This window comes from Adiantum capillus-veneris, chromosome 6, assembly GCF_014529385.1.
Source record: "Adiantum capillus-veneris isolate H3 chromosome 6, ASM1452938v2, whole genome shotgun sequence".
NCBI lineage: Eukaryota > Viridiplantae > Streptophyta > Polypodiopsida > Polypodiales > Pteridaceae > Adiantum > Adiantum capillus-veneris.
Window position 1 is genome coordinate 10916293 of NC_140936.1, and position 72089 is coordinate 10988381.

At 41.6% G+C, this 72089-nt stretch overlaps 1 protein-coding gene and 1 pseudogene across 4 annotated transcripts; both read right to left on the reverse strand.

Moving 5' to 3' along the window:
* Window positions 1–5616: 5616 nt before the first annotated feature.
* On the reverse strand, window positions 5617–50062 carry LOC147455144 (uncharacterized; annotated as a pseudogene).
* A 7154-nt stretch (window positions 50063–57216) lies between these two features.
* Window positions 57217–68061, reverse strand: LOC147455145 (S-adenosyl-L-methionine-dependent methyltransferases superfamily protein). Of its 4 annotated transcripts, none has more exons than XM_086513983.1 (7): window positions 67777–68061; window positions 60040–60140; window positions 59834–59942; window positions 58530–58648; window positions 58317–58436; window positions 58062–58202; window positions 57217–57866 (listed from the first exon to the last, which is right to left on the reverse strand). In XM_086513983.1, exons 1-7 carry the CDS (start codon window positions 67904–67906, stop codon window positions 57801–57803), a joined length of 786 nt encoding a protein of 261 aa, XP_086370109.1. In that variant the 5' UTR covers window positions 67907–68061; the 3' UTR covers window positions 57217–57800. The 4 variants fall into 4 exon arrangements, with proteins under 4 accessions (XP_086370109.1, XP_086370107.1, XP_086370110.1 ...); XM_086513981.1 differs by having other exon boundaries at window positions 57217–57846; window positions 67777–68060; XM_086513984.1 differs by having other exon boundaries at window positions 57217–57851; window positions 67777–68060.
* Window positions 68062–72089: the final 4028 nt, after the last annotated feature.

Consider the following 72089-nt stretch of genomic DNA (forward strand, 5'->3'; position numbering starts at 1 on the left):
TTAGCCCTATTCTTTCTTGAAAGTGACTCTTGTAACAGCAATGTGCATAATGCATCAAAATTGACAGTTTGAGGGTTGCCTTGGGCCATAAGTCTGTTACCATATACATGTGGTAGTGATGTGTGTGAACACACTAGGACCACCGGGGCATTTTTTCCCTCTTTAGGAGGTTTTCCCCGCCGAGCATTGTATATACGCCCATCACTCTAGGGCTATCTATCTTTCCATTGCACACTAAGTAACACTCTCTCTATTGTGTGCCTTGAGCTTCCTTCGTCTTCTCCAAGCTGTGTGCGTTTCTCTGCAACCCTAATTCCAACAATTGGTATTAGAGCAGGTGCCGTCCTCCCGGGCCTAGTCGCGTCAGCAGCTCCAGCACACACCTGCTCATTTTTTCCAATTTTTGTGAGCTTTGGCGAGCGTACACAGGTCAACAAAATTTTTGGGAGAACTCGAAGAGCTTAGTTTGCTCAGATTTTTGATTCGGGCTCATTTCGGCCTCCGATTCCATTACATGCAGTACTGCACAGGCTATTTTGTCATTTTGTGCAGAATTTTTGTCACTGCTGTTTTTTTCATAACAGGTGCCTTACAATCTTCTACGGTTTGTGCTTTGTAGCACGTGTTGTTCCCACTTCATTTCTCCTCTTTTCAGGCAGTTTTCACATCAGGTGCAACATTTACCATGGCTGACAACAGCACAGATGTGTTCAAGATGTTTGCTGCTGAGAACAGATCAATTACCCTATGTGGGCTTACATGATGCAACATGTTCTTGTGTCAAAGGGCGTCTGGAATATTGTGCAGGGCATTGATGTATGTCCTGGTTCTAAGGATGTGGGTGGCGATGTTGAGGATGTTGCAGGTCTTGCTGTAAGAATTGCCGCAATTAGAGTTGTTTTGCCTACGACAGAACAATCTTGTTGGGATGCAAAGGATGCGCAGGCTCATGCATTGATTGCGTTGTTTGTGAAGTGCACCATTGTTCCTCACATTCATTCAACAAAATGTACAAAACATGCTTGGGATATTTTGGCTGGTCTTTATGCAAGTCGCAATGAGGCTAAAATTGCTTTGCTACGTAAAGAGCTAGAGTCGAAGATTATGCATGAGGAAAATGATATGGACACTTTTCTTGCTGGTGTCAAGGATATCAATGAGCAACTTATTTCTGCAGGTGAAGTCATTTCAGACAGTTCACTTGTGCAGACTGCTCTTGATGCCTTACCAGATTCTTACCAGACTTTTGCTAATACTTGGAGACTTATGACCCAAGGAAATCCTGAAGTTGTCAAGTTTGATGCATTATGCACATTGCTGTTGCAAGAGTCACTTTCCAAAAAAAACAGGACTAGACAGCGTGCAATTGAAAAGGCTTTTATTGCTTCTCAAAGAAAGGGTGGTAATAGCAATGCAGCCACTTCTTATGGTTCTGCTGCAAGTGGCAAAACTTCTGTTCCCAATGCTTTTGCTGGCAGCATTTCGTCTGGCAATTCTGGTGATAAGGGCAAAAAGAAGATGCGTTTCCAATATTGTGAAGCTAATGATCACTTGATCAAGCAGTGTCCTAAGTTGAAGGCCAAAGAGGCTAAGAAGAAAGAGGGTGGTTCCACTGTAAATGCTGGTTCCACTACAAATGCAGCCATTGTTGAGTCTTCTGTGAAAGGAGACTGTGATGTTGATGTTGATGCAGAATGGGCTTTTAGTGTAGAGTGCACTTACAATCCTGCTGTCCATGATGCATGCTTGTCAGTTGCTGTAGATTCACATGTGTGGTATTTCGACAGTGGTGCCACAAAGCACATTACCTCAGATCATGAATTGTTCACCTCTCCTTGAGTTTGTCCCTCATGGGAATTCAATCATTTGTGCCAACAATGCCTCTTATCCGGTTCAGGGAGTTGGAAAGATTGTGCTTACTGCTGCAAATGGCAGTTCTTTCACACTTGTTGATGCACTTTATGTACCTGGGTCAAGAAGAATCTTTTGTATGTATCTGCACTTGCTAGACTTGGACTTGCAGTCAAATTTGTGGATGATAGATGTAAAGTTCATGATCTCAGTTTTGGTGATGAAATTGTTGCATCTGGCCTTTTGTGCCGTGGGCTGTATAAGCTCATTTTGTATGAGAAGTGTGGACAAGATTTTGCAAATGCAGTTGCAGATTCAAGGGCTGTTTCAGATGCAAAACTGTGGCATGCACGTTGTGGACATTTAAATTTTACCAGTTTGCTGCGTTTGCAGAAATCTGATATGGTTTCTTCTTTGCCGCCTCTTGAAGCACCTGTCAAACATGTTTGTGAAGGTTGTATTTTGGGTAAAATGCAGCGTTCTAAGTTTTCAAAGGATGGTTCAGTTAGGGCCACACGCAGGTTGCAGCTTGTGCATAGTGATGTTTGTGGGCCCATGCAAACTCCGTCCTTGGGCAATTACCTGTACTTCGTGACTTCCATTGATGATTACTCTAGGCATGCATGGGTAGTTCCGCTTAAAGCAAAGTCCGAAGTTTTTATGTGCTTCAAACAATTTCTGGCTATTGCTGAAAATGTCTCGAAATGTACTATAGGCACCCTCCGTTCTGATCGAGGGGGGGAGTAAATGTCTCATGAATTTAATGCATTTCTGGCTAGTCGTGGGATAAAAAACCAATGTACAGTGCCTTATACGCCTTTGCAAAATGGTGTAGCTGAGAGGAAAAATAGGTCACTTATGGAAATGGCATGTTGTATGGTCAAGAGTCGAGCTTTGCCACATTCGTTTTGGCTCAAGGCTGTCATGTGTGCCACTTATGTACTCAACAGGTGTCCCACAAAAGCGTTGTAGTCTATGACTCCATATGAAGCATGGCATGATAGAATGCCATCTATTGAGCACATCTGTGTTTTTCGCTGTTTGGCTTATGGTTTAGTGCCACAAGTGCAGCACAGAAAATTGCATGATAAGGCTGTCAAATGTATTTTTGTTGGTTATAGTGTTGGAAGCAAAGGTTACAGGTTGTATCATCCACAAACAAAGCGTATTTTGGTTTCACGTGATGTAATGTTTGTGGAAGATTCTGTTCAACCCTTGTTGTCATGTATTAGAGACAATAATGTAACCTCACAGGACATTTATGACACTTTGTTGCCTCTTTTCAGTGGTAGAAGTTCGAATGTAAATTCCAATGAGGCAAATGTATAGCCTATTGGGGTTTTCGAAAATGTTATAGATCAGCCTATTTACTGATGCACATGTACATGATGTACTTGATGAGGAAAGGGCTGAAAATGAGCAGGCTAGAGGTATGCCAAAATGGCTGGTGCACACTTTGCGTGACAGTAAATTGGATGCACCTTTGTCTAGTCGTACTCGTTCAGGCAATCGCCATGCATCTTATGCATCAAATTGTTATGCATTGGCTATGTCTAGCTTATATGATGTTGAGGAACCTCTGTCTTTTGATGAAGCACATAATTCAAAAAATTGGATGGCTGCCATGCAATTAGAATATGATGCACTTATAAAAAGTGACACATGGACTTTATGTGATTTGCATCCTGGAAAAAAGTCCATTGGTACGAAGTGGGTTTACAAGTTGAAATGCAAGCCGGATGGTGAGATCGATCACCATAAGGCTCGACTTGTTGCAAAGGGTTATGCACGACAAAAAGGCATAGATTATGAAGAGACTTTTGCTCCCACTTGTCGTATGACTACTGTGTATTTTCTATGTGCATTGGCAGCTCATTTTGGTTGGGATGTACATCAATCAGACATTGTTACTGCTTTCTTGAATGGTGACATATTTGAGGAACTTTATGTAACGCAGCCTCGTGGTTTTGTCAAGAAAGGACAAGAGGACAAAGTGTGCAAATGTAACAAGGCTTTCTATGGATTGAAGCAATCTCCTTGTGCTTGGTATGAGAAAGATGACACTCATCTGGTCAAACAAGGCTTTCATAACAGCCCAGCAGAAAACACATTGTATGTAAAGCGTGAGGGTGATGTACTTCTCATTGTGGTTCTTTATGTAGATGATTTGCTGATCACTGGACCAAATGAGAGACATATTGTTGAATATAAGGTTGATTTAAATGCTACTTTCAAGATGAAAGATTTGGGGTTGTTGCATCATTACTTGGGCATACAGTTTAAGCAATGTGATGGGGTATTGCCTTGTGTCAGAAAAGTTACATAGAGACATTGCTATGTAAGTTTGGACTTGAGGATTGCAAACTTGTTTCCATGAAACCTGTTTCCACTCCCATGGAAACAGGTTTGAAATTGAGTCTACATGATGCTGGTGATCCAACAAATGTCACTCTTTACCAAACTGTTGTTGGATGCCTCATTTATGTATGCAACACGAGGCCAGATATTCAGTTTGCAGTCTCACAGGTCAGCAAATTTATGCATAGCCTAGGGTCTAAGCATTGGCAGGATATCAGGAGGATTTTTTGCTACCTTAGTGGCACTTTACATCTTGGCTTGTTTTATTCCCAAGGGGGGATCATTGTCGGCAGAGTTACGTGCTTTTTCGAACTCACATTAGGCTGGTTGTTTTGACACACGAGTGTCCACAAGTGGTTTTTGTTTCATGCTTGGCAGTTCATGTATATCATGGTTGAGCAAGAAGCAACCTACTGTGGCCACTTTGAGTTGTGAGGCTGAGTACAGGGCAGTCTTCACAGCTACGATTGAGTGTGTATGCCTCATAAGCCTTATGGCTGATTTGGGTGTTGGACAGGACACTGCCAACACTATCTACAGTGACAGTTAGAGCGCATTGGTAGTTGCGAGAAACCCATTTTTTCATGCTCGCACAAAGCACATTGAGGTGCCTTACCACTATGTCAAGGAGAGGCTTTAAGCAGGAGAGATCATCTTGGGTTATGTGCCAACACAGGACAACCTTGCAGATCTTTTCACAAAGGCATTGTCTCATGAGAAACTTGAAGCTTTCCGCAAAGCTTTGGGCTTACTTCCCTTTGTGGACTGATCATGTCCTCAACCTTAACTCATGTGCCAGCTCTCGTTCACCGCATCACTCTAGGGTCAATTTGTTACCATATACATGTGGTAGTGATGTGTGTGAACACACTAGGACCGCCGGGGCATTTTTTTCCCTCTTTAGGAGGTTTTTCCCCCCGAGCATTGTATATACGCCCATCACTCTAGGGCTATCTATCTTTCATTTCACACTAAGTAACACTCTCTCTACTGTGTGCCTTGAGCTTCCTTCATCTTCTCCAAGCTGTGTGAGTTTCTCTACAACCCTAATTTCAACAAAGTCTCCAAGTACTAGAAAATGTTTAGTAAGAATCTGGCAATGCATCAAGAATAGTCCACACAAGTGAGCTATAAGAAATAACTTTGCCTGCAAAAATAAGTTTCTCATTAATATCCTTGATACCAGCAAGGAAAATGTCCATGTCATCTTCCTCATGCATAATCTTCAACTCCATCTTTACACAACAATGCAATTTTAGCCTCATTGCAACTTGCATAAAGACCATCCAGAATATGCGACACATGTTTTGCTGATTTAGTTGAGCAAATCCGAGGGGTAATAGTGCTCTTCACAGATATTGCAATCAATGCATGAGCCTGTGCATCTCTAACATCCCAAGGAGACTGCTAAGTCGTAGGCAAAACAACTCTAGCAGCAACAGACCTTCCACCAGAACTTGCAACATCCTCAACAGAGCCTGTATCCATAGAAGGCGAACGTACATCAATCCCCTGTACAACATCCCGAACGCCCTTTGACACAAGAACATGTGTCATCATGTAAACGCACATCGGGTAGTTATCCCCATCCAATTTATCATCAGCAGCAAATATCTCGAAACATCTGTGTTGTAGTCAGCCATGGTGAGTGATTGCACCTAATGTGAAAATGGCCCGAAAAGAGGAAAAATGAAGTAGGACCAACAAGTGCTATATAGCACAACCCAAAAATGAATGTAAGGGACTTGTTTTGCAAAAAATTGCACTAACAAAAATTTTGCACGAAAGGACAAAATTGCATGCACATTATTGCCTGTAGTGGAAACGGAGGCCAAAATGAGCCCAAAACAAATTTTTGAGCAGATTCAACTCAACAAGCTTGCCCGAAGTATTTGTCAACCTATTGATGCTCACCAAAGATCACCCAAATTAGAGTAATGAGTAGGTAGGTGTTGGTGACTGTTGGACGGATACGCCGCGACGGACGTCAGCACAACGAGAACTCACCTAACATATAATGTCAGCTAAGGACGAAGCTCGACCCACAGGCGCGTGGAAGCAAGCATAAGGTGTCAACCGACACTCGACCGACTCCTAACTAATTCCTACAAAGGTCTCTACCAATTGTCTAAGTCACAGCCTTCAAGATTGCATAAGAGGAAACTTTCTACAACGCTTTCTAGAGCCGAACACCCATCAAACAATTTCGAAACACCATAGAACTTGAAGGAAACCGTACTAACACCAATAGGTCGCTCTCCCTAAGGTTTATGAACCAAAACCCCAATCCAAAACACCCGGTGCAAAATCACGTAGGATGTCTGGCCGAAATCTGCAGGTCTCCGTTTTCGAAATCTAAAGTGCCTAATGTGTAACTCTACTCAATGTGAATGCGTGGATATGCTGCAATGCAAAATCAGACAACCTATGCTTACCCAAACACGAGATGAAGCTCGAAAATCGGACCGTACGCGTGCAATGTAGGTATCGGCGCGTAGCTCTCGTCGTGGGCAACACGCTGCACTTCTCCGCACTCGATTCCAACCATCAGTGCACACGTAGTGTCAAGATGAAACTCACACTCTCTCTCGTACATAGTACGCTCACTCACAGACTTCAAAACTTGTTTTTTTAAAATGACAAAAAGGTTTTTCATTAAGGTCAAAAAGTGGTATATATACCTTACAATTCTCAAACCCTAAAGTTCCAAAATCAACCAACTACTCAATTTAACTATCAAAACTGGGATACAATCTGGAAACTTCTCTAAGTCCCAATATTTACAAGGTGAAAAATCAGGTTTTCCTCAATGAATGAATAATTACAAAAATAATAATCTTCCGAGTAGTTAGTTGCCGTGGGGTGTGTCCAGCTTCTAACGCTCCCCCCCTCCTTGCTCATGTCGTCCTCGACATGGCCGCTGATCGTTGCTTCATCGTATGGTCTCGCGCATCTTGATTAGTGATTCGTATCTTGCATGCAGGTTCATCATTGTTGGGCCAAAAATATCTGTGTTTATTGTGAAGAAGCCTGTGTAGAACGCTTCTTCAAAGGCCTGGAGGTGATAGGATGGTAGAAACATTATCCTCTGATACATTGCATGTATCACCTCCTTGGAAGGCTGACCAGACAGATCATAAGCGCATCTGTAAGTATCTTGGAAGAAAAAGATATTGTCTGTCACCTGGCCTGGCTTGAAAGTCTCAAATACTGCTAAGAGGGTTTTGCAGATTTTCTTCATCATGATGCATGTAAGGTCAGGTGAGCCAGTGAACAATTTGATGGCGCCCGTTAGGGTTTTCACCATGTATTGGACACTTATTCTCTCACCTGCCTTCAAACCCGACAACTTAGGGTAATTCAGCCAAGTGGGTTGGCTCCTTTGCAAGATCTGCTGCGCTTTCCACGTCCTGATCCTTGGTAGAGGACAAAAGCTGAGGTTGTCTCTGATATTTTTCGGTGCCTCTACCAAGTGGAATAGGTATTGTGGGTACTTTGTGAGCCAGGCCTTCCTCCATTTTGACTGAGAATCAACAATTAGCTTGACCCCTTCTGGTTGTGAGGTATCTGGTACGGTCGGCTCTTCTCTTATCCGCTTGTTGATGGTGGCTGCTTCATATTTCAGCAATGGATATGGGAGAGAGGGTTGAAGCCATTCGCGCCTGAGGTTGCTGGTGTCGATCTTCTGAATGGTCATAGACTTGAAAACCCTATGCTCCCATTCCAGGGCTTCCTTTGATGTCTCTCTGATCTCCACCTGTATTGCTTTACGCAACTTTTCTTCCTCTTCCTGTGTTAGGTCCTGTGGCTCTTGAGAGGATCCTTCTAGGATTTCCTCTTGCATAGGCATGTCCATCGGATCTGCCACATTCTCTAAATCGATGCCCTCATTGGCTGCTGGCCCTGTGCCCTCTTGCTCTCCTGCTTGCTGTCCTTTCAATTCCTCTATCTGCCGTAGGAGTTTTTGTTTTTTTGTTTCTGCTTCTTTGCCCATATTCACGAGGAGGTCATTTAATTCGGCGTTTATTCTCTCCGCCTCCTCGAGCTTTCTTTTCATACTTTCTACTTCCTCTTGCAGGGCTTTTTGGCCTTCTTCCATTCTTGTTAGCATGACGATAGACCCCTCTGCCATCATCAATCTCTGCTTTTTCTCTAGAGTCAGCTCCTTCTGAAGTTCTTGCATGTGTTCTTCATAGAGTTGACTCTTCGTAGTGATGTGAGTCAAGCTAGTAGCTCTGACTCTGGCAGGTGATGCTCGCATCCTCTGGATGGTCTGATCTTTCAGTGGCCCGGAGAGCTACCATCTCGCTTTCCGAAGCCATGTACTGGGCTCTCAACCCGATTAGCTTCGTCATCACCACATCCTAGTCATTGGAGGGTGGGTGCAGATCCACTATATCTGTGGCAATTTCTTTTAATTCCACTAGCCTGAGGCCTTGCATTTGTTCTTTAGGCCCTGTGCTCGCCAAGTCGAATGCGAATGTAGTGGCTTCTTCCTTCGTGTATCCTGCAGCTAGCAGGTCGTAAAATGTGTGATAAGAATCATCTGACTCTTGTTGCTCACTTCGAGGCTTAGCCTCTTCTTTTGGCTCCGGCTCCTGGCTCTGCTCTTGCTTGGCCTCTTTCCGTTCTTCTGGCTTGTCTTCAACCTCTTTCTCTTCTAGGAGGTGGTGAGGGCGGTGGGCTGGGTTTAGGGCTGGCCGGTAGAGATGTAGGCTTGCCCTTTAAATCTCTGTTTGCTTTAGTTTTTCTTTCTCTCTCTTGGCTCTCTTGCTCATGTAGCAGTTTCTGCCGTATTTGCTCCACTTCTTCCTCTGTGAAAGGGACATGCGGTATATTCTCTGATGCGGCATCAAGAATCTCAAAATTCTTGATATAATCCTCGAATCTGTCCCTTTGCACTCTTCGGGATGATCCCGACATTGACTCTAGAGATGGCTTCCAGAGTTCACTCAGATCACCTTTAAGGGCTCTCTCTGCTCTGAAGCTCTCCATTAGCCTCTCTAATCTTGCCGCTTTTTGTGACCTTGTTTCTTTTGCAGGCACTTGGGCAAATTCCTTCTTTGCTTTCTTTTGCTCTGGCTGCTCCTCTTGAACAGGCTCTAGCCGTCTTTTCAGTCTTGTAGCCACCCTTGGTGCTGTTTGTGGCTCATCCTCTTTGTCTTCTTTTAGCCTCAGCCAGTCATTCTGGGACGGGGGGTCATGCCATCTTCCTTTTACGTGCAATGCCCCATAAATCACCTTTGTGATTAGTTCTCTTGGCACAATATATGTTGGCTTCTTGTTACCCATCTTTACTAGGTTGTCATGTATATACGCTGCATAATTGATTATCTTTGGGGTGCCTTTCGTCATTGCCCAAGTGAATGTCGTGGCAATTGCACCTGGCGGCATTCTATACTTCTGTGGCGTCTTCGTACACATGTGGAAGTATTGGTTGTACAACTGGCTCATGATTGCCACTCTTGGGTTGGCAATATCTTCAAAGGTGTAGTTTGCTTTCTTCTCATTGTACACCTTAACCCCATCCCTCCTTTTTGGTACACTATCCCCCTTGTTGGAGAGGTCTAGTGCATCTGCTACAACTTGCTCAGTGATGATTATTTCCGTTTCTGGCCTGCCTTGTAGATCTATTACTTTGGCCACTCCATCTTCTTTGATGGTTGTCACAAACTCCCAGACTCTCTTTATGTCCACCCCTGCCGGTATTGCTTCAAAGTAGTTGTGGAGATCAATCTTCTCCAAGTACCCGGCCATCTTGCTTCTTACGAACTCATTGAGTTCTCGTGGCAGCATTGGTAGCTCGATCACATTGCCTTCAGTGTCTTTGAACACTCCTTGGTAGATCTTTAGGTCGTTGGACTCTAACAGATCTTCTTGGATCCATGTGCTGGTGGGCTTTAGTGTTCCTTCTGGTATGACGAAGGGCTCCACTTCTTCTAGGTAGTCCTTGATGGTCATTCTTTTCTTCTTTGCCGGTGACTTCGCGGCTGCCATAGATCCTGTTGCACTCAGTAGTCCGAAGTTATCGTTTTTTCCATATTAGCTGAAAAACTGAGTTTTAACTTTCCAAATGACTTGAAAATTGAAAATAAAGCTTAAAACGAACTTGCGAAGCTGTGCATGTGCTCATAGTGCAAATTTGGCCAAAATTTTCCATTTAGACATCCTACGCGTAGGATATCTTTTTCATCAGAATTGGTTCATACTTGGCATGCTGGTAGTGCATGGCTCATGGAACATGGCTACATGTCTAGATTTGGATTTGAGTATCAGAAAGTGGATTTTTGGGCTGATTCAGGCTTCAGGTCACAAATTGGATAGAAAGTCCATCATAGATAGCAATTGAGGTCCAAATGGGTTGAAAATTGGTATATGGGCTCATTGCACCATGGTCTTGGCTGCCATGATGTCAGTCTTTGAATAGAAGGCCTAAATTATGTTGGAGACATCCTACGCGTAGGATGTCTATTTCATCAAAATGACATGAAATTTGTTATGTGGGTAGTTCTTGGCCTATGGAACATGGCTATACTCTTGGATTTGGATTTGGACAAGGATTGTTGCTTGTTTTTCGGCTCCAAAAGTGTATCTTGAAGGTGTTGGGGGTCAAAAATGATGAGAATGGCTTCAAAATTGATATATGAGCTCCTGATGATGAGGTGATTGGAATCTGGAATGAACAAACATCCTCTGTAGGCCAAAAAAGTCAAATAGACATCCTACGCGTAGGATGTCCACTTCACCAATTTTTGCTTCTGACCACACAGATTGGTTGTTGATGTGTTGTGCAAGTTTCATGTGATTTGGATAAGATTTGTTAGGTCTATGGTCCATTATTGCCTCTATGCCCTAACTTTGCGTTTTTTCATGCATATGAGGTCAATTTTGGTCCAAAGGTGATGAGACTTGGGTGGATAGCATGTGAAGGTCATTCAAAAAATTTGTATCATGAAAAATGTTGGAGTCTGTGCCCATAAATGCCCTTGAGACATCCTACACGTACAATGTCTTCTGATGATTTTTTCATGGATTGTGCTCCTAGTGCCTGCCCTTGGTCCCCCTGAGTCCCTTTTAAGCCTAATTTCAACAAAAAAGTCAAATGGATAGAGAATAACTCCCTGTGTGGACTTCAGAGCCTCCGAGCCGTCTTCTGACTTTTGGAGTGCTTTTTGGCGATGAAATTTCTTGATGTTGGTCTCCATAGCTTCTTGATCCCCTGGGGATCCTTGCCGTATGGTTTTTGTCGACTTTGGCTTCACCAGAGCTTCATTTGGCAATTTGTCGCTCTTAGAAGCACCCGGCTGGCGTTTACATACCTTCGATGATTTGTGGTGGTCTACCACCATAGGACTTGGTTGTTGATGGTTTAGGAAAGCCGCTCGTGAAGTTTGGTGGCAAACGGGCTTGCGGTTTGGCTGCAAGAGCAATTTGACGCTTTGTGTGTCTGATGCCGTTTCTCAAGTTTAATGCCGCCTCGGATCACTTTTTGGTCATGCGGGTCACATAGACTTGTCGAGCATGTCGAGATGCTCCTCCCCATGAATTTTGGTAGCATTTGGTTGCCGTTTCGCCGATTTCCCATTTGGTGGCCTCTTGCGGGTTTCTAGGAATTAGGGTTTTTCCCGATGGTTTTCTACTTCCTTTGGTCGTCCAGGACTGGTCTCCTAGGCTAGGGTAAGCTGCCGATGAAGTCTTGTTGCTTTTGGGTTAGCCATTAGGTCGTCGTCTCTACTTGTAGGTCTCTACCGCCCGCTTTGTGTGTGACCCCTACGCTAGTTTTCGCGACAAAACGACAAACATGCGCGAAAAGCTCAAAATGGTGAGCCTACCTCTGATGTCTGGAGCTCGTCGGGTAGTAGTGCGCGTCGTAGAAGCTGCTGGAAGGTCCGTCCGCTCTAGGTGGCAGAAGCTCTCTTCACAAAGTCAATAGTGAGAATGAGCTAAAAATGAGGTGAAAATTTCTTATAATAGAGGTCCCCGAACCACTTTTCATGAAATTTGACATGTGCTCCTATCTTCTTGCGAGATGCGGTTTAGGCTCAAAAATTTCTTGATTTGGACTCCATTTGCTCTGTTTACCAGAAATTTGGCATTTTGGTCAAAACATGGCCAAAACACGCTTTCTGCTCCAATCTCATAATTGCACCCCCACTGTACCATAGGTTGTCCTATAGTCACTGATCATCCCCATATTTTTTGTTTTTCCTTACGACCGTTTTTCACCTTCTTTTTGTATTTTTGAAGTTTTTCTGCCAAAAATTAGCAAAATTAAAAGGAAAATAGCAAATCAAACCCGAAAAATTCCCAAAAATCATAATAAATCACAATCATCACCGCAAAACATTATATACACTCACATGCCGGAAAATATTTTGCCCGAAAAATTATTTCTACTTATATACACACATCTAGGGGCTTGAATATTGGCTCGTTTAGCCCGAAAAATTACATGCTATATAAGGGCATAATACACACATCTAGGGGCTTGATTTGGCGTTTAGCCCCGTATACCTATAGATACATGCTATATAAGGGCATATGTACTTGGGTTACTCCAGAAAATTTCGCAATCAAACAACAATCCTTAAAATAGTAAAAAATCATGCCCTTTTTTGCTCTTTCTGCTATTGGTTCCGCATTTGAGAATGCCTCCCCCCCTCCTAGCCGGAGTCCTCCCGGACGACAAGGTATCGCCTTGGAGTATGTGCCGTGCATAGGTTGAAAAAGTTGTGCTAATGCTTGGCCGATTAATGTGGCCCTATTTTATGCATACTCGGTCAATGCATGGAAAAATTAATGATGTGCAAGAGAAGGGAATAAACAAATTATTGGCATTCGCCGTCGAGGTTTCCTGTTTTCTTTGCAAGTAACAGCTGTAACTCTACTGCTCTCTGTTTAATTGTCTTTTTTGCAAAAGGCAATTGCTTTGCCGACACTGTTGATAGAGCCGTAGCTGTTTCTATGGAGAGGATTGGCTTGGCCGGAATGGCCGTGGACGATATTTCCTTTGCTTTCCATTGATAGCTTGTTTTTGTAGATGTTTTGGTACTTCCTTTGTTTCCACTGGTTTGTTGCTGATTGGCATCCACATAAGTCGGTTGTCCTTTTTCAAATGCAGTTGTCTGCCTTCCGTTGTTGCTTGTACTGAAGGGAGTTCCTTTTGCTTTTGTTTTGGTATCCAAATGCGAGTGACATTTGGGTTATGGCTAAGCATTTTCTTTGGGATCCATATCTGTTTTATGCTCTTGGTTTTTGGTTGAACTATCTGCCTCGTTGGAATTCTTTTGTTGCGTTGTTGTTTGTCTGCCATGTCATTTGTATCCTTCCGCATCCATACTTGCTTCGGTTGTTTTGGTAACCTAGACTTTTGCATTGCGGCCGGTGACTTCGTATGTCTGTAATTAGCATGGTTGGCCTTTACCTGATTGTTGGTCTCGGGTATCATGTTGTTCTTTGGTGGCATTTTTGCTTTTGGCTCTTTTTCCAGTGATTGCATGGCTTGCAACTGATTATTCCGATATTGCTGAGTAAAGGCTTTCACATGTTGTTCATGTCCATGTTGAATTTTGACTGCATTTGCATTCCAATCTACTGTACATTGTACTCTTTTTGCCAAGGTTGTCCCAACATCATTGGGTGTTGTGTGCTTTCATCCTCCACCACATAGAATTTGTGTGGGTAAATATATTGGTGAATTTGTACATGCAATATAGTCCATCCTAATGTTTTCAACGGGTGTGATGTACTACTTTCCAGCACTTGAGGAGTAGGATGAAGTTGACTTGTGGATTAGCTGTTGGTATAATCCGTAAGAGATCAAATTTGCTTGAGCTCCAGAATCAAGCAATGCCATCGATTCAACTTGATTGCTGCCCACCTTGACTGCAATTATTGGCTCCACTGTGTCTTCATCCAACTTCGTTAGTCGAATGGCATTGATTCGCAATGGTGCTCCACTTTGTTGTTGTTGTCGGAGAAGTCTTCTTTTGCCTCTGCTTGAGCTTCCTCTCGTACTCGTTGTTTTTTCTTCATTCGTTGTTTTCCTTGATGAATTTGTTAGAGCATCTCCTATGTGAGTGGTAGATGATATTTCTTCAATCGACATCCACTAATCCAGTTCGGCATTTCTTCACCTGCTAATGTAGCAAGCTTGACAGCTCCACTTTGTGATAGATCACTAATCACAAATGGTCCCATCCCTCGCTTTTTAAGTTTCTTGGCATGTTGCTTCAAAGTATGAACAAGTACATAATCACCTGTTTTGAACTCTTTAGTGCGCACATGTTTGTCAAAAAACTCTTTTTGTCTTCTCTTTTTAGCATAGATTGAAGCTACAGCTCTCAAGCGAAGTTCATCTAGCTTTTCAAGATCATCAATTCTTGAAGAGAGCTCATGTCCTGTCCATTCTAAGCGTTTTGCTACTTGTAGAGTTGGAATTAAAAACTCTATGGGTAGTATAGCATTTAGACCAAACACCATGTTGTACGGTGTTGTTCCTATCAATGTTTTGTAAGCTACCCTGTATGCCCATAGTGTTGAGTGTAGCTGCTGATCCCAATCTGTTCTTGATTCTGACACTATTTTAGTTAGAACCGTGCATAATGTTTTATTTGTGGCCTCAGCTTGTCCATTTGCCTATGGATGGTATGGAGCAGATTTCTTATGTATGACCATGAATTCCTCTAGCAGATATTCAATGACTTCATTAAGAAAATGTGTTCCACGATCACTGACAATTTCTATTGGCAACCCGTATCATACAAAAACATTCTCATACAAAAATTGTGCAGTGGTGCGTGCATCTGCTTTTTGCGTTGCCTTGGCTTCGACCCATTTTGTGAGATAGTCCGTAGCCACAATGATATATTGGGTATGGGTGCGATATGCAGAGGATGAGATAGGTCCCACAAAATCAATGCCCCATTTTGCAAATGCTCTTGCTCCTATCATTGGCCGTAGTGGCATCTCATCTCTTTTTATTGGCACCTTGGTGCGCTGACATGCGTCACAACACTTTAGAAACTCTTCAGCATCTATGTGCAATGTAGGCCACCATATACCTGCGGTTAAGACAATTTTTTCCGTCTTATCGCCTGAAAAATGGCCTCCACTTATTCCGCTATGTGCATGTTCTAGAATCAGGAGGTATTTGCTTTCACTTGCACAGATTCTAAGTTAATTGTCCTTTCCTCGCTTATAGAGTTGGTTCCCAATTAACTGAAAGTCATGAGCTTCCAGCTCTATAGCTTTTTTCCGTGCTCTTGTGATGTTCTCAGGAAACGTCCTGGGGGTTAAGAAATCAATGATATATTGACTCCATGTAAGTGCAATGTTTACCTGAAACAATGTCGCGTGATCCACTGGTCGTTTGGCACTACATATAGTACAATTGGTAACATAAGAATGTGAGTCCGCATACATAGTTGGCCAATAAACCCCTAACTGTTTTAGTCTCTGGTGTGTTTTCACTGTTGAAGAATAAATGCACAATCATGAACATATACTTCTTCAAGGTAGCACTCGAAATCTTTCGGATTTATACATAATCGTAGGATTTGGTCCGATCCTAGATGATACAGCCGTCCTGCTATCAGCTGGAAGTTTTTTGTTTGTTGAATTGTTTGTTGTTTGGATCTGTATTTCGTATTATCAAACCCACTTCCAAAGGAAAGAATGCTAACAATTTCCTGAGACCATTTGGGTACCATTTCAATATTGAAAAGATAAGCATCTTGTATGTCATCATCGACTCCTTCAGGGGCTTCCACGTTGTGTATCCTTGAAAGATGATCCGCTCGTAGATGGGTTTTACCCTTTTTGACCACCACTATGAAGTCAAACTCTAGCAATATAATAAACCAGCGTACAATTCTCCCTGTATTGCATGGTTTATTTACCAGATACAAAAGAGCTTGATGATCTGTGAAGAACACAAATTTGTTTGCGAGTAAATAATGCCGAAATTTCTTTACAACATAAATCATTCCTAACCCTTCCCGCTCGGTGGTTGTGTAGTTGTTTTCCGCACTGTTTAGCTGTCGGCTCGCATAACAAACTGGAAAATCCATTGTTCCGTCTCCAGGTTGAGCCAGAATACTTTCAATGGCATATGCAGAAGCATCAATGTTAACATGGAATATCTTTTCCCAATCTGGTGCCTTCAGTACATGTGCTGATATAAAGTTTTCCTTCAGCTTTTGGAATGAAGTTTTCACACTCCTTGGTCCAATCGAAATTGACTAGCAAACGATACAGAGGTTGTGCGATAACTGCATACATGTATATGAATCTTCGATAATATCTGTAGTGTCGCATGAAGGATTGCACTTGTTTCGCATTAGTAGGCCTCGGCAGGTCTACAATGACTTTGACTTTGTCTAGGTCAGTTGTTATGCCATTTCTTGAGACAATGTGTCCTAAGATGCGACCTTGCTTAACCATGAATACACACTTTTCCGGGTTAAGACAGATTCGATATGTCCTGCATTTTTCAAAGACCTTTTTCAAATGGTCGATATGTTCCTCTCGTAGAAGAGAGTGTAAACACAGATCATCCATGTAAATTTCTAAGACTATTCTTAGGTATTCCTTGAATGCGTGCGTCATTAACCTTTGGAAGGTAGCTGGGGCATTAGTTAAGCCAAAAGGCATAACTCGATACGCATAAATCCCCCACTCTGTGGAAAATGCCGTCTTGTGTTGATCCTCCCTTGCTATTGCCAGTTGGTTGTATCCTGAAAACCCATCCAGAAAGGAATAAGCCCGTTTCCCGGCCACCCGCTCAAGTACATGTTCTGTGATTGGCAAGGGATAATTATCCCTTATGGTGGCCGCATTTACCTTTTTGAGGTTTACACACACTCGTAGTTTTCCATTCTTTTTGGGAACTACCACAATGGGTGACACCCAATCTGTATGTTCCATTTCATAGATAAATTCAGCTTCCATCAGTTTATCAATCTCTTCTTTGATTCGTTTAGCAAATGTGTCATTATATGTATAAGGACGTTGTTTGCTAGGTTTTGCATATGATTTCAAAGGAATTTCATATAATCGATGGATCAACTCCCTTGAGGTCTTTATAGGACCATGCAAACACATCTTTATATTTCTTGAGAAGTTGTGTTAGCCGTTCTTCTTCTTCAGGCTCTAAATCATTTGCTATATAGACCGGCTGATGCTTTTCACCTGGTTCTGCAAGGTCTATCCTTTTTGCATTTTCTGGCCCATTGTAAGATTCTTGATTGGTTCTTTCCCTGAGTGGTGGTGTCATGATGATTTTTCTATCCTGGATGGTAAATTTCTGATAGTGTGATGGTACATTCATGTTTCCTTTTTCTGACTCCCCTTTACCATCACTATCTTCTTCAGTAGTCCATATCTCTCGTAAAGACCGTTTCAGTTCTTGGTATATTTGTTTACGCTCCAGTTTAGTCCACTCTTGGTCTTTTGTTATTTCTTTTTTTGATTTTTGAGAATTTTGTGATTTTGTTTTTGTTTTAGCTTTTCGTTCCTGTTTTATTTTCTCTCGCGTTCTTTCCCTTCGATCTTTTGAGAATCTTCCTGATATGTGATCTTTTACACAATCCTCTGCTTTTACAAGCATTAAATAGTGAGTTTTACCTTTTATCCCGGGGATCTGGTTCTCTCTCTTTTTGTTTCCTGCTCGTTTCCTCCTATAGCGTTCCTGGCGTCTAGGGTGTTGATTAGCAAAATCTTAAAACTTGATACTCTCGGTTTCCCTTCCACGCTCACTCGAGGTGTCTGAACACTCATTATCTGCGTCATCATTTACTTCCAGATGTTCAGAGGAGTTATAAAACTCTTCTTGTTCTAGTGATTCTATTGTCTCATCTTCTTCTGGTATAATGCTTACCATGTAATAGGGTAGCACATCATAGCCATCCTTATCGCAAAATTTTGTTGTTGGACTATCTGTAATGGTACAGACATCCAATGTTGCTAGTATGTGTTCCCATTCTAGAGGTTCCAAGGCATCTTCAGGGAAAGGTTCCGGAATATACTCCTTGTCTTCTATCGCTCTTTCTAAGACACATTCCTCTCTTCTTAAGCTTCCACAATGTGAAGCTCCACACATCCATAGCTCCTTTTGTTGCCCTAACCTTGCTGGGAGTACTGATCCTGCTACTGTAGCTGAATCAAACTCTTCCATAGGTGTTTGGTTCATGTTTTTGTAACTATGGTCTTTCAGGTGTATTTTAGTTGTTGTCACACCATGTCTGAGGTATATGTGGTCGTAACCCCAATCTTGGACCATCTTCAATTGTCGCATGAATAGTTTTCCCAAGATGATCTCATAATTGTTCTTTTTGTCGAAATCGACTATTGCAAATGTATGCTCATACTCGATTCCGCATGAAGTGACAATCACTTTTTTTCCATGAACTCATCTGGCAATTGCAATTTCATTCTGGTAGCTCTGAAAGTTGGTTTTCTCCATTTTTTCCAGATTTCCTTAGTGGCGATAGCAACTCCCGCTCCACTATCAAGAATAGCTTTGGAAACTACTCCTTGGAATTCTACTGGTAGTGTGGTGTTTCCATCTTCTCCCTCGCAATACTCTCAAACCTTGTTTAATGGTACTGGCCTAGTGTTTAATTGAGGCCTCTCCAACTCTCTGATCCCTTCTTGTAGCCTCAAGGTGGGATCTTTCACTCCAAATTTTTCTAGGAATTTACCTATTGTGGTCCACATGTTTGGCCGTAACCTTAGGAGTTCTGCTAATGTGATGGTGCATGCCACCGGAGTGGAAAACAACTCAATCAATCCTTGTGAATCCATCACTTTGTTAGAAGAAAGTCTTTGAGATGGGATTGCTCTCACTTCCGACTTGGCTTCATATTATCCTAGGTAAGAGGGTAAAGTTCTCAGCGAGTCTGGTTGGTTGTGCCTCGAACAAATTGATCCTTGGTCTCCCCCTTGTGAATGTATCTCAAAGTTCATTTGCGACCTTGCCTCAAATTCTTCAATAGGAGGTAAGGTTACATTCTCTTCTTTTCTCGTGCTATTCATGTGGTTACTCATCCTATTAGCCTCGTTGGCCTCACGGATTTGCTTCCACAGATCGTCTAGACCGTTATAGTCCTTACCCATTTCTGTCAATATTTTAGGCTGGAACGTGTCACTTGCCTCATCTGTTGTATTTGGCACAGTGATAGGCTCTCCTCTGGACTCATAGGCATTAGTGAGTCTTTCCTTTGTTTCTACTTGTTCCTCTAAAGTTGGTTGGATAGGGGTTGGAGCCGGTGCCTCATGCCAATTTGCAGGTTTACCCAGCGGGTCTTCCATCAATGATTGAGCTATTTCAATCATCCTTTTACACATTTCCAACCTTTGTTTTTCTATTTCCGCATATGGATAAGTCATCCACCTTTGGTCCTGGGTTTGGTTCTTTTTAAGTGTAGCTTCATAAGCCTTTAGAAGCGCATCCAACTGCTCATTTACCTTGTCAGCTAGTAGAGATCCTCCCGATCCTGCACTTTTGGGCTCCACGATTTCCTTGGGTGCTATGGTTGCCGTGGTGTGTGAGCTTAAGCTAGCTAGATCCTCTAACCGCTCTAATCTATCCTTTGTATGTTTCAACTCCTCGGATAGAGCTGTTTGCTCTCGTTCCTTCCTGGCTTTCATACGCGCCTTTCTAGCTTTCTAAGTGCTTCTCTGATCTTTCATTTCTGAACTTTGGGCATCGGTTTTTGGCTCTTCAATTATGGGTTGGCTCATCATTCTTTGAGCTTGGGCTCGTGTTACTGCCTGAATAGGTATGATTGTTTCATTTTTTGACCTTCCACTGGAAGGTACTGTTTCTAGCATGTTCAAGGTGGTTTTTGCTCCTTTGCTCGGGTTTTTAGGGTAATCGAAAATCAAATGAGTAACTCCACACTCAGTGCAATATGCGTTGACTCTAATGATTTTATCATGAGGACAGTCTCTCAGCCAATGGTCTCCACCACACTTGTAGCAGGGTCCCTTGGGTTGTTGAGGTGCTCCTTGAGCTCCCCTTTGTTGGTATGTATGTCTCTGTCCGCCCATGCCTCCGTTGGCTATGAACAACAATGTTCGTTCATCTAAGCTATATCTTCCTTCTCCTGCTACCTGTGCAGCTGTTGGTGGTCCTGTACTTCCTATCATGCTCCATGGTTCTGGTGTCGAGGGTTCTTCCGGTGGATAATAGACAGGGTTTGCCGCATATCCATTGGGATCTTCATAATATGCATGCATAGGCACCAAAGCCTTATCCTCTGATTCGGTCACGGTTGGTGTGTATCTTATACCGACTGGTCGTAATCCTGGTAGGGGTGGTTGTTGCCCCAACACTAGTTGTGGTCTTTCTACACCTACAGGTCCTGGTAGGTTGCCTGCTTGATATCTAGGCATCGGTGGAGCTTGAGGAGACGCTACCGAAGCTTGGGGAGCGTAAGGTCTCTCTCTCACATATCCCTTGTTATAAGAACATTCCTCGGTTCCATGGTTTGTCCATTTTTGTTCAATAGCACACCACTTGGGCTGTTTAGCCTGGGGTTTGGCATACAAGTTAATCTTTTTTAGCATTTCATCTACAAGCTGCTCTTGGTTTACAGCTACTTCTCCTTTCGGTGCTGTCTTAGAAGACTTGCTTCCACTTTGTTGTGAAGACGAATCGTCATCAAGGTCCTTGAACTCCCCCTCTTTGTAGACCGCACAATTGTCCACAAGGTAAAGAGCCTCCTTGGTCAACTCATTCAACGTCGTGCTCCTCCTCATATGTAAGTCTTTCTGGAGATCCGCATTCCTTAGTCCCTGGATGAATATCAACATGAGCCTGTACTGAGTTGGCAGTTCTTCCACAGGACAGAACTTAACATATCTTTTTAGTCTTAGGGCTGCCTTTCGTACAAATTCTCCATCTTTCTGTTTGAATTTATGGATTTGTGAGACGGTATTATGAGCTATCCCCCTTTGTGAGAATTCCTGGATAAATTCGTCAAACACTTCCTCCATAGACTCAAAGTCTCTACACTCTACAGAGTCAAACCAAGTAGCAGCATCATCCTCTAGGGTTAGTCTAAACCCTGCAAAATGTGTAGGGAAGTCTAACACCTCTTCGACTCTAATTACATGCACAAAGGCTGCTACATGATCTCTTGGGTCTCTGCTTGTTGTGTATTTCTTGTTTACCCATTTTTGCACTTGAAAAGGTCTAATTCTCCAATGGTCTACAAACCTCATCATTGGATCTCCACGTTCTAATAGATATACCTCCTCAGGTCTTCTATAATAGGCTGGTTCCTCTCCCAGTGGTGCTCTTAAGCCATAATTTCTAACGGTTCTCACTGGAGGTAGTTCATCTCTTCGAACTCGTTCTATGGGTGGTTCTCCAGGCTCTGTTGACCCTTGAGTCTTCTTTGGCTTACTTTCTCCTTGATACTTTGAATAGAGGGGTGGTTCTTGCAAATCCCTTAGCCCTCGTGCGGCTTGATAACCTTCTCGGTTTCGGTCTTGTTCCAATGTTGCACTCTTTCAGAGCCATGCCTGCAAGGATGGATGGTTTACTGGTTGGTTTTGGTTGTTGAATACTTGCGGTCGGGTGGAATATGAGGTAGAGTCATACTCATCAGAAAAGGGATTTGTCGACTTACTTGGGGTGTAGGTGGCTCTTGGCACTTCTTCAAGGGCATATGCTGATGCTCCTGGACCTGTTGCCCTTTCTACCTCCTTTGGGAGAATACGTTGGTATTCTCGCCGGTATTTATCAACAAAAACTATACCCTTCCCCATGGCAGTTTCATAAGAGAATAAGTAAAGAACCTTGTCTTTGCTTAATTCGTTTACGTATGGTTCTTTGCTGCGAAAGTAAGCGACTATACCCTCACTCTCATGCTTGTATATTCCCACGTTCTCGTTATAAGTTTGAACCCTTGTTGTTTTCTTATCATACATAAAAATAGCTCCGGGACGATCAATGTTTGGTGGCGGTTCTTGAGCTTCTGAAACCATTTTCCCTTTCGCCACATTATCTCCATATCTGTTGTAATCTTCAGGGTTACTAACTATCAGATAGTGGTTCCCCTTTTCGTCTTGGAATCTATCTCCATCATCATAGACTCGGATTATCTCCAATCTCTGAGCTGGCCTCTCTTCGATACAAATGCACTTGCGTCCTCGATAGTCTCGGAATCTATCTCCATCATCATAGACTCGGATTATCTCCAATCTCTGAGCTGGCCTCTCTTCGATACAAATGCACTTGTGTCCTCGATAGTCAGAATAGACTAGGGCTCCCCTCGAGTTTGTTCCTTCTAAGAAGATCACAGTGAGTTTGGAATCATTCAAAGGATTCAGGGAGGTGCTTCCTCCTGGCATTGGTCCGTCGTATGTGAAACCTCCTGGCTGTTGACTATCCATCATGAAGAAAGATTTGTCTGACGAAGTGTCAGTATCACTACCTTCCTCAATAATTGGTGCTAGGGGATCTAGCCTTGCCTGAGTTACACTCTCTTCGGTGGACACTAAGCTACCTTGGTCACCTGCCACCTTCTGGTCTCTAACAATGTATCTTCCTGATCTTAAATTCATCAAACTTATCAATGCAATTTATCACAAATCCAACCACTCACCTGGCAAAGGATCAGTCTCCGCACAACTTCTTGCTTTGTTACTGAATATACCTGTACACAAGCGTTTAATTTCGGCAATCGAATCAAAACATTTATCGGCTAGAGGTTATCTTAGTAATGATTGGTATAATTGGAGAGTTAATCTCAATCACTACTGTATTTTATACAGCGCTGATGTTCTGGATTAGGTCTGCTAATCTGAAACTGTACTTTCCTCGGATGTTGGTCAATTTACGTGAAAAAGTCTGAATTCAGTCTTTGCTCCGTCAAATGGACAAACAAGGTCCAAATTCACTTCTGAAAGAAGTTCTGGAACCCTTAAGCCAAATGGATATCACTGTCTAGGCCCAGTCAAATTTTCTCTTCAGAAAGCCTCAATAGACATCCTACGTGTAGGATGTCTCCTGCTTTGTTTTGCCTGGATTTTTGCACTATGGTTTCCCCTTGATGTCCTGAGCCCCCAGCTGTTTTTACTTTTTGAATTGGACACCTATTAGCTGGTCAATGAGTCAGAAATCTGTTCCGACAGCATGTTGCTGATCTTGATCAGTCTAATCAACTCCAACTTGGACCAAAATTGACTAGGAGGCTTGCCTTAGGCTATACAACACCTTGCTATGCTCACTCTCAATGTCTGGCTTCAATTTCTTGCTAAAGACATCCTACGCGTAGGATGTCATTTCATCAGAATGGCTTCAAACTCAAAGCACAAGCTCCCCTTGAGTTGCTGATCACTTTGGTATACTCAAAATTTGGTTTGAAGTCCAAAATCATATAAAAGACATCCTACGCGTAGGATGTCTTCTTGGCCTGTTTGACCCCAGACTTGTCCCACAGCTTCCCCTTGATGTTAGTAACCCAGTGGTATGCTTAGATTTTGGTTTGGATTTCAAAAGTCCCCAACTTTAGCTGTTCTTGCCTTTTTCAGTCAAAAGTGCTAAAGTCAGCTTTGAACCCAATTTTCTCACCCAAATGAGATGAAACCCCTCTCAATCACTCAATATATCATGCAAGACATGCTCATGTAGCCATTTTATGGTTTTGGTCTCAAAATAATGTTTTGGCACACTTTGGGTAGGATGTCTGGCAATTTCAGTCTATCTGGCCTTATCCTTTCAAGATATGGTCAAATTTCCACTTTCCAGTTGAACTTAGGGTAAACCCCACCTTTTGAACACAATGGTCAACTCAAAATCCCAAAATTCCCACCAGATTAGCCTGTAGACATCCTACGCGTAGGATGTCTCCTGGCTTGAAATTAATTTTTTTTCTGACAAAAATGCTACTGATGCTTTGTAGCTCTATCAGAAACACTCACAGTAACTTTTGGATTTCTCTTAGGCTTTCAAACACGCTTTTGCATCTTTTTGCGTCTTTTAAAAACTTGTGATGACTTTACCAAGCAAGTATACATGCATGAAATGCTCTAGATCCTGAATCATGATGTCCTACTTACTCTACTCCTACTTATCATGTGAAATGGTGATAATGGTGTTTTGGTTGCTTTCTGGCCTCTCCGGACTCTCAAGCTCTCCTCTCACCACTTCTACTACTCCAACTCCTACTCAAGAACTCGACTACTACCTATAACTATCTTGGTCTACCTAATCTACCTAAGTCGAAGGATCTAGGCCAGACACGCTTCCTAGACTCCCTCTAAGACCTAGAAAGTCCTCCACCCTTTGATCCTATCTAAATGTAAAACAAAACTCTTGGCAAGCCAAAAATCCCAATCCTCAAGGATTAGTCTTGGTCACCTACCTACGGTTTTCGTCCTTGGCAGCGGCGCCAATGTTGGACGGATACACCGCGACGGACGTCAGCATAGCGAGAACTCACCTAACATATAATGTCAGCTAAGGACGAAGCTTGATCCGCAGGCGCGTGGAAGAAAGCATAAGGTGTCAACCTACACTTGACAGACTCCTAACTAATTCCTAAAGAGGTCTCTACCAATTGTCTAAGTCACAGCCTTCAAGAGTGCATAAGAGGAAACTTCCTACAACGCTTTTTAGAGTCGAACACCCATCAAACAATCTCGAAACACCATAGAACTTGAAGGAGACCCTACTAACACCAATAGGTCGCTCTCCCTAAGGTCTATGAACCAAAACCCCAACCCACAACACTAGGTGCAAAATCATGTAGGATGTCTGGCCGAAATCTGCAGGTCTTCGTTTCCGAAATCTAAAGTGCCTAATGTGTAGCTCTACTCAATGTGAACATGTGGATATGCTGCAATGCAAAATCGGACAACGTATGCTCACCCAAACACCAGATGAAGCTCATAGAAGGAGCTCGAAAACCGGACCGTACGCGCGCAATGTAGGTATCGGCGCGTAGCTCTCGTCGGGGGCAACATGCTGCACTTCTCCGCACTCGATTCCGACCATCGGTGCACATGTAGCGTCAAGATGAAGCTCACACTCTCTCTCGTACACAGTATGCTCACTCACAGACTTCAAAACTTGTTTTTTTTAAATGACAAAAAGGTTTTTCATTAAGGTCAAAAAGTGGTATATATACCTTATAATTCTCAAACCCTAAAGTTCCAAAATCAACCAACTACTCAATCTAACTATCAAAACTGGGATACAATCTGGAAAATTCTGTAAGTCCCAATATTTACAAGGTGAAAAATCAGGTTTTCTACAATGAATAAATAATTACAAAAATAATAATCTTCTGAGTAGTTAGTTGCCGTGGGGTGCGTCCAGCTTCTAACAATGACGTTGGAGGAGGACGCAACCTGCTTTGATACCAATTGTTAGAATTAGGGTTGCAAAGAAACACACGCAACTCAAAGAAGATGAAGAAGATCAACGCACACAAAAAAGAGTGTATTGCTTAGTGCATAATGTAAAGATAAGTTAGCCCTAGAATGATGGGTGTATATACAATGCACACGGGAAAATTCCTCCTAGTGAGCGAAAAAAATGCCCCGATGGTCCTAAGTGTGTTCACAGACATCACTACCACATGTATATGGTAACACAAATTATTACAAAAAAGGTTTTTTTTCCTTCAAAAAAAATTCCCTCAAAATTTGGTGCAACCGCTTCTCGGTCACTTCTCCCCGATCTCCATTGACACCTCTCGCACTCCCCCATTCTTAGATCTTATCATCTCAACATGAATCTTTACAGTGCAGTGTATCTTGGAGGAGCATGCACTTCATCTTGTGCAACTATCCATTCAAGCTCTTTGGACCACTCTTGTCAATTTTTGTCATATTTTCATGAAAATCGTTACCTCTAGGATTGGGGTGTTCTTTGCCACAACATTATATAGACCACATATCTAGCCCTCAAGTGCTTTAGGGTTGAGATGGAGATCTTGTATCATACTCAGAGAACCTTGCGTAGCATGCTTCTTCAAAAGTCACATAGTAATATGTGTGTAACAAGATAACTTGTGTGTACATGCCACATAACACCTGCTTTTGATGGCACTATGTATAAATCTCAACACAAAGCACTGCTTTCTTTTAAACATGATAGCTATGGGGCTTGCATTTTCTCTGCATACTTGAATGTAGTGATACATGCATTGGTGTACAAAAATTGAATGATGTTGTTGCTTACTTTAGGGTTGAGAATTTTAGCAAGAAGCTTGGTGAATAGCATTTCAGAAATGTAGGTTGGAATATTCTTCAAGCTGATGGCTTCAGCAATGAACATGTACACATGTGTGCATTCCAAAAGTGTTGCTTCTTTTAAACGTTGACTACGTGATCAATAGTAGTTGGTGTTGCCTTGTTGGCGTCTGGTAGCTCAGCCAATTCCCCTATGGTAATTTCCAGTGAGATGACATTGACCTGTGCCATGCCCTTATCCACGTTGAAGTTGAAGGTGTTGATGATTTGTTGGATAAAAGGGATTCGTGTAGCCTCGACTACAAACTCCAAAATCCATAACTGGAGCAAATTCTATTATTTTTCTTTGAAGACATACTTCCCAATTTGGTTATGCGCAACAAAGCACATTGCTTTGGCAACAAATACCAAGAGAGTCTCATTCTATGCAATCATTTCCTCTCTGGTGTCCTTCATTTGCTCATATGTTTTCTTCTTGCCTATACACAAGTGAGGTGAGTAGTCATGTGTGGAGAGAGAGAGCACTCTCTTGTAGATGTAGAAGAGTTGAAGAAAGAACACGGAGGAGCATCGCTTAGAAGAACAACTGTTGTTGAAGGAATATGTGTGAGTGGTGACAAAATTTGTTGTAGTTGTGAAGTAGAAGGCGAAGGAGGAAGCTTTACAAGGTATGGTGCGAGTCGCATACGTTTCTATGGGTAAAGTGAGGAAGTGCGCACTCGTCTCATTGTTATACGCACATGTGCCATGAATGCTCCACTCCTTTCCTGCCCTAGATTTGCGTGCACCATTTGTGACATGTCATTCATACATTGGGCGGGTTTGGCCATTATTGTAGACAATACTTCATTGATGGTTGTTGCATTTATATCCATCTGGTGACCATTATATGGTACCGGTCTTACTGGATTTTCCCTTCTCTGGATCTGAATTGGCATGGTTAGCTGGTCACGCGTCTGATCCTGGACCAAGTTTTGTCTATGAACATTGAAAAGGGTTAAGCTATATTTTCTTTGCATGTTGCCGAGTGACTTGAAATATGTCATACAATCTATCGGTTTTGGCAATTGTTGTGTCTTTATTGGTCTGAAATGAAATACGTTGAGTGGCTCGCTCTCTAATTCAGAATGGTTTTTGGTTCTAGTGCTACTGGAATTTCCTCTGATTTGGCATAATATAGTTTGATCTTGGCCCCATTGTAAACTCTAAAAAATAGTAATCCAGATAAGTCCCTTAATTTGATTGTTCCATTAGAGAATACCCAGTCAACCTCATAGGGTCCAAACCATGCTATCTTCAAGTCTGGTCTCTTCGGTCCCAAGTTTTACTATGAGAGTAATACCAGATCCCCTTTCTTGACCTCCCTGTTACTGTCATGCCAGTGTTTCCTTCTTTGCTAAACAACCTCCTATTCTAGCATGACTCGTTGTCTAAGTTCATTTAATTGTAACAACTCATCCGACCTCTATTTCAAATTCTGATTGAAATCCATTTTCATGTTCTACTTTTGGTTTGAGACTGGGAATCGCAAGATCCATTGGATACTTTCTCCATTCCATACACCATTATGAAGGGTATCATACCAGTGGTAACCTTGTAGGCCGTCCTATAGGCCCATAATGTTGTATGGAGTTTGGCATCCCATTGGTGTGGTTCTTTCTAAAATATCTTCATGAGAATGGTCTTGTTACTACTTTCTGACTGACCATTGCACCTTGGATAATATGCCATTGATTTCCTATGCTTCACTGAAAAGATCTTAGTCAATATTTGAATTGTTTCATTTATAAAATGGGTTCCCTGATCTGAGACAGTCTCAATGGGACAATCATATCTGCAATTGATATTGTCATACAAGAAAACAAATATTGATTTGGCAGTGTCATTTGGTAAGGCTTTAGCTTTCACCCACTTGTTGACATAACAGGTGGCCATAATGATGTACTTGTCCTTTCGAGGAGTGACCTTCTTGAATGGCCCCATAAAGTCTAACCCTTACTTCATAAATACTATGAGTGGCTGAACTAGAGTGAGAGGTGTCATGTCAATTCTTATTGGTCTTCCCATTCTTTGAAAAATATCACAGGTCTTGTAGAATGCTCCGACATTTTCTATCATAGTTTTTCACCAAGGCCTACTTGTAAAATTTTGTTATAAGTGACGTCAGTGGAAAAATGTCCTCTTGCATCTCCACTCTGAGCGTCAGTGATGACTTGCATCCTTCCTTGCATTGGCACACACCTTTGAAGCAAACCATCAATACCCAATGTGTAAAGGGCTCCTCCAATGATAATAAACTTCAAACTCTTTATAATCAGTGCCTTTTTCTTTGCTTGTGACAAGTCCTATAGAAATCCTCCTTTTTGAAGGAAATCATGTACTTCTTGCCATTCTAGATTTGGGCCATCTATAGCTTTGCTTTGGAAGAATTTGACATCTATTGGTTCATCTCTTAATGATGCTTCTAAACGGCCTTTTGTGCTTCTGGAAAGAAAATCAGCACCAAAATATGTTTTCCCCGACTTATGGAAAATCTTGAATTCAAATTTCATTAAAAACATCATCAATCTAATCAATCTTCCCTAATTAATGACCTTGTTGATCAGAAAAAGCAAAGCCTAATGATCCACCTAAAAGTGAAACAATTTTCCTCGTAAATAATGTCTAAATTTGGTGGTATTGAACACCATTCGTAGTGCTTCTCTTTCAAATGCTTGAATGTGGACATTAGGGTCATCCTTCTTGCCTGCTTTGAAAACCAGAAACTAATTTTCAAATTAGAAGAATGTTCAGTGTGACTGGTTTTGGTTATGTGAACTGATTTCTTGTCTTCAGATTATTAAATGTTTATTGTGACTGGTTCTCGTTCTGTGTAGTGGGATTCTTGTCTTTAGATCTCCTTTTACTATAACGGTCTATGTCAACTTCCCAATCATTGTCTTTTTCAGTCTTAGTTACTGTGTCCTCTACCCTCTTCTTTGCTGCCCTCACTTTCGTCAGTATGTTTTTGGTTGTGCCAAGATCCATGAGACCGGTTCCTTTGTTCTGCTCGCTCTACTTGTCTATGCCTAGAATGAGTTGAATATTGAGAATCCCATGATTCATTAGTTGTTCCAGGCCTTGGAGGAACATCCGTCTCATTCACAGGTTCCCTCTTAGTCTTAGAGCCTCGTTTTGTTTCTTCCTAGATTGAACTGACATGATCCGTATCATCCATGAATCTGGTAGTTGGTCTTCTACCTGGTACTACTCTTCTAGGTGTCATGATTGATGTCTCATGACTCTAGCACCAACAAGGGGGTAGTTCGTCTGTCAAGAGCCTAACCCTGATGTTATTTTAAGTTTCGTTGTTTCAAGTTCTCTAGATTACCAGACTAATATGTCATAGAGAGAGTAGAAAGCACTCTCTTTAACTATAGGTGACTGGAGATCATACTTATATTTCAAGTTTCGTTCTCTAGATTACTAGACTATTATGACATAGAGAGAGTAAAAAGCACTCTCTTTAACAATAGGCGACTGGAGATCATACTTATATTTCAAGTCCCGTTCTCTAGATTACCAGATTAATATGGCATAAAAAGAGTAGAAAGCACTCTCTTTAACCATAGGTCACTGGAGATCATACTAAAATAGCATGCATGTTGTATGATGATTAATATCTATGAGTATCCTTAAACCCCGCCAAGAATATCTTTTGCTAATGTTTAAGATGCACGAGATAATTGCCACAGAATCACATGCAATAAAGTATTGGATTTTTTTTGAATTAACCATTCTATTGTGGAATTATAATTTACTCTAAAAAGAATACTCTTATGAAAGGTTCACAAGTTTTTCTTTAAATTCAATAAATAGGATTTTTTTTTCTTTCAAAGAGAAAAAGAGCATGTGTAAAAGATTTGTTTAGTGATACTACTAAAGTTAATACTAATTTTCTCAAGGAGAGTTAAGTTTGAAGGGTATCCCTATCTTAATCAAAGGAGTTTTTCCTTGGAATGGGGAATTTCCTTCCAAATAAGGTATCCCCCCCTCTTATCTATTGGAAAGTCCCAAAACCATAAGCCTCTTCTAGCTACATAATTAATCCTCTCCACGTTAGCAAAGGTATGCCTAAATCCCTTCTTAAAAAAGAATTTGCTAATCATTCATAGACTATTACATGAGCATTTTTCACTACACTAGATGTCCACTTTTAGGAATGCCGCATTTTCACTCTTACACTACCATACAAGGAAGGGTTTGACTCTTGCATAAGCACTCAAAAGAAGTCTCTTGATTATTTGTCTCAAGATTGCAAGTTGGTGCATTTTGAAGTTTTGTGTTTACCACACATAGATCACACCAAAGCTAAAACTCATTGTAAAAGGCATACGCTTGTTCATTTCAAGTTTTTCTACTTTCAAGTTTGTTTGCAAATTTGAAGGGAGGAGTAAGGGGATAGCTTCATGGATGTCGTGATCATGTTGCTTGAACATAAAACTCCCATCCCTTCCATGGAGATGCCCCATGGATGGAAAATGATGCAAAGGGACCAAAATGGGATTGGTCAAAGTCGAGGTTAACTTGAAACTTACGTCAAGACAAAACTTCAAACTCCCAAGAGACTCGTTGTAGATCTTAAGGTCTTGTTTTTGATAAAGAATAAAATGAACTAAGAACTAAAAGATTATAACTCAACGAACTTAATCTAAATTTAAACTAGGATTAAAAACTTTATCTTCGAGAAGATTTGATGTGGATAGACCTAGCATAACATAGAAGATTTAAGTGTGAGCTTTGTCTTACATGCTTGGAAAAGGCTGGTGCAGCTGTTTACCTTCGGGATGCAACGGGGTATGGTCCTTTTCGGCTAGGACTGATAATTGATGATCTATGTTTTGAGTTCGGGTTCATTCATTGCCCTAGAAATGGGATTGAATAGAAGTGAGTCCCGGTCCGGGGAGATAGGGACCTGCGGATGCATCTGGAAATCGGCCTAGTCCAGGACCGATGCCAACGGAAAAAGAAGGAAGAAAAAATGGATCCATTAAATTGGCCTCATGTGATTTTCTTTTGGCTTCAAATAAACAAGCATGGCCTTGGCTTGCTAGCAGATATCCAAAACGTTGACCATGTTAATATTCCTTTAGAGAATATAATTAGTAACTTGTGAGTAACTTTGTCCTACTTTATCAACAAAATATCTTCAAAGGTAATTTTGAGCACTTGAGGGTGGCATCAAGTCCACCAATCACATGAATAAACAATTTATACAATTGAGGTACAATGCAGACTAAAAAATTGTTTCCAATTTCTTCACAATTAATATGGCTTCTTTTGCATGCAAACTTTGGCCTCATGTGGTTTTAGTCTATCAAAATAACGTTTTGATCATCTCACTGTGTGGTAGATGGATCCTCAAGGATCTCTCACTATCTACAAGATCAATTAATGACCCTTGGCAAGTTTATGGAATCATGTGAGTGTGCGTGTGTGCGGGTGCATGCGTGCACGGTGCGGTGTAGTGTGTGCGAGGAAGGGGAAAAGCATGAGAGTGTGTGGGTGGAGCATCTTTAGGAAGTGTGATGAGTGAGGAGCTCCTTATTATTCATATACAAAGAATAAGGTATGTACACATGGTGGACGGGTGGCCGGACATTGAATGTCTAGCCCAAGCTAAAGGTGCAGCGCCTTTACCCCAACAAACTTCCACTTAAAGGTGATGCACTAATAAGTGAGACCTACTAGCTAAACTACTAGTATGTACAAGAAACTAGGTGAGAGACTCTCTCAACCTATGCCCACTAGCTCACTCAATCGATCTATAGGCAATCGTATTGGCTCTTGTGGTAGGCGAGCGTGCGTACCCATGCTAGAACCTACATGTAAATATTACAGGCAACTCTGTATGGTCTGCAAAGGTCCACAAAGCATCATGCTAGTGTCAATCACCGTATGACCGACAATCTCTATTACAAATGCTCCCACTACAGCTGCTAGATCGGGCCTCGACACTAACAAGTCGAACATGAGATGGCCGAATGTTGATGAAATCTGCACAAACATGGCAGTCTTACCCTCCTATGCGCTATCTGCATGCACTGCATCATCAAGACTACTCATCGTGCATGGATGTGTCAACATCGACACTGGGATGGCTACGTCCCTCTCACCCATAGGTGGAACATGTGCTATGGTATCAACTCATCAGCCTCTAGCATGAGCATATCAAAGAACTTCATGTCTATCATCTTTGACTGTCTCTCTAGGGAGAAGACCTACTCTACCTCTGCTTGCACAAACTCTGACAACACCTGCTGTGTCTCACTAGAGCAATGCCAATCTACCTCTATCTCTACAGAGTCTACTTGCAAGTCCTGCACAACTAAATGCTCTATCTCATGAGCATGGTGGAGCTCATCCGTGAAGGAGACACATCTCATCTCTCACTCAAAGCATGCCAGCAACAAAATCAAAACTATGCCATCTTGAACCTTAGACACATGCATAAGATATACCAAGCCACTGCAGCAATTACTAATGAACCGCAATGCATCTGGAAAGACTCCTCTTTGAGAAGTGTCCAAAACCTGCTAACTATCTCACTGAGATAAAACTCTGTCTCAATTGAGGAACATAATGCACATGTTGTAGCGCGTATAATGCACCACTAGGCAATGACAAACAAACGTCTCCTGCACCCTCTATGTCAAATGTCGAACATCGGCCAAGTGCACACAACCAAATCTCCCACTAGAAAATGTGTTGAACCGCTCATGACATGGTGTGACGTAAAAAGCAACATCGCTATCTAATAAGCAATGTGGAGAAAGTGTGCTATCCATAGACATATCTGCAAGAGGTACACTTGCAGCAAGCATGAAATCATCATCACTGGCATAGATTTCCACTGTAATTGTCTCTCTAACATGTGTCAAAGCCGTATCTGAATCACACATGCATCCCCATTGTTGTCTCATACGTCTGAAACAACGACACCTAATGTGTCATGTGTGATCACAATGCCAACATCATATGTATCGGCAAAAACGAGACCGTCATCTCTCACTGTCACACATGTCTGCTTCCATAAGTGAATGCCAAAATGACAACAAAGTGGGAGATCACTCGACCACTACAAAATCATGAAAACCATGTCCAATAAGATCAAAATTGATGCTCGCATATGCACAAACCAGCTCCACAATCAGCTACCTGTAAGCATAAGCTGGGACAAAGAGCTCAATCGAGCGTAAAGCGCATAACCATATACGCAAGTAGAGAGCAAACTATCTCAAAACTCATCCCACAAGAGAAACTGCCTGCAAAAAATTGTAAAAAATCTATGAAACGTGTGACTGTTTATGTGTAGCCACAAAAGCATACGCAATCCTCACTCTTGTGAGAGTGGGTCCAAGAACACCAATCTGACAAAACCTATCAAAAGTGAGAGTAAACACTCGACCACTACCAAAGTGAGAATATATCAACCACTATACAAGATGGCATAATTCACTACAAACTTTTATGGCAAGAAGACGAAGAAAAACGAACAGAGTTTTCATAAAATGAACCAAAACTCAATGCAAACTGCAAGCCAGAAAACTACAGATAATTGCCAAAGTGGGAGTAAACTCGACCACTAAACCATTAGAGAGTAAACTGCAAATACGTGCAACAGATGACGAGAATCTGGGACAAACGGACATAGTTTCCCGTGTATTTTGAGCAACATCTCAAAACATCTCACCAAAAAATTTGCACCAAAATAGACACTCGTGTCTCAGTAAAAATAAATCTAAAAATGGCATACATAGCACTACCAAAACCTTGGCAAATTGGCTCACAAGTAGCTTTACGGACATGTACATATCCAAAAAACACATGTAAACCTGCAAATCTGCTACCTGCGAGCTATGCCAAGTTCAAGTTGTATCCACAAATGCGTACATAGCATGAAATTACACCAAACCATGCAAGAAATCTCTCTAAAATGCTCCACACAGCCGTACATGAGCACTCCATGTGCCACATAAGCTGTACTGCAAAGACTGTGCAACATGTGAAGAAAATTGATGGGAAAGTGGCACACACTATCTCATCGATTGGTAAACACGTCGATCAAAAACACCTGCCAAGAGCTGAGCACGCTCAAGGGAAATCCCGCTCCAGAATGGGCCGTCGAAGCCGAATGTGTCGTATGTGTGTCATCGAAGCCGATATTGAACCGATGCGAAGCGGAGCCGATGCTGAGTCACAAAATTGGTGTCAAAATCGATGTCGCCGATGCTCGAAGCTGTAGAGGAGAAATGCCGATAGAATCGTCCAAGAGAAGGGCTCTCAACTTGGCAAAGGACCGTCGGTGTCGAACCGATGTGGATCGGTGCAAATCCTTGAAGTCGGTGTCAAAACGGCTTTAATCGCTGATGTCCAGGCTGCCTCCCACTGCCAAACAAGAGTCTTCAACACTGATGATGAAGCCATGCTCTCTCTCGTAGCTCTCAAGCTCTCTTGCACTCAAAGCCCTTTTCTCTCGAGTGTGTTTGTGAGTGGTGGTCGGGGAGTCGGGGTTGGATGGTCGAGAACCCCATGGGAGCGATCCCCTGCACACAAAGTGTGTAAGGCAAGGTCTTTAAAAAAATCAATTTTTTCTACAAACTGTCGAGAGACGACTATCTGACGAGTGAGGTGGGAGGGGGGCACATTGAGATATGTGTGTGGGCTCACTTCTGCTCAAGCTGCCCTTGCTAAACGCGGCAAGCTTCCCTCACTCGGTTCTCTGCAAACTGGCAACGTTGCCTGCTCAAATTTCCTGCTTACTGTAGCTTGATTTCAGCTTGTATATTGCTTCCAAGCTCCCCCTATTACATACATGACCTTTCTATTCTACATACTGGTGCGTTTCTAATCTTATTGGATGGAATCTTCTCAAATTCCTTTTGAAGGATGGAGAGTCTCCAAAATTCATTCGCTTGAACGAGATCGAGCTTCTAACCTGCAGCTTCGAGTAAAACTTTCTAAGCTAATCCAATCCACCGTGAAGCCTCTTGTGCAAACCCCACTACGAGAAATATTTAGAAAAAAAAACGTCTCAGCCTACTCTGTCGCAAAACCTCCCCCACCATGTGGCTTGCGCCCCTCCTGGGCTTGCATCATGCGAGGGTTGGGAGCTGCCCTGGCTGGCTGCCTTGACTTTCTCCTGCGTTGCGCCTTCACTGCCACACACCACTTCTTCTTGCTCTTCGCCTCACGGGCCTTTGAAGTGACACAAAGCATCTTCACAAGATTATGCATATTTCACTGTTTTTTGAAATGTAGAGGACATACTACTCTCGATCTGTTTCGATTTTCCATGTTCTATCTCTTGATTTCAAGCTCAATTTCTTAGCTCAAAATCCCCCAATTATGTGTGTGTACACGTGCTCAAAACCTTTGAGCTCCAATTGCCTTGGTGACTTGCTTTGTCTGAACAATTTGAAGCTCAAAATGCTGATGACCTGCTGATTCAAGCCTCACGGATCTTGCTACTTCTTGTACCTTAATAGCCTTGGTGTGTGTGTGTGTGTGTGTGTGTGTACAACCACACAACCAACCATCACAAACAACAATTTTCACTGCCTTCGATTTTTGTAGAGCTTCCTTCCCCTGTTTATTACAGAGATGCCCTGAATTCCTTCAAGATTCTCCACATGCCCGAGAGGGATTGCACAGGATGGGGTGTCGAGATTCATGATCTCGCTCGATTCGTGTTGGATCCACCCCGAACCACTTCGCCAATCCGGTGCTGTGAAGCGTCGAGCTGCGTCCAAGCTCCGTTGTTGTCTAGAGAGTGCCGCTGCCACCAAGCCATAGCTCCAATACCACTTATGAGTGCACGTGTGTGCGGATGCATGCATGTGTGGTGCAGTGCATTGCATGCGAGGAAAGGGGAGAAGCACGAGAGTTTGTGGGTGGAGCAGCCTCAGGAAGTGTGATGAGTGAGGAGCTCCTTATTCTTCATATACAATGAATAAGGGTTTATACACACGGTGGGCGGGCGACTGGGCACTGGACGTCCGACCCCGGGCAGCCGACCCCGAGCAAAGGCACAACGCCTTTACCCCAACAAATCACACATATAATCCAACTTTCATGCTATTGAGTTATCAAGCTCATCACATGGTACACTTGGATGAATTCTTGCCTCCATTTATCACTAGCACAAGGTAGTGGCAATGAGAATCCAATAGTACTATAGGTGGACTTCACTAGCTTGGTCTACCAACGAGAGTGATGACCCCTTGTCATGCCAACTCACTCACTAGCAATTTTACATTGACTATTGTGCATGGTTCTTATTATCCTGTATTTCCCACTTACATTTTGTAGACCTTATCATCTTTTTGAGTAGTGCAAAAGAAGAAGCAGATTTTAGCTTACATCTCTCTTGTAGCTCTCTTGGTTGTGTGTGTGTGTGTGTGTGTGTGCATGCACTTGTGCTTACAAGATTGCAAGCTCTCTCCTTCTCTATCTCTTTTCATGGTATCAGTGGCCAAGGATTTGTGAAGGATAAACTGGAGCAAGAAAAGAAACGGGTGAGGTTAAGGGTTTCTCCATTCTTCTCCATGGTATGTTGGTTTAACACTCACCCCCTAGACTCTCAAGAGGGTTGGTAATGATCTATAATTTTTGTGATATTTGTCAAAGACCTTGCAATTCAAGATTCATATAAATTCCTTTGGACTATACCTATGTAGCCAAATTTCCATTTTGGGTAGAGTTACGATGCGTTTTCATTCAAGAATGCAAAGGTTCATGTTTATGAAAATCTCCCATTTTGATGTTGCAAGAAGTCTGGTTGGTCCTAAAGCTTTCCTGCTTTAAGTCGAGGTTTGCCAAGCCTCACTCTATCTTATTGTAGAGATAGCGAGAACCACATACGTAAATGCCATACCATGGGATAGAGTCGGCACGACTAGTGCATGGAGGCTACAAGAGGTTGTCAATCTCTTGGAAAACACACTCAATCAGACACAAAAACCAATACTCACATAGACAAGAAAATCTGGATGAATTACCAATAAAATGAGCTCCAAACATCACCAAACTCATAGGTAGAGTAAACAAAGGCTATACACAAGTGCTTATGGTCTCAAATCCACATTTTAAGACCCTTAGGCTATACACAAGTACTTAGGGTCTCAAATCCACATTTTGAGACCCTTAGGCTATACACAAGTGCTTATGATCTAAAATCCAAATGGATACACTGTGATCTCCAACATCCCTCCCGCTTGAGACCGACACCAAGACAGGACTCCTCCTACTCTTTGATGCCAACTCAAGGGGGTGATAACATTCACTTTCTCTTGTATAGATCCCTCAGCATTCACTTTCTCTTGTATGGATCCCTCAGCATTCACTTTCTCTTGTATGGATCCCTTAGCCCCGAAGCACCTTCGTTTACCGATCCAACTTTCCAATCAAAATCATCAGACTAAATTTGAACTCAACCTTCCAGGGTCAAATTGTGGGAGTTCTCTAGTTCACCCTTGGTTCAAGGTCATTGATGTTTTTTTTTTCGGTTATGACCGTCGGTTATGACCGAGCATAGTCGTCAATACGTTCCCATAAGATGAGTGTATTTAATAAATACACAAATTCCTCATTCCCAAGTTTCTTTCCCGCTTCATAGGTTGGAATCCCTTTCCCTGTTTTTTACTTAATATAATGGACAACATAAAATTGGGTTCAACTTTCCGGCCAACAAATTAACCCTCCGGAATCCACCCTCTCACCGAACCGTTTGGTAAATGCACCTTCTCAATGTAGTACTATGATACTAGAAAATAGTATTCATGTGTCCTCCGACATGTGTGGGAAAGGCTTACAAAAATAATCTACTCTATATTCTTCTTAAATCAATAATCTGAGAAGCAGAGCAAAGGTCAATTGCGAAATAGCCCGTTTAGGTTCCTAGCCTTTCCAAGGTTCCTTTTTACAAACAAATAGAAGAGTTCCTTAATTAAATCACATCTTCCTCCTTTATCCTGATCCCTTCATGGATCCATTTTACTTACTCCTTTTTCTGTCGGCATTAGGCCTACCCAAACTATGCCATTTTCTAGACGCATCTGCAGGTTTCAACACCCGATCGGGACTCAACTCCCATTCAATCCCATTTCTAGGACAGTGAATGAACCCGAGATCAAAACATAGGCCAACGGTTATCAGTCCTGGCTGAAAAGAACCATCCCCTGTTGCATCCCATAGGTAAACACCTTTGCCGACCTTTTCCAAACATGTAAGACAAAGTTCACACTTAAATCTTCTATGTTATGCTAGGACTATCCACGTCAAATCTTCTCGGTAAAATTTTTAATCCTAGTTTAAATTTAGATTAAGTTCCTTGAGTTATAATCTCTTAGTTCCTAGTCCATTTTAAGCTTTAATCAAACAAGACCTTAAGAAATACAACGAGTCTCTTGGGGGTTTAAGGTTTTGTCTCAACGTAAATTTCAAGTTAACCCCGTCTTGGGCGATTTCCATTTGTTTTCTTTGCACCATTTTCCATCCATGGGGCATCTCCATGGAAGCAATGGAGTTTTATGTTCAAGCAACACGATGAGTCACTTCCACAAACATATCCTCTTACTTCCCCCATATTGCAATTGCAAATTTTTTTTGAAAGAAAACAAACTGAAAAATAATAATGCATATACTCTCTATGACGATCTTTGCTTAAGTGTGGGCCATAAATTGCAACCATAGAACTTTAGAGTGCACCAACTTGCAATTGTAACTTCTTTTGAGTGATTATGCAAGAGTCAAATGATTGATTGTGCAAGAGTTGAACCCTTAAATGAATGGTAATGCAAGAGTCAATTTGCGACATGCTACCATATACATGTGCTAGTGATGTGTGTGAACACACTAGGACCGCCGGGGCATTTTTCCCTCTTTAGGAGGTTTTTCCCCTCAAGCATTGTATATACGCCCATCAATCTAGGGCTATCCATCTTTCCATTGCACACTAAGTAACACTCTCTCTAGTGTGTGCCTTGAGCTTCCTTCTCCTTCTCCAAGCTGTGTGCATTTCTCTGCAACCCAAATTCCAACAATTGGTATTAGAGCAGGTGCCGTCCTCCCGGGCCTAGTCGTTAGTAGCTCCAGCACACGCCTGCTCACTTTTTCCAATTTTTGTGAGCTTTGGCGAGCATTCGTAGGTCGACAAATTTTTTGGGAGAACTCGTAGAGCTTAGTCTGCTCAAATTTCTGAAATTTTTGAATCGGGCTCATTTCAGCCTCTGTTTCCACTACATGCTATATCGTTATTTGGTGCATAATTTTTGTCAGTGTCGTTTTCTGCATAACATGTGCCTTACAGTCTTCTACGGTTTATGCTATATAGCACATGTTGTTCCCTCTTTGTTTCTCCTCTTTTCGGGCAGTTTTCACATCAAGTGCAGTATTTACCATGACTGACAACAACACAGATGTGTTCAAGATGTTTGCTGCTGAGGACAGATTCGATGGGGACAAGTACCCTATGTGGGCCTACATGATGCAACATGTTCTTCTGTCAAAGGGCATATGGAATATTGTGCATGTCATTGATGTACGTCTGGTTCTGAGGATGCAGGCGATATTGAGGATGTTGCAGGTCTTGCTGCAAGGATTGCTGCTATTAGAGTTGTTTTGCCTACCGTAGAACCAGCTCGTTGGGATGTAAAGGATGCACAAGCTCATGCATTGATTGCATTCTCTGTGAAGCGTACCATTTTTTCTCACATTCGTTCAGCAAAATCTGCAAAAGAGGCTTGGGATATTCTGGCAGGTCTTTATGCAAGCTGCAATGAGGCTAAAATTGCTTTGCTGCATAAAGAGCTGGAATCAAAGATTATGCATGAGGAAGATGATATGGACACATTCCTTGCTAGTGCTAAGGATATCAATGAACAACTTATTTCTGCAGGTGAAGTCATTTCAGACAGTTCCCTTGTGCAGACTGTTCTTGATGCCTTACCGGATTCTTACCAGACTTTTGCTAGTACTTGGAGACTTATGACCCAAGGAAATCCTGAAGTTGGCAAGTTTGATGGATTATGCACATTGCTATTGCAAGAGTCACTTTCTAGAAAGAACAGGACTAGACAGTGCACAGTTGAACATGCTTTTATTGCTTCTCAAAGAAAGGGTGGTAACAACAATGCAGCCACTTCTTATGGTTCTGCTACGAGTGGCAAAGCTTATGTTCCCAATGCTTTTGCTGGTAGCACTTTGTCTGGCAATTCTGGTGATAAGGGAAAAAAGAAGATGTGTTGCCATTATTGTAAAGCTAATGATCACTTGATCAAGCAGTGTCCTAAGTTGAAGGCCAAAGAGGCTAAGAAGAAAGAGGGTGGTTCCACTGCAAATGCTCGTTCCACTACAAATGCAGCCATTGTTGAGTCTTCTGTAAAAGGAGACTTTGATGCTGATGTTGATGCAGAATGGGCTTTTAGCGCAGAGTGCACTTACAATCCTGCTGTCCATGATGCATGCTTGTCAGTTGCTACAAATTCACATGTGTGGTATTTCGACAGCAGTGCTACAAAGCACATTACCTCACATCGTGAATTGTTCACCTCTCTTGAGTCTGTCCCTCATGGGAATTCAATCACTTGTGCCAACAATGCCTCTTATCCGGTTTAGGGGGTTGGAAAGATTGTGAAAATGGCAGTTCTTTCACACTTGTTGATGCACTTTATGTACTTGGGATCAAGAAGAATCTTTTGTCTGTATCCGCATTTGCTAGACTTGGACTTGTAGTCAAATTTATGGATGATAGATGTACAGTTCATGATCTCAGTTTTGGTGATAAAATTGTTGCATTCGGCCTTTTGTGCCGTCGGCTGTACAATTTCACTTTGTATGATAAGCGTGGACAAAATTTTGCAAATGCAATTGCAAATTCAAGGGCTATTTCAGATGCAAAACTTTGGCATGCACGTTTTGGGCATCTGAATTCTGCCTGTTTGCTGCGTTTGCAAAAGTCTGATATGGTTGCTTCTTTGCCGCCTCTTGAAGCACCTGTCAAACATGTTTGTGAAGGCTGTATTTTGGGTAAAATGCAGCGTTCTAAGTTTCCAAAGGATGATTTAGTTAGGGCCACATGCAAGTTGCAGCTTGTGCATAGTGATGTTTGTGGGCCCATGCAAACTCCATCCTTAGGCAACTACCTGTACTTCGTGACTTTCATTGATGATTACTCCAGGCGTGCATGGGTATTTTTGCTTAAAGTGAAGTCCGAAGTTTTTATGTGCTTCAAACAATTTCTGGCTATGGCTGAAAATGTATCGAAATGTACTATGGGACCCTCCGTTCCGATCGAGGAGGGAAGTATATGTCTCATGAACTTAATGCATTTTTGGCTAGTCGTGGTATAAAACACGAATGTACAATTCCGTATACACCTCAGCAAATGGTGTTCCTGAGAGGAAAAACAAGTCTCTTATGGAAATGGCAAGATGTATGATCAAGAGTCAAGCTTTACCACATTCGTTTTGGCTCGAGGTTGTTATGTGTGCCACTTATGTACTCAATAGTTGTCCTATAAAAGTGTCGCAGTCTATGACGACAGATAAAGCATGGCATGATAGAAAGCCATCTATTGAGCACATGCGTGTTTTTGGCTGTTTGGCTTATGGTTTACTGCCACAAGTGCAACACAAAAAATTGAATGATAAGGCTGTCAAATGTATTTTGTTGGTTATAGTGCTGAAAGCAAAGGTTACAGGTTGTATCATCCGCAAACAAAGCGTATTTTGGTTTCACGGGATGTAGTGTTTGTGAAAGATTGTGTTCAGCCCTTGCTGTCGTCATGTACTAGAGATAGTAATGTAAGCTCACAAGACATTTATGACACTTTGCTGCCTCTTTTCAGTGGTGGAAGCTCGAATGTAAATTCCAATGAGGCAAATGTATAGCCTATGGGGGTTTCCGAAAATGCTATAGATCAGCCTATTACTGATGCAAATGTACATGATGTACTTGATGAGCAAAGGGCTGAAAATGAGCAGTCTAGAGGTATGCCAAAATGGCTGGTGTACACTTTGCGTGACAGTAAATTGGATGCACCTTTATCTAGTCGTACTCGTTCAGGCTCTCGCCATGCATCTTATGCATCAAATTGTTATTCTTTGGCTGTGTCTAGCTTACATGATGTTGAGGAACCACTCTCTTTTGATGAAGCACAAAATTCAAAAATTGGATGGCTACCATGCAATCAGAATATGATGCACTTATAGAAAGTGACACATGGACTTTATGTGATTTGCCTTTTGGCAAAAAGGCCATTGGTATGAAGTGGGTTTACAAGTTGAAACACAAGCCGGATGGTGAGATCGATCCTTATGAAGTTGAGACACAAGCCGGATGGTGAGATCAATCGCCATAAGGATCGACTTGTTGCAAAGGGTTATGCATGGCAAAAAGGCATAGATTATGAAGAGACTTTTGCTCCCATTTGTCGTATGACTACTGTGCATTTTCTATGTGTTGGCAGGTTATTTTGGTTGGGATGTACATCAATCAGACATTGTTATTGCTTTCTTGAATGGTGACATATTTGAGGAAGTTTATGTAACGCAGCCTCGCGGTTTTGTCAAGAAAGGACAAGAGAACAAAGTTTGCAAATATAACAAGGCTTTGTATGGGTTGAAGCAATCTCCTCGTGCTTGGTATGAGAAAGCTGACACTCATTTGGTCAAACAAGGCTTTCATAATAGTCCAACAGAAAGCACATTGTATGTAAAGCGTGAGGGTGATGTACTTCTCATTGTGGTTCTTTATGTAGATGATTTGTTGATCACTAGACCAAATGAGAGACATATTGCTGAATTTAAGACTGATTTGAATGCTACTTTCAAGATGAAAGATTTGGGGTTGTTGCATCATTACTTGGGCATACAATTTAAGCAGTGTGATGGTGGTATTGCCTTGTGTCAAAAAAGTTACATAGAGAAATTGCTATGTAAGTTTGGACTTGAGGATTGCAAACCTATTGCCACTCCCATGGAAACAGGTTTGAAATTGAGTCTACATGATGCTGGTGATCTAGCAAATGCCACTCTTTACCAAACTGCTGTCAGATGGCTCATTTATGTATGCAACACAAGGCCAGATATTCAGTTTACAGTCACACAGGTCAGCAGATTTATGCATACCCCAGGGTCTAAGCATTGGTAGGCTATCAAGAAGAGTTTTCGCTACCTTAGTGGCACTTTACATCTTGGCTTGTTTTATTCCCAAGGGGGGATCATTGCCGGCAGACTTACATGCTTTTTCGGACTCACATTGGGCTGGTTGTTTTGACAGGCGAGTGTCCACACGTGGTTTTTGTTTCATGCTTGGCAATTCATGTATATCATGGTTGAGCAAGAAGCAACCTACTGTGGCCACTTCGAGTTGTGCGGTTGAGTACAAGGCAGTCTTCACAACTACGATTGAGTGTGTATGCCTCAGAAGCCTTATGGTTGATTTGGGTGTTGGACAGGACACTGCCAACACTATCTACACTGACAGTTAGAGCGCATTGGCAGTCGTGAGAAACCGAGTTTTTCATGCTCGCACAAAGCACATTGAGGTGCATTACCACTATGTCAAGGAGAGGATCTCAGCAAGAGAGACCAGCTTGGCTTATGTGCCAACACATGACAACCTTGCAGATCTTTTCACAAAGGCATTGTCTTGTGAGAAGCTTGAAGCTTTCCACAAAGCTATGGCTTACTCCCCTTTGGGGACTGATCATGTCCTCAGGGCATGGCAGTTCCCTTTACTCATGTGACAACTCTCATTCACCGCATCACTCCAGGGGGATTTGTTACCATATACATGTGGTAGTGATGTGTGTGGACACTAGGACCGCCGGGACATTTTTTTCTTCTTTAGGAGGTTTTCCCCCCCGAGCATTGTATATACGCCCATCACTCTAGGGCTATCCATCTTTTCATTGAACACTAAGTGACACACTCTCGGTTGTGTGCCTTGAGCTTCCTTTGTCTTCTCCAAGCTGTGTGCGTTTCTCTGCAACCCTAATTCCAACACGACATTCCGAAGAGTGGACATGTTAGTGTAGTGAGAAATGCGCATGCAATGAAGTATGAATGATAAAAAAGTTCTTCGTTGACATGGGGTTTTGGCATACCTCGCTACTGTGGAGATTATTATTTTCGTAGCTAGGAGAGGTTTAAGGATTTGGGGTTTTCCAATTTGGCAATAGGGGAGGGAGGATAACCCTACTTGGAAGGGAGATCCTCTTTCAAAGAGAACTCATTTGGTTAGGATAAAATTGCACTTCAAACTCAACTCCTTCTTGAGAGAATTAGATATTAATCTTAAGTTGGTCACTAAAAACTTTTGCACACATAATTTATGCAAAATCAAAAGCATTTCTTTTGGAAACATTATGATTTTAAAAGGTTAATTCCAAAATAACTCCATTACCTAGTTGCCTTTGATTTGTGGCATTTACCTTTGTAAGATTAATTTAGGTAAGAGAATAAAAGTAATTTAAAAATCAATAAAAAGGTTTATGCAAGAGATTAAGGGATAATTAAAGATATGAGTCACCATTCAACATGCATACTATTTATGTAAATATGATCTCTAGTTACCTATGGTTAAAGAGAGTGCTTTCTACACTCTCTATGTCATATTAGTTTGAAATGACCTGAAGTCACCTATGGTTAAAGAGAGCGTTTTCTACTCTCTCTATGCCAAATTAGCAACATGGTTAGTTATGATTAGTAAAAAGCCTAATTATAAGGAAACAAAAAAATTAAACATTAGGAAATAAATGGACTCATTTTCGGGCCTTTTAACTCTAGTGAGAGAATGCTCCTTAGCCAAAAGGAAGAAGGCTAACGTTACGTAGAAAAAACCTTTTTTCTTATTTTGAAAATATCCATGAAAACCATTTTGGTGAACTTGTCACTATCATCAGAAAAGTAAGGTGCTTGATAATGACATCTTGCACAAGCGTCGAACGCCTTTTTATGACCCGCTGTTGCTATCCTATAAAGTGAAGCACTTGTGCATCTCGCTCAAGCATCAATCACCTTTTTATGAAGTATTTGCAATTTAGATTCAAACAGATCATACTTGATAGTGATTGATAGGTACTATTTAAGACTATGAAGAAGTTAGAACCAAGCGAATAGAGGCCCTTGAAGGGTCTCTGGGACCTCTATTCGCTTGGTTTTGACCTCATGAGGCCCTAGGATTAAAAATGCTATATCTTGAGCTAGAGCTGTCAGATTTCAACATTTTAAAAAGCTATCCTAAGGATTTTGTACGTTCTGGATGCATCCATGATATTAGTTTTGTATTTTTAAAACAACACATATTTGGTATCTCTAATCGCATATCACATCATTCATGAAGATTCATAGACATGGATTTTTGTGTACACTTAAGTTGGGCTCTCGAAAAGCATTTTGTACGAGCATGGATTTAAGTGATTGAGAAAACTTTTATGTATGTACTATGAGAAATAGAATTCCAAAAAAAAACTTTCACGTTTTTCATAATTACCTCTCTATATGCTAAGTTGGCGTTTCTTACAGGGCCCAAAATTGAGTCCAAGTTCCTCCTAACGAAGTTATTTCTTCTTCCTAAGCAAAAAGGCTTGCTTATAAAAATGTGACAGCTTAAGCATGAACTTAAGTAAGCATGAAAGTAAATCACTTTCAAGAAAGTGCAATAGAATAAAGAGAACAATAAAACATTACCTTGTGTGTATGGTAGAATCTTCTCCTCGATTTGGGAGAGTATGGAAGAGTGTGTTGATGTAGTAGGCTCTTTTCCTCTTCACTTTGCTTGAGAACCACCAATTTGGCTACTTGGAATGAGAGAACGGCAAGAGGGAAAGGGAATTCAAGCTATGGAAATCTTGAGAATTAGGAGAGAGGAGAGGGAGAGGGTAATGGGAAGAAGAAGATCAAGTTTTGACAAACTTGATTATGGTTTTGGACATGGTTTCTCTTGGATAGGGTGTGTGCGTGAAAGAGGCTTGGTGGCTATGGCTTTCTCAAGCTTAGTTGTTGGAATTAGGGTTGCAAGAAACACTCATAACTTGGAGAAGACAAAGGAATCTTAAGGCACATAACAGAGAGTGTATAACTTGTGTGCCATGGAAAGCTAGATAGCCTTAGAATGATGGACGTATATACAATGCACGGGGGAAAAAACCTCCTAGTGAGGGAAAAAATTCCCCAGCGGTCGTAAGTGTGTTCTCACAACATCACTACCACATGTATATGGTAATAAATCCCCCCTGGAGTGATGCGATGAATGAGAGCTGACACATAGAGTAGAGGGAAGTTCCATGCCCTGAGAACATGATCAATCCACAAAGGGGAGTAAGCCCAAAGCTTTGAACTTCTCATGAGATATTGCCTTTGTGAAAAGATCTGCAATATTGTCATGGTTTGACACATAACCCATGTTGTTTGTTCCTACCGAGGGCGTCTCTCTGACATAGTGGTAATGCACCTCAATGTGCTTTGTGCAAGCATGAAAATTGGGTTCCTTGCAACTACCAATGCGCTCTGACTCTCAGTGTAGATAGTGTTGGTAGTGTCCTATCCAACACCCAAATCAACCATAAGGCGTCTGAGCCATATACACTCAACCATAATTGTGAAGACTGTCCTCTTGTACTCACCCTCACAACTAGAAGTGGCCACAGTAGGTTGCTTCTTGCTCAACCATGATATACATGAACTGCCAAGCATGAAACAAAAACCACTTGCGGACACTTGCGTGTCAAAACGACCAGCCCAATGTGAGTCCGAAAAAGCATGTAAGTCTGGCGGCAATGATCCCCCCTTGGGATAAAACAAGCCAAGATCTAAAGTTCCACTAAGGTAGCAAAAAATCCTCTTGACAGCCTGCCAATGCTTAGACCCTGGGCTATGCATAAATCTGTTGACTTGTGAGACTGCAAACTGAATATCCAGCCTCGCATTGCATACATAAATGACACATCCAATAGCAGTTTGGTAAAGAGTGACATCAGCAGGATCACCAACATCATGAAGACTGAATTTCAAACCTGTTTCCATGGGAGTGGCAATAGGTTTGCAATCCTCAAGTCCAAACGTACATAGCAATGTCTCTACGTAACTTTTCTGACACAAGGCAATACCACCATCACAATGCTTAAACTTTATACCCAAGTAATGATGCAACAACCCCAAATCTTTCATCTTGAAAGTAGCATTTGAATCAGCCTTAAATTCAGCAATATGTGTCTCATTTGGTCAAGTGATCAACAAATCATCCACATAAAGAACTACAATAAGAAGTACATCACCCTCACGCTTTACATACAATGTTCTTTTTGTTGGACTGTTACAAAAGCTTCATTTGACCAAATGAGTGTCAGCTTTCTCATACCAAGCACGAGGAGATTGCTTCAACCCATACAAAGCTTTCTTACATTTGCACACTTTATCCTCTTGTCCTTTCTTAACAAATTGCAAGGTTGTGTTACATAAACTTTCTCAAATATGCCACCATTCAAGAAAGCAGTAACATTGTCTGATTAATGTACATCCCAACCAAAATGAGATGCCAATGCACATAGAAAATGCACAGTAGTCATACGACAAGTGGGAGAAAAAGCCTCTTTGTAATCTATGCCTTTTTGTTGTGCGAAAACATTTGCAACAAGTTGAGCCTTATGGTGATCAATCTCACCATCCGGCTTGTGTTTCAGCTTGTAAACCCACTTTGTACCAATGGAATTTTTGCTAGGAGGCAAATCACCTAAAGTCCATGTTTCATTCTCTATAAGTGCATCATATTTTCATTGCATGGAAGCCATCCTATTTTGTGAAATTTGTGCTTTATCAAAAGACAGAGGTTCCTCAACATCATGTAATCTAGACTCATCCAAAGCATAACAATCTGATGCATAAGATGCATGGCGAGAACTTGAACGAGTACGACTAGACAAAGGTGCATCCAATTTACTGTCACACAAAGTATGCACCAACCATTTAGGCATACCTCTAGCCTGCTCATTCTCAGCCCTTTCCTCATCAAGTACATCATGTACAGGTGCATCAATAATTGGCTCATCTATAACATTTTCAGAAATCCCCATTGGCTGTACATTTGCATCATTGGAATTTGCATTCGCACTTCCACCACTGAAAAGAGGCAAAAAAGTGTCATAAATGTCCTGTGAGCTTACATTACTGTCTCTAGTACATGACAGCAAGGGCTGAATAGAATCTTCCACAAACACAACATCCCGTGAGACCAAGATACACTTTGTTTGCGGATGATACGACCTGTAACCTTTGATTTCAACACTATAACCAACAAAAATACATTTGACAGCCTTATCACGCAATTTCCTGCTCTGCGTCTGTGGCACCAAAGCATATGCCAAACAGCCAAAAACTTGCATGTGCTCAATAGAAGGCTTTCTATCATGCCATGCTTCATATGGAGTCATAGATTGCAAAAATTTTGTAGGACACTCGTTTAGCACATAAGTGGCACACATGATGGCCTCGAGCCACAATGAATGTGGCAAAGCTTGACTTTTGACCAAAGATCATACCATTTTCGTAAGTGACCTATTTTTCCTCTGAGCAGCACCATTTTTTTGAGGCGTATAAGGCACTATACATTGGTGTTTTATCACACAACTACCCAGAAATGCATTAAATTCATGAGACATATACTCCCCCCCTCGATCGGAACGGAGGGTGCCCATAGCACATTTAAAGACATTTTCAGCCATATAGAGAAATTGTATTGTATGCCCAAATAATGATGCAAAAGCCCCAAGTCTTTTATCTTGAAAGTAGCATTCAATTCAACCTTAAATTTAGCACTGTGTGTCTCATTTGGACCAATAATCAGCAACTCATCTACATACAGAACGACGATGAGTATACATCACCCTCACATTTGTTGACATACAAAGTGCTTTGGTTGAAGTGTGATGAAAGCCTTGTTTAAGAAAATGAGTGTTATCTTTCTCATACCAAGCATGAGGAGATTGCTTCAACCCATATAAAGCTTCCTTGCATTTGCATGCTTTTTTTTCTTGTCCTTACTTGTCAAAACTGCGAGGTTGCATTACATATACCTCCTCATATATATCACCATTCAAGGATGTAGTAACAATGTCTGCTTGACGTACATTCCATCCAAAATAGGCTGCCAATGCACATAGAAAACAAACAATAGTCATATGAAAAGTAGGAGCAAAAGTCTATTCATAGTCAATGCCTTTATCTTGTGCATAACTTGTTACAACAAATATTGCCTTGTAGCGATCAATCTCACCATTTGGCTTACGTTTTAACTTGTAAATCCATTTTGCATCAATGGCCTTTTTTTCCTGGAGGAAAATCACACAAAGCCCACGTTTCATTCTCTATAATTGCACCATATGTTGTTTGCATTGTAGCCATCCAATTTTTTGCATTTTGTGCTTCATCAAAAGAAAGAGGTTCCTCTTCATCACATAAATTCAAAATAGTCAAATCATAATAATCTAATGATTATGATGCATGGAAAGAACCTGAATGAGTACGACTAGACATAGGTGCATCGAATTTACTATCACACAAAGTATGCACCACCCATTTAGGCATACCTCTAGCCTCTTCATTCTTAGTCCTTTCAACATCAAGTACATCATGTACATCTAATAGGTTGATCCGTGATATTTTGGTAAACCTCCATAGGCTTTACATTTGCCTCAATAGAACTTACATTCAAGTTTCCACCATTAAAAGAAGACAATTGAGTGTCATGAGTGTCTTGTGAGCTTACTTTACTATCTCTAGTACATGATTACACGGGCTGAATGGAATCCTCCACAAAAACAACATCTCATGAAACCAAGATATGCTTTGCTTGCAGATGGTACAAGGTGTAACCCTTGCTTCCACGATTGTAACCAACAAAAATGCTTTTGATAGTCTTATCATCCTACTTTCTATGCTGCTTTTGTGGCATTAAAGCATAAGCTAAGCAACCAAACACATGCATGTGATCAATAGATGGCTTGTTATCATGCCATACTTCATAAAGAGTCTTATATTGCAAGGCTTTGGTAGGGAAAATGTTAAGTACATAAGTAACACACATGACAACGTCGTAAGCCAAAACAAATGTGGCAAAGCTTGACTTTTGATCATACATCAGGGCACCTCCACAAGCGACCTGTTTTTTCTTTTTGAAACACCACTTTGTTGAGGCATATATGGCACTATACATTGGTGTTTTATCCCATGGTTAGCTAGAAATGCATTAGACTCATGAGACATATACTCCCCCCTTGATCTGAGTGGAGGGTGCCCATAGTACATTTAGAGACATTTTCAGCCATAACCAAAAATTGCTTGAAGCACATGAATACTTGGGAGTGAGCTTTAAGTGGATACACTATGAATGTTTGGAGTAATCATCAAACAAAGTCATGAAGTACAGGTAATTACCCAAGGATGGAACTTGCATAGGTCCACAAACATCAGTACACACAAGCTGTAACTCGCATGTAGCCCGTATTGAACCATCCTTTGGAAACTTTTAAGCTACATCTTACCCAAAATACAACCTTCACAAACATGCTTAGAAGGTGCTTCAAGGAAATTTCAAGCAACCATATTGTATTTGTGTAAATGTAGCAAATTCACAAAATTCACATGCCAAAAACATGCATGCCAAAGTTTTGCGTACAAAATAGCCTTTGAATCCACGATTGCATTTGCAAAAATTTTCCCATACTTGTCATACAAAGTGAGAATATATAAGCCATGACACAAAATACCAGGTGCAAAAATTTCATCGTTAGAGCTGAGATCATGAAATGTACATTTTTCATCCACAAATTTGACAGCAAGACCAAGTCTTGCAAGTGCATATACAATTAAGAGGTTCTTTTTTATCCCTACTAACATAAAGTGCATCAATAATTGTGAAATAATTTCCATTTGCGTCCCAACTCCCTTGACCAGTTAAGAGGCATCGTTGGTACACATTAAAAAAAATATGAACCCCAAAAGGGCCTTGTAAGAGCAACCAATCAGATTTAAGTCAACAATAGGGCATAAAAGAGGGGGCATGGATAGCCCATATCTACATACCTCAAAATTGTATCATGTAACATATCTATGGAAAGAGCTCGGGAATGCAATCCAAACGCACTATTGTCCGACAAATTTGAAGTTAAAATGCTCAAGTTATGGCCATTTTATAATTAAAAAAAGCAAAAACTGGTGGGATCATGGCCACACGCTCATTCTCATTGGTGTAGAGAGTTTATTCCAGAAGCATATTTGACCTTAAAAGGCCCTTTTGGGGTTCATATTTTCCCTACTGAAGTGACCGTATTCCCATGAGGGATAGCTTCAATAGAGGTACATAATTCATGCTGGGAAGTAATGTGCTTTGTAGCACCACTGTCAATGTACCAAACATGTGATTTTGCAGCAGTTTACATACACGCATCATGTACAAAGGATCATAAGTTCACTCTACACTGAATGCCCATCCTGCATCCATATCATCTTCACAATCTCCATTTATAGAAGAGTTTGCAATAGCTACATTGGTAGAAGATTCAACCTCTTTCTTCATGGCTTTTTTTGCCTTCAAATTAGGATATTATTTTATCAAGTGACCATTAGCGTTGCACTAATGAAAACACATCTTCTTCTTGGATTTTTCAACAAAATTCCCAAACGAGCTGCTGCTAGTAGAAGCACTAGACAAGTGATCTGCTACTCATAGGAGAACCCCGAGAAGTGGATGCATTGCTATTAACACCTCCTCTTTGAGCAGCACTAAGAGCTTGCTCAACCACACACACTTTAGCCCTGCTCTTTCTTAAAAGGGACTCATGTAATAGCAATGTGCATAATGCGTCAAACTTCATAGCTTGAGGGTTTCCTTGGGTCATAAGTCTCCAAAGTACTATCAAAAATTTAGTAAGAGTCTGACAATGCATCTAAAACAGTTTGTACAAGTGAACTGTGAGACATGACTTCACCTCCATAAATGAGTTGCTCGTTGATATCCTTGATACCCAAAAGAAAAATGCCTATGTCATCTTCCTCTTGCACAATATTACACTCCAACTTTTTATGAAGCAATGCAATTTTTGCATCATTGCGATTTGTATAAAGACCCGTCAAAGTATCCCAAGCTTGTTTTATTGATTTGTTGAGCGAATGTGAGGAGTAATAGTGCATGTGAGTGTGCACATATCTAATATTCCAACAAGATTGCTCAACTCTAGCAGCAACAAATCTACTAGAACCTGCAACATTCTCAATGTATTATGTATCCACAGAAGGCAGACATACATCATTAACATGCACAATATTCCAGATGCCCGTTGAAACAAGAACATGCATAATGTAAGCTCACACTGGATAATTATCCCCATACAATTTATCCTCAATAGAAAACATTTTGAAATCGTTTGTGTTGTTGTCATCCATGGCGAGTGACTACAATTGATATAAAAAATATCCCAAAAGAGGAAAAACAAAGTAGGACTAACATGTACTACACAACACAACCCAAAGAGGACTATAAAAAACATGTTTGCAAAAAAATTCACTAACAAAAATCTTGCACAAAAGGATAAAATTGCTTGCAGAGTATAGACTGTAGTGGAAACTAAGGCTGAAACGAGCTTGAATGAAAAATTTGAGCTCATTTAACTCAACTAACTTGAATTTTTAATCAAATTACTGACGCTCTCCAAAGATCGCAAAAATTTGAGAACATGAGCGAAGGGGTGTTGGTGATAGTACTAGGAAGACATGACATGCTCTGATACCAATTGTTGAAATTAGGATTGCAAGGATAAACATATACCTTGGAGAAGCATAAGAAGCTCAAGGCACACAACAGAGAGTATATTTCTTAGTGCACAAATAGAAAGATAAGATAGCCCTAAAGTGATGGACGTATATACAATGCACGAGGAAGAAAACCTCCAAGTGAAGGAAAAAGTGCATCGACAGTCCTAAGTTTGTTCACACGTGTTAGTACCACATATATGATCATAGTTTAGCTATTTTAGGTACTTTGTAATCTAGCACAATTAAACATATTTAAGTTGTGTCATTTCATGCTAGTATGAGTGAGTAGAGAGTTTAAATTCTATGTATTTTAAGTCTGATGGAGTAAAGGAGAATAATTAAAGACATTCATGCATAGTGCATGGTGAGGTATAAGTGAGATAATTTTTTACATCAGAAACCCTTCCTAAGAAAGTGGAAGTTATTGAGACATCTTTTTATGTCACGTTTACATTTGTTCCTCGAAGCACCCATCGATTCTACTCTTGCACGACATGTTTTTCTTGAAAATTCAATTGTGAAATTTTTTTAACATTAAATGTTTGACTCCATAAAGAGTCTATACCAAAAGCATTTTTTTCCCACCGGCTTTTTTCTCTTTGTTCATCTAGGTTTTGGGCCCTAGTTCACCCCTCATGTACATACTCATTCCACACCTAAGCCTCTCCACTATAGATCTATAATAAGGAGGCTTGCTACTACAAGAATACGCTTGACAACATCCAAATTAGAGCTATGATTTGCCAAGAGAAAATTTGCAACTTAAAGGGCAAAAAAATTATCACGTAAGTGGGAGGTGGGTGCTACATGAAGGTGGGTCAAATTGGAATCTTTCATGTAGCACCCACCCACTACCCATCCGTATCGACCTATATACAAAAGGATAGCTCTTGAAACAAAACTATGTAATGTCCATATATATCATCATCCACAAAAAGATAATAAAAATGAGTCGACAAGGGGTAAAAGGTTGGGTAGAGCTCTCTGAAGAGTAGTTGTATACTTATATATCATAATATTAATCATCTTGAGAGATGATTACATGGTTTTGGACCCCAAAATTTTACTAGTCTAGGATATGAAGTAGGTAGGTAACTATAGAGTAACATCACTCCGGGACCAAAATTCCCTATCAAAATCATGCTCTTGTTTCCTCCAAAACTGAGCAAAAACTCAGATATGGCTAAAATTCAAAGTTTAAGGTCAACCAAGAAATCTGCGTGGGAAAACCACAAGTAATCGAAATTCCATAGGAACTTAGCCATAGGCTAAGAAAGGGTCTAGAAACACATGGATCGTGATCCACCATCCATCACCTATTAGACAAGTGACCACACTAGCTTTCTCTACAAAATGAGCCAGTCACCTAATTTCATAGAAATTGAAGATTTACAAGTTAGTCAACAAGGGTTCAGGTCTACGAAGTCAGAAGCAAATCTAAAGAAGTGCGAAGTGAACCCTTATTATTAATCCAAATTGCATGGGACTTCATTAAACAACTCTAAATGGCACATATTATTAGCTTATGGTGCATGGTAGTTTCTATTACGTACATTTCTTTTGTGTTGATGGGAAAAAAAACAATTTTCATGAAAAATTCACTCAGTTATAGATGGTTTGAAGACAATTATTAATATGGTCTTTTATGTCAAATCTAAAATTTGCGACATTGATGTGGCTTAAGGAGGATCCAATTATGCATAACAAAGCCAAGTTCATGTGCTACATTGCAAAGCTATCACAAATTTTCATTAATATACATCCCAACAACGTTCACACTACTAGAAGATTGAAGCACTTGAAGTTAATGGCCAAGGTGAACATTACAATTCAATTTAACTTTAAAATCTCATTATATTTTCCTTGAAGCATGACTAAAGAAAATTACTTGGTATAAATAAGAGTTCCAACCTATAGTGGATTCACAAATGATGTTTTAAATTTTGCTGACTTGGTAAATGAAGAGTTGCCATTTTTGGGACCCTTGGAATCATTTTTTTTTGGCTCGACACTTTTTTTTTAGTCTTTTCTACCAATGTCTTTTGATTCATGGCATTCCAAGCTCATTTACTCTTTGAAAGGACATTTTGGTTTGGGGGTGTGATCAAGACTTGGCATGGTTGGCCTTAATTTTGTTATTATTGTTAGGTTTTTAATCATTGTCTATGGGTGCTTACGTTCTACTAGACAAGCCAATGTAGTCTTCATGCCTCAACCAAATTGACTTCATATGTATTGATATAGGTATATTAATGCGCAAATATTGCTATATTGCATTGTGTGATATGGTGATCCTCTAATAATATATCGCTTTGCAAATACTCACCAAAAATAGCTAAGAGGGTGTTGGGGACGCTACTCTAGATGTTAAATCTTGTTGTGACATCAATTGTTGGAAATATGACCCAAGAATGAACACTAAGATAGAGAATTTGAACGAGAAGCTTAACGGCATGCAATATCCAAAGGACTCCTAAGTTTGTGAATACAAAGATAGGCCTTTCCCTAGAATGATGGGAGGCAAGAGAAGAAAACCTTACAGCGAGGGGAAAAAGTGTGTGATGATCCTAATTACGTTCACACGCATGATACGGTCACACATTTTATGCGCATCTTGCATGGAAATTTTTTAAAATGGGACTTGATTTCAAAGATTTTGGCATGCTTTTTACATATTTTGCATGACAAAATTTCAAAACACTGCCTGTTACAAAGGTGTATGAAAGATTGTCTCAAAAACTAAGTATTTTCTAAAAGTGGGTGAACACCTGACTACCCTAAGGGTGAGGCCTTGATTAATTGCTGGATAAATAGTTTAAGATTTTGGAGAAATTTTCAACTTTTGGGTGCTTCTATTTTGTTTTCACGTAAAGTGAGCGTCACCCATTTAGGCATTGTCATATCCTACTTATCTTCAATCCTTTTGTCATCAAACAACACCTACATGAGTAGCAAGCCAACTTGTGACTTCACTGCATCAACACAACCAAATTTCTCCGTCATCGTGCACCACTAATTAAAATGCTACAAAGCATACATGTCATGTGAACACCAAGATATGGAAAATGGCCAGCGGGCCGCCTCCCGGAGGGGGAGGGGGAGGGGGAGGGGGGGGGGGGGCGCTGCACAAGAAGAAAACACAATTGAAAAGGGAGGCCCTTTGCCATATTAAGAAAGAGACTAATGGACACCTCTGTAGTACCATTAGTGGGACGCATTATAGTTAGCCTCAAACTAAAACGAATGTGGATGGTAAAGCTTGGCTCTTATACATACATTCTGTTGGCATGTATTAAGGTACTAAACCATAGTTTTATGACACATAAGAGTCACAAAAAATTGCATCAGACTTCTTCAAAAATTTCCTCTTATCAATGAAGGCGAGCGATTTTACAAATAGCAACAAATTGCCTAGACCCAAAAAAACATTTTGAATTTAAAGTTTTGGTAATAAAAAAATCATGCACTTTTGAAATTATCATCAATCAAGATCATGCACTAAAATATTCACTGCCGAGAATGGCGTTTACACAAGCTTTAATTTAAAGAACCCCACATGAATACAACCTTCACATACATTCTTCAATGGAGCCTAAAGAGAAGGCAGATTTTTGAAGGAAAAAAAAAAACATTACATATTTGCAAGCAATGCAAAATAGCAAGTATTGAAAGGATCCAAATGAGCAACCCACAGCTGTGCGTTCGAAATTGCCAGGAAAACCACCCATGCGGCGTCTTACACTATGGTCCATGCTGTGACGAGCCAAATGCTCCAATTGTATCACCATAACTAAGATCATGAACTGTATGCATTTGATCCACAAATTCTACAATCAAGCCATGAAAAAGCACAATTTCACCCAATCTTTTCACTTGATACGGAGAATTATTGGTGTGTGTGAAATTACTCCCTAGAGTGGTAGAACTCAGATACATAAACACATGATACTGAAAGGTAATATGCTTGATGGCAATGTTTCAAAGTATCATACAGCGAGAGCTACAATTGACATACATACATCATGGACACACAGCTACCACAAGCGTGTGCATTGTAATTGGCGCTTGTGACATGAAATTTCCTAGAGGGGCAAAGCTAGAGAAGCAAACACATCACATTGTAAATGGACATGCTTCGTGAAGAGGTTATCAAACAACCATACCTGCAAATCTGCACATGACATACATGTAGAGCTGATGGATGCAATTTGCCTTGATTTTGCTCTTTTTTCCCTTGCAACAAAGTGAAACATAGGAGCAAAACTTTTGTAAGCCGTTGAAAACCATCCACCCAAGTGAACGAATTGACATTCTTGTACTTGTGTGGATGCCTAAGGACCAAAATTTTGACTGACAAAGGCATTCTCAAAGAAAGAACATGCTTGAGATACATTAAAAAGGAGCGGCAAAAATAATCATGTTAGGGAAGAACAATGCCAATTCCACCATGCGGAAGCAGAGCTCTAGGGGCCTCCATTAAAAAAGCTCTTCTATAACCAGTCTTCAAAAGTCTCTTCTTCTCCAGACTCCTCAGCGAGCTCCATCTCTCTCCGTGCATAATGAACCTGCAATGGGACTTCCCTTACAACAGCCAGACTGAAATATTTGTATATTTAGAAGTCACCATACCTCATGGTTCTCTATTCACTCTCTCTCTCTCTCTCTCTCTCTCTCTCTCTCTCTCTCTCTCACACACACACACATGTGAAGAAATGGTTCCTACTCCTTCCTCCTTTGAAAGGGGCTGCTTTCTGTATTCGAATTCATAGACAAAGATGATGTTCGGCAAACCTGATCATCTGACAAGCGTAGCTGTTCTGCAGCAAACAGGATACACGCAGCCATTCCATCTAAGCTAGTTGTGTACATCACTGAACTTCGTCGAAAACCGCAGCCCAGTAAAATCTTCTCCAACAGATTCTTCGCTGCATCCTGACATTCGTAACAAAAATCTCACCAAGAGAGGCCAAAAACCCACCCTTTTAAGAACATGATATTTGCTCAGCAGACAACATTCTCACCTCATTTTGACTCTCCTATACTCACCTCATTTAACTCTCCTATGCTCGCTTTGAGGGATCCAATCACTAGCGAACCTTGCATTATAAGACTGCTCACATTTGCTAAAACTCTTCGAAGCTTTGTTTCTGCCTCAAGATTGATGCCCTGAATGAGATCAATAACCAAGTAAACTTCCCACCCATGGAGGCTTCATCAACACACGCTCAATTTTTGCTATAGGAACTCCTGAAATTTGACCTGTACAACCCAGACACTCGGCTTATTTCCTTGATAGCCTGCATTTCGCAGTCTGTCAGTCAATTCCTCTGATTCTGCACACTCCACATCCACATTCCGGACAAGCGATGACTTCGGCACTAATGACATGAGAAAAAAAAATCTGCCTTGATCAGTATCCCTCTTTACATCCAAAAACACCCCACCTACTTCAACCAATCTTTAAAATCCCTCCTGAGAGATGGCAATATTCTTTGTATCAGAAACAAGGTGAAGGTTCAATTTGGTATTCTAAAACAATAAAATGAAAGGGAAGTCAAGCCATGTAAGCATGTGAAATGAAGGCAGTGGCAAGGGACCCATTGACAAACTAAAAAGAACTAAAAAGAAAAGAAGATTTCAATTGTTCACATGAAAAGGTAGGTCCAATCAATATAAGAAACGATAAAATTTCAAATGTATGCCTAACCCTATTCTCCTCTAAGGCTTGTTCTAGAAAGTCAAAATCCACCATTCTATTGAAGCTGAAATGTGACAAGATAGGCTACAACAATGTCTCTATTTGGTTGCTTGAAAAGACTGACAATAGAATCCGCTCAAAGGCTATAAGCTGCATATTTTGTACAATCAAATGATCCTGATTCAAACAAGAATCTGTAAAACCCTTCCAAGGATTTTATATTAAGACATGGAATCACTGACCACCTTAAAAAAAGCACAGTTAAAAGGATGGACGACAATTTGCCTTAACCTTGATTTCAGTAGATCTAACAAGTTCGGCTTTAAGTTAAGGCACATTGGCAGCATCTAAGATGTAGAGCATCCAAAGGAGAGTGCAGGCCTGGGAAAGCAGAGATCCTCAGTCCTTTGGAGCGCAACCACACATGGGAAGCCTTAGGCATGTGCCTGTGTTTCTCTAGATCTGTCTTGGTGACAGGAGGAGATGCAGCAGTGTATTGCTCTCAGAGCACGTTAGGGTCTATGCCCCTGTTGAGGGTCTCATGTGCAAGAGCATCTAAGATGAAGGATAGATGACAACCAACAGTAATTTTGGCTTAACCTCGATTTCAGTAGATCTAACAAGTTCGCCTTTAAGGGAAGGCACATTGGCAGCATCTAAGATGTAGCCACTAGAAATGTTGCTTGTTGTTTCAAAACGCACACTTGAATATATTCAAGTGGCATATGGAGGGCTTCCTACACGCACTAACTTGTCTCTATTACATTATAAAGCCACACTCCATGAATTTTTCACCAATTTAAACCAATATGCAGGTAAAAACAGATGAGCAAACAAATAACAGATCTGCTGTACTAAGTGTTACCTTCTGAAACCTGGAAGCCTGGATATGATGAAACTTGAAAAATTACAGTCAATGGGGGCCATTGGAGCCCGCATGATATGTGATCCTCTCCATCTGTTAGTAAAACTATCTGTTCAGCATAAAAGCAATACAATGCCGAACCTAAGTAGCAGATGTAGAGGATGCTACAACTTCATAGAGACACAAAATCCAAAACTTGAGCTTGCCTGACGAACACTCCTAGCCTTCTCGGATAATGCATCAGTGAGCTTCTCCTCAATGAACGCTTCAGCCTTGAAAGAGGCAGCAGACTGGTGGTGGTTTTTATCTGTGAGACACTCAAACAGCAGCATACCAGAGAATCAGCAGATCCACACTTGCACTCCACAAAAGAAGCCTAAATTAGGGACATACTGTAAAGCCTTTGCCCCTTAAATGTGCAGTTTCACTTCCAGAAAATCCAGGACCCTTCTGCAACTAACCCAGCTTTTTGGGAACACCTCACGTGAGCCTTTTGTTTCAGTTCAAGGGCAAAGCACATTGAAATGTAGGACTGAAAACGTTCATGGGTGAGTTTCAAACATTACAAAAAACAGCATATGTTTCACATACCAAATGAACAAATCAATACTTCAAATATTAGACCCTTTTGCATCTTCCAAAATGTGTTTCACGGTTAAAATGACTATATACATGTTACAGGACACCTGAGCTTTGTGTCAAAAAGCTATAGAGAAATCTAGAGAGCAATTATTGGTTCAATTTTGTGTTTTACTGCCCTTGGTGATCCCATTGGATGCTCTATCGAACTCTCTCTCTCTCTCTCTCTCTCTCTCTCTCTCATTCACAGAGGGGGATCACTGACTTCTTTAGAGCAAGGACTAAGCAGCCAGATGAGCATGCTTCACAGCAGACTTCAGAGCCCACTTATACTAGAGGTATATTAGTGAACAAAGGCAGTGAGCTCGGGGGAGCTAGACGCCCACGCCTACGAGGGCAACCACGACATAGACTAAGCTCCATCAGAGGATCAGGACTATTCTAGCACGATATAGGAGACGCCCAATACGACTATTTACAGAGGCGGACATTGACGAAGCTCTTCAGTGACCAATGCAATACTTTCTCGGACAACGCCCGATGCCGGGCATCCTCGGGCATTGATGATGATTTTAGTCTGACGATTTTAGCCTCACTTTACTTCATTTTTATTTTTGTACCCAGACATTGGATTAGATCCACAAGGATTGTATCAGTTTGGTCTCATAGGTTATTTTGGCCTGTTGAAGACGTTTAATATAATATTTCATTTCATTTCATCTCATCTCTCTCTCTCTCTCTCTCTCTCTCTCTCTCTCTCTCTCACATGGTTCTCTCACTGTTTTTAGGGTTTCGTCACTTCTTCTTTGCTGTTTTTAGGGTTTCGAAATTGCTTTTTGGCTGTTTTAGGGTTTCGTCACTGTTTTTTGTTGTTTTTAAGGTTTCGAAACTGTTTTATGGTGTTCTTTAGGGTTTCAAAACTGTTTTTTGGGTTTCATCACCGTTGCTTGCTGTTTTTTTAGGGTTTTGCCACAGTTTTTTGCTGTTTTTAGGGTTTCAAATCTGTATTTTGCTGTTTTTGAAGGTTTCACAAGCATTTCTTGCTGTTTTTTAGGGTTTCTTGTATTTTATTTTATTTTCGTTGTTTGAGAGTCTCTCTCTCTCTCTCTCTCTCTCTCTCTCTCTCTCTCTCTCTCTCATGTGGAAAGCATCCGCAAAGTGTCAACGGCTTCCCCCACATGTAAGAAGACGCATCCCTCGCCGGCCGCCTACAAAGCCTCTTTCCTGCGGTCAGAGAAGAGGATGTCGGCAATAGAGAAGGAAATGCGAGAATGGAGAAACGAAGAGGAAGAGTGGAGGGGAGAGGAGCACTATTCTTCAAAGATGAACCGAAGAAAGAGATGGCATGCGTAGGAGGATCGCTTCACTCGAGGAGAAAGTGGTCATCCAAGATTCCATCATCCGAAATCTACAAGCAAAAAGTGGGCAACTCGAAGAAGGCGAAATTCAGCCATCCATGATGGAAGAATTAAATACCATGAGAAAAGAAATACGGGTTATCAAGGAAGGTGAGAGGAAGAAGTCATGGGCCGCGGTCATCTCCGCAACACGAAAGAAAGTAGAGGAGGCCGAAAAATGGATTGAGGTTTCCAAGAAAGGGAAAGGTAAGGAAGCTCCTTGTACACCCACTCTTATTAACATGTTACAAGCCTCACATCCATAGAGTGGACAAGAAGAGTGATGGCCTTGGAGAATCTTCAAAAGGGAGAGCTCTCACTCTACGCTTTCCCTCCTTGGAAGAGAAGAAGGAATTCTTGAGAAAGAGGCCTACTCTCAAGAAGATAGTTATTTTCCTCAGTGATGATCTCACTCTCTCACAGCTTGTGTATATGAGAGAGGTAATGCCAAAGAAGATGGCTACTTGTTAGTTGCAGCGGAATGAATGTTGTCTTTTCTCAAGATTAGTGATCTTTATTGCTCAAGGTTCTTTTTAGTTCTTTAGGGAAAGAGAGAGCTTTCCGTCTTATGGAGAGTGCTATGATCACGAACAAAGTGAGAGGATATTGTGCGTGCAAGTGAATGAGACTGAGAGAAGGAGAGAGAAGAGATACGACACCGAGAGGTTGTAAAACCCTCCTCCGAAGGCCCCACTCTCGTCGACGAGAGTGGTCTATTCTTTGATTGCACAAAGGTGTACAATGCGTATGCAATGGACTATGCAACTTGGTCTATGCAGATGACGACGACGGCTGAAATCTGAGATCTTCTAATCGTTGAATTTCGGGACTGTTTCGGTGGCTGAAAATGACTGTTTTGGCTGTGTTTTCTTGGCTAAAAAATGAGGTTTCTTAGGGCTGAAAACTGATGGTCTTTACGGGCTGAATCTGCTACACTTTAGGTGACTAATGCCGGTCTTAATTTGCTGCTGAAATCCAAAAACGCCAGGGGCTAAAATTGGTCCTTCTGTCGCCGGGGTTCTGCAAATGCAAAAACGCTAGGCTGATCTGCTGTGTCGTGATGACGCCGGGGCTGACCTACTGTGCACAAATCGCCAAGGCTGATCTGATGCCAAAAAGCTAGGTCTTCTGTGGAGAAAACGCCAGAGTAGTCGCGGGGGTTGGTCTTGCTGAGAAGTTGCCTGTTGAGCAAGGTGCTCCTGCTGCCTCTTCTGCCATTTAGTGCTAACTTGGGTTTGCTTATATATTAACTTAGCAAAATTACCCTACCTACTTTTGTTGGAAAGTCACTTAAAACTAATAAGTGAAAATACCAATAAATAGGAAAATAGGCTAAATGCACTGGAAAATTCCCCTAACTGATGCTAATGGATTCTGATGGGAATTCCGATGATCATGCTGTGTGCAACCGGAGGATATGCATCTATGCTAAGTGACTGGGCATGCACGATCTACGAATAGACTCACAAAAGTGCCAGATCACTGCTAATCTAGCTTGATCGGACTGACTGAACACTGCTGTGGTGTAGCTTGTCCACGGACACATAGGGTTGGGATGTGTCACGTGACACTACTTGGAATTGTAATGGATCTATGAGGTTGGACGTTGGTGCCTTTGGGAACAGTTTCAAAGATAGGGACATTGTTTTCTTCTCAAAGACTCATCAGGCCCCTGGACAGCTTATGCCATATGTGGTGGGATACAAATGGGAGACAGCCCACAAGATAGTCGCGAGATCTGAGCATGGGAGTAGAGGTTTAGGAGGAGCAGCAATGCTATTTAGGGAGGAATTACAACAACTACTACATATTGTATGAAGAGATGATCGTGCTAGATACATGTGGGTGAGGCTGAGAGCTGACACGGGCCGATTTTACATTGCCATATGTTACTCCCCCCCAGTACGTCAGTATATGCTGCATCCAAAGGACGGTCGCCTTTCTCTATACCAGATGATGATATATTGGAGTTTTCTAGGGATGGTGATATCATCCTGCTAGGGGACTTCAATGCCCGAACGGACAAGTCTCAGACAGTCTTCTACGACATTTCAGATGAGATGCTTAGAGAGCTGGATGTGGGTGAGTTGGGGCTGGACAGATGCTCACATAACAGAGAGCAGACGAAGTATGGGAGAGACCTCATGGAGATGACGACTACACATGGGTTAGCCATACATAATGGCTTACAACAATTTCTTGGAGCAGCCGGTTTCACATGCTTTCCACACATACACGGGACCAGCAGTGGGCCATAGTTACCGGGGAACGCATTCCCTAGGCCCTGGAACGCCGGAACGCCGTTCCCTCGCCCTCTGCCGAGCCGGAACGTCCCGCAACGTTTTGCCGTTCCCGGTGACCACCTCATACCGGAACGGTCGGCCGGAACGGCCAACTCTCAAAAATGGGGAGAAATAGGCAGTTTTTTGCAAATTTCTAGTGAACATTAGGTGTTTTTGTAAGTGTGCAAGGAGTCAAAAAATAAAATGCACCCCCTCACACCCATTTGCTTCTCAAGCATTATTTGGGTGTTTTTTATGCCTCTTGTTCCGCGTCGTTCCTGTTCCGCGTTTCGGGTAACTCTGCAGTGGACTGTAAGGTGCAGCGGAAGTGAATGTTGAACTTTGCTCAAGATGAGTGATCCGATCGTGCTCAAGGTTCCTTTTTTCTTATGAAAGGGAGAGCCTTCCGTTCTTTAATGAGAGAGTGTAATGGACACAAACAAAGTGAATGGACACTGTGCGTGAAGGTGCATGAGCCTGAGAGATAGAGAGAGAAGAGAATATGACACCAGGGATGTTGTAAAACCCTCCTCCAAGGGCCCCACTCTCGATGGGGAGAGTGGTCTACTATTGATTACACAATCAAATACAATGATGCTGATGCAAATCTAATGGCTATGTTGAGGCCGACAGTGTGGACGACGAGGACGAGACTATGGCTGAAAACTGAGTGCTTGGGATGCTTCTTGTCGAGCTGTCTTTTTTTTGGCTTGGAATCGCTGGATCTGCTGGTCTTTTATTTGTTGAACTTGCTGATGCAAAATGCTGGAATGTTGAGGGGGAATCGTGGCTGGAAAACGCTATGTGGCTGGCTGTTTTTCTGCTACAAAAACGCTGAGAAGGCTGGCTGAAAAACGCTAGGATGCTGGTGCTGAAATCGCCATGGTGCTGGCTGAAATGCTGGTGCAGGAAACGCTGGAATGGCTGAGTGTGGTACTGCTGCAAATCGATGACGTCTCAGGGCTAAAAATGCCAACTACAGAAGGCTGAAAACGCTGGCTGAGGCTGCTCCAAAAACGCTGAAGCTTGTTGGAGAGAAAATGCCAGGTTGAAGTGTTCTTGTTCTTGTTGAGAGTCGGCCTGCTGAGCAATGCTCTTGTTGCCTCATCTGCCAGAAAGTGCTAGCTTTGGTTTGCTTATATATTATCTTAGCAAAATTGTCCTACCTAGTTCCCAACAAAAGTCACTTGATAAATAAGTGAAAAATGTCAAAAATAGGGAAAATAGGTTTAATGCACTAGAAAATTTGTCACAAGACGGGCACCACGTGCCAATAGAAAAGAACAAACTGAACAGACTTTTAGCACTTCAATTGTAACTTGCTTCCTTTAAAATCTTCATCATAAAACTATCCCTTGTACTTGTGCTGAAAAGAACATACCCACAACTTAACTGTGCAATCAATATCCAATACACAACATAACTCCAATACTCAAACGGAGAGTAAAGAAACCGGCTCGGGGAACTAGCCCGTGAAGAACGTTGGGGCCGATTTGTAACATGCCAAAAAACTGAGCAAAAAACTACAAGGAAACAACCTGCTATACTAGCCAGTCGTGGCCAAATATGCACACCTGAAGAAGGGCTGCCCCCAAGGTTGGAGCTCTCCAAAGAGATGTATTGGAAGAGGCATCCAAATGTTGCTGACTACGGGAGTAGAAACTAGATGTCCCCACTAACTACCGACACTACGTCCAAACCTGTCATCCAAAGGATCTCGACAAATTTGTTGTCGATCATCAAGAAAAACTACCCATAAAGGGTTGCAAACCTGTCCCAAAACTGGTGTAGACTAGCTGACAAGGATCGTATATAGTCCCACAACTAATACTGACAAGCTCACAAGAGGGCAAGGAAGTGACCAAATCTGTAGGACCACACTATCACTGGGGAAAGGAGAAAACATGGAGAAAGGAAGGGTCCGTACTCCAACATAACCTCCTTGTACTGTTTCATTGTTGGCTAAGGGTTTGGCACCACATGCTCCACCTCTAAACCTCATCCAAGGAAGTCAGATGATCAAACGAGAAGTGGTTCTACCGTTCTGGAGGTATAGGTATCCCCCTTTGCCTGTCAAAGCCAACTACAACACATGCACTGGAACATGTACCTGAACTGCTGCATACAGGATAAACAAGAGTCTATTGAAGCCGGAACTAGAACTTCCATCCTTAGATGGAAAATAAAAAATCATGGAACATCCCCTGCTTCAAGTGAGGAAGAAATCCCCCTCTGTCATCCATAATCCACAATTTGGAACAAAAGTGCAACTGAATCATCAACCTGCTACCCAAAGGATAGGAAGCTCCATCGACATTTCCAAGAAAGACGTGCATTTGCAACATGCAAAACAAATCTGCCAATCCATCTTGTCGTAGAAAACACAGCCATGGAAAGCTCCTCCAAAAGAGATAAAGAAGATCCTATTGTTGTCCAAACACTTCCCTCTGAAGAAGAAGCCGAAAATGAGTAGCTCCCCCCCTCTGGATCCAACAACCGCATGCTTGCTCTCCTTGCGGGAAAGCAAGGTAACATGACTCCATCTGGGATAACTAAAGCAATCCAGTACTGCTACACATCTTGGAGTCTCCATCGGGTTCCCCTCGGTGAAAAGAGGTCGGGGTAATCAAAGGTAAAGGCGGGGAAGTCATAGACGAAGATCCAAGGCCTCCGCATACCCAAAGCTGTCCCAAACTTGGAGAAAACCAGCAAAAAACAGCAAGCTTCTTCTCTCTCAATCATGTCCAAGACCACACCGGATCAGCCATTTATGAGCACTTAGGTGGTCGTAACACCATAGAGCTCTGATACCATGCCAAAGGTGGCAACAGAAGATGCAATGAGGACAAGTCCTGGCTCGTGATCCAGTGGGTACCTCGATACAAGAGGAGTTGGGCACAAAGATGGCTTTCTATAGAGAGCGTTTTCTCCAACTCACAGGAGACTGGTTTGTGATTCGCCCCAGCTATATGGATACACATCTATCTCATGGGTTACGGTGTGCCATTGGTAGATACGGACATCTTCACACCAGCTTGAGATTGAAGTAGCTAGCAAGATATGCCGTCTATGCCATATAGATTCGGAGATGGAGATGCATTATATATGTCAATGCACAATGTGTTACAAGATACGGGGTCGCTTCCATTGACTATTCAGACAAGTCTTCAAACCCTTCTCTAGAGTCATGAGCTATCAGGATTAGAGATGTCTTGGATTGTAACTACTTGAGTTACACAAACACAAAGATAATTTAATAAGGAGATCTGGAGAGACACAATCCCAAAGGTAAATTACTGATTTCTTCACACCGAACACTGGACAGATAGAGGTTCACACCGAACACTGGACAGATAGAGGAGCGCAAAGCTCAACTCATACTCACACCCGCGGTACTCTCATTGACCGAGCATTGGAGCTAGGGAGATCAAGACGCCCACGACTGAGGAGAGGAGCTTCACAGCTTCGATGGAGACTACAGCAGACGATTCGAGCCAAACTATCTAAACATCCAGAGTACAAAGGAGGACGGATTCATCACCCATTTCACCCTCTTCGATCCAGACGTGGTATCATTTGTTTTGTAGCGGATTGGTCTCATAGTTCATTTTGGCCTTTTGAAGACGTTAGTTAATATATCATTTCATTTCATTTCTCTCTCTCACACAGAATAACGAAGGCTTACCGCACAATATTGAAGAGGAGGAAAGCGTATAGCTGCGAGATGAGGGACTCTTCCAAAATAAGGAGGCTCGCTGCTGAAGGCTCAGGGCTCCAAGCCAGCCATGCGGAGAAGAAAAGACCCGTGCGATCATCTCTAAAGAAACTGATGAGAGATAGAGTGTGTATATATGTCAGAGAGATTCATCTATAATTCACACGGGCATGAGGAGATGAGATCAAGGGCAATGGCCCCGACATCAATCGGGCGCACTAGAGAAAAATAATGCCGGTTCTAACCTCGGTACTTTCACCCGGTCATCTAGGCTAGGGTTGAGTTCAAATCAAGTGGCCGAAGCTCAATTTTGAAGGGGCTCACATTAGGCGGTGGAAGACACAAAAGTTTCTCCCACAGCCCCCCAGCCCAAACTCTCTTCCACCCTTGACATACCGAAAAGGAACCAATGGGATGCCCCCACCATCTCTGGCCCACCCTTAAGTGCATCTCCGTCCTCTAGCCTTGTGTGAACACTACAGGGTGGAAGAAAGAGAGTTCACTGCCTTCCGCTTGGAAGAGGGTCCAACTTAGCTTTCTTTCACCCAATTGATGTGAGCCCAGCCTAGGATAAAGGCCCCATAATAAGAACACCCAAATTGGGGGCTTAATATGAGGCCTTAATTTTTCTTTTAAAGGGGATTTCAGGGCATATGTCGAAGCACCAAGTGCAGGTGCATGCTTGGAAGTAGGAAAAAAACAAAAACAAACTTGTGTGTTGCTAGAAAATATGGATTATTTGCAATCCTTTGTTAAAAAACATGGAGTGGGTGGGAGGACCAGTAAAACCCCTACACGTGTCCTTATATTTTTCAGTTTATGCGTTGCTTCCGTCTAATCAAGCGTCCATCGTGATGCCCTTCAATAAATGGTTTTTCTAGTGAGAGGATGGTCCAGATCCTATCATTTCATGTTCAAAGGTGAGCTGAGTGGGATGGAGCTTTCGAATAAAAGGTGTTGCAAATAGTGCATGCATGGCAGACGAGGTTGCACAGGTGAGGGAAAGGCAATTTCTTGCTTTCAAAGCGTGCACCTGCAGTTGCCATGCACCTTGTGCCTTCTATCATCTATGAGCAACTTCCCCTCGACTTTGCATGGTGCATGCAACAAGCTGTGATGATGTGCAATGATTCCATGCTTGGTGATCTGCAAAGAGAGAGAACATGACACTTGACTTGTGCTTCCTTTTGTTAGGAATTTTGGGCTTTGTCCTGTGTTGGTGTGGATCTTCTCTATCCTACTGGGATGCATAGGTGGCACAAAACCATGTGGTAGCATGTGGAAAAGGTACCTTAGGGTGTGGGTACCCATGGGGGTCCTTACTAGAGGGTGTGGACTCTGTATAATGAACTCTTTTGTACACACTTTTAGTTAAATCAATCAATCTAGTTTTGTGTCTACGTTCTACTCTATCTCTATAACATTTTCATCAGCATGTTAACACCATGAATGCTTCTCTCTCCAACCCTCCCTAAACTCTACAAGTGGTATCAGAGCCGACGGTTGTTACCCTAGGCCTATTAATCTTCCTTGTTGCATTAGTATTCTTAATAATCCCACTCCCTAATCACCACTTGGGCATGAGCATGCTCCACTACCCATCGGTGATTAGGAGAGAGAGGACATAGCACTCAAAAGTTTTGGTTTTTTTGCATAATCGCCATCATCAATTAGCCTTGCATTTAGAGTGTTTTTGCATAATCAGTGTCTTTAATTAATCTTTCCATAAGTGTGTTTTCATTGCATTAATCTTGTGTGTGGATAGTGCTCTCTGATATCTATGCGAGAAGCTCTCAACCTCTGCAATCCAAGCCCGAGAGCTCCCTCATCTCTATTCCCCATTTTTGCTTTAAAAAAAGGGCATGGAGTTTCATGTGTGTGGTCTACTGCCCGGATTAGCATAAAACGTATTCTTTTCGGAAGCCTCATACAAGCAGGCTAGTGGCATGGTGGTTAGCTCAAAATGGATAAGCTATTCTTGGGAGTGTACAAGGTTCAACTCCTGGCTTGCTTTTTTTGGTAAGGTGAGGTGGTCGGATCCACAAGGGTGCCAAGGCCAATTGAAGGAGGATTTAGGTCTGCAAGATGCACTTCCCATGTGGAGGAGCCTAAATCACAACTAGACGAGAGCCCCGGAATTGAAATAGCTTTTTGAGAAAGTCGAGTTTGCTAGCTGTTAGCCCCATGAGCGTCGCAAGAAGAGCAGTCAAACCACACTCCCCCGTAGAGATGTTGTCCCACAACCCCGAACACAAGCCTCAAAGCATACCACCAAGGGCTGATTCCCGCCAGCATACTCACTTCCTCCAAAACACACCCTACCCCAAGCAAGGCCTGCTTCCCGCGAGCATGAAACAGAGAGCACCTTCTTTCCCTCAAAGCTATCAAAGCTTCAAAGAGAATCCCAAGGCATGAAAGGATTCATTCTTCTACTAGAGGGTGTGGACTCACCTAGAGTTAGTTACTACTCCTAAAGTGCCCTGAAATGTCACCCACGAGTTTTCAACTTGCATGGGCTGATTTGGACGCCTTGTATGAATTCATTAGTGATGTCAAAGAAGCAGCCTTGTCTAGCTCTATATAATGAGCTCTTTTGTACACACTTTTGGTTGAATCAATCAATCTACTTTTGCATCTAGGTTCTACTCTATCTCTATTGTGTATCTAGCATTGTCATTGGCATGTTAACACCATGAATGCTTCTCTCTCTAATCCTCCCTAAACTCTACACCTTTTGAAATTGATAAAAATCAACCACCCTGGCCATGCTTGGTGACGTGCACCCACGACTTAACCTTTGCTTCCTATGGCAATGGATAAAAATTAACCATCTACGTTTCCAATTTTGCACGTACATCTTGATGTGCACGCGCACACACACACATTGTCTGTCTGTGTGTGTGTGTGTGTGTGTGTGTGTGTGTGTGTGTGAGAGAGAGAGAGAGAGAGAGAGAGAGAGAGAGAGAGAGAGAGAGAGAGAGAGAGAGAGAGAGAGAGAATTTTAAGGCTTTGTTCGGGTCTTATTGAATGCAGAGAGGTAAGAGGAGCTTGAGCTAATAAAAAATATTGGTAGGTGAGATTTTATCTCACTCAATAATCATGGAGATAGAGCATTGTATGATTACAATAATGACAATGTGTTGTGCTTTGAGCCAATGTAGATTTTTGTTTAAAATTCGGACATAAAAAGAAACTTCGAGAAGAAGATTTAATTATTGAAAATTGATACTAAAAAGAGAATTGTAGACGTGATCATTTTACAATAATGTTTAAACAAATTGACATGTTCTAAAGTCAAAATCTGTTTTTTTGTTGAACTTGAGTTGCCTATGCATCTGACAGATCCTCGAGCATAGCATTGATCCAAAAGGTTGGAATTAATACTTTGTAGAGTTACATCGGTTGGAAATCAAAGCAAAAGCATATTGTATAATGCACTTCAACAGAATAGGAGTCGTAGATCAAAAAAATAGGGGATAGGAGTCGAAGATAAAAAAAATAGCATTCCAAATGTTGCAAGGTGGATAGTTATGTTGAGCCTAGAGCTTTGCCAAATTGTCCTGTAAACTCTTGACAATTTCATGCTTGAATCTGAGCGCTCTTTGTTGTTCCAAACCCTCAGATACTCAAAACACCAACTCAGGATACCACTTTCGAAGTCCTTCCCACCAACTTCATTTGGGAATGCCATTTTTGAAGATTGTATGCCTTGTTTAGCATAGCTCAGCCTACTTCAACCTTACATCTATCACAGATATGGAATTTCTTGAATCGCACTTGAGAGGATATCCACTTTAGTAGTAACTCCTCCTCCTCCTTCAATGTGAGCATTGTGAATGGACCTTTCTTCTTTGATTGTGTGCGTCCCTCTTCCCAAGAGGATATGGCTGATTTTCTTATGCCAAATTTAATGGAGCATCTTCTCAAGGATAGACCTTTCTCACAAGCTACAAGAGCTTTTTCCATGTCTTCTTCAGTCCATTGTAGTGTTGAACGGTTTGCAATTTTCTTCTTTTGCTACTTATTGGTTGTTTTAATGGAGCATCTTCTCAAGGATAGACCTTTCTCACAAGCTACAAGAGCTTTTTCCATGTCTTCTTCAGTCCACTATAGTGTTGAACGGTTTGCAATTTTCTTCTTTTGCTACTTATTGGTTGTTTTCTCACCCTGCATGGGAGGTTCTTTGCTCTCTAAGTTGGTGATGCGAGTACTCTGCTTCAAAAACATAGCTTTGGCTTGATGAGCTAGAAAGTTGTCCTTTGATAGGGACTTGTACTTTTATT

Excerpts from the sequence above, each read along its gene's own strand:
- LOC147455145 (XM_086513981.1), bottom strand. The coding sequence starts at position 67,906 with ATGATCGCACGGGTCTTTTCTTCTCCGCATGGCTGGCTTGGAGCCCTG. Across the intron at positions 60,141-67,776 it reads CTCCTCTTCAATATTGTGCG|ATAAAAACCACCACCAGTCT; the intron begins GTAAGCCTTCGT and ends AGTGTCTCACAG. Across the intron at positions 58,437-58,529 it reads CGAGTGTCTGGGTTGTACAG|GGCATCAATCTTGAGGCAGA; the intron begins GTCAAATTTCAG and ends GATCTCATTCAG.